This window comes from Chenopodium album, chromosome 9, assembly GCF_948465745.1.
Source record: "Chenopodium album chromosome 9, dcCheAlbu1.1, whole genome shotgun sequence".
NCBI classification, from domain to species: Eukaryota; Viridiplantae; Streptophyta; class Magnoliopsida; order Caryophyllales; family Amaranthaceae; genus Chenopodium; species Chenopodium album.
The window spans coordinates 17,180,982-17,253,070 of NC_137842.1; the positions used below are offsets into that span (position 1 = coordinate 17,180,982).

Below are 72,089 nucleotides of genomic sequence, written 5' to 3' on the forward strand. Positions count from 1 at the left end.
TGATGGGGTTCAATTTGAAATCAAACCTCAATTTATAACGATGATAGAGAGGAAGCAATTTAGTGGAGCCAAGGGTGAGGACCCGAATCTTCACATTGCCGACTATTGTCAATATTGCAACACCATCAGGCAAGCCGGGGTCACTCAAGACCAAATCAGGGAGATTCTCTTTCCCTTCTCTTTAACTGGAAAAGCTAAATTGTGGTTTAATGGCTTAAATAGAACTACACTTGGTATAACTGACTGGGAAACTCTTGTTTTGAATTTCTATAACAAGTATTATCCTGCAGAGAGAACAGCAGTACTACGGAGTGCGATCCAGAACTTTGCCCAAGAAGCCGATGAATCTTTATATGAGGCTTGGGAGAGGTTCAAGGACTTACAAAGAGAATGCCCTCACCATAATTTAGCGTAATGGAAGTTAATCCAAGCCTTTTATAACGGCATTGGAAATTCTTCTAGAATAATTTTAGACTTTGCAGCTAGTGGGAGATTTATGAATCTTAATGTTGATGATGCAGGTCAGGTTATTGAAGATATGGCGATACACAATTCCCAATATGGGAATCCTAGAGGATTTGCTAACAAGGGGAAGCATAGTGTCGACTCTGTATCCTTTTTGCAAGCCCAACTAACCTCTATTTGCCAAAAATTAGATAATCTGAGCACTGCTAATGTAGCTAATGTTTCTGCAATTAATAATAATTCTAATGAGGCTTTCTGTGAAAATTGTGGTATTGTAGGTCATTGGGAGCAAGATTGCAGGAGTTCCGTGGAGCAAGTTAATTCCTTCCAAGCTTATAGGCAGAATAACCCATACTCTAACACCTACAATCCTAGGTATCGGAATCATCCGTACCTTTCCTACCGGAGCACTAATGTTCAAAATCCACCACCACAAGAACCACAGGCGCCACAGCAGCAGAAATATTATCATCCCAATGCTAGCCAGAAGAACCAACCACAACAAACCCCCTCATCTTCCGACCCTTCTCTGGCGGAAATTAGAGCAATGTTGGTTAATATGCAAAAGCACATGGAGAGCAGAGATGCGACAATTGATCAAATTCTAGCGCATCATAAAATTGTAGATAATCAAATTGCGCAACTCTCCGCTACTCTACAAGCCCGCCAACAGGGAGCTCTGCCGGCACAGCCGACTAGGCCTACGGATCAAGCATTTGCAATTACTCTGAGGAGCGGTTCAAACTATGAAGGGCCCTCTATGCCCAGAGTTGATGAACCTGTTTTATTAAATAATGCTAATCTTGATTCCATTAAACCAAACAATGTAGTTGATAGCCCTGCAGGGCTAAAGGATAATACTAACATATCTAATTCTACATTGCAGGGTACAACTCCAGAGAAGGTGGCTACTCCAGACAACAATAATAATGCTCCAAAGCCAATTATCAAACTTCCTTTCCCCAATCGTCAATTGAAGACAAACTTGGATAAGCAGTTTGGTAAGTTCCTGGAGGTGGTAAAAGATTTGAAGGTAATAGTTCCCTTTACTGAATTGATCACACAAATCCCCTCGTATGCAAAATTTATGAAAGAAATATTGACGAGAAAAAGGTCTATTAGTGAGGTAGAGACAGTAGCTTTCACTACAGAGTGTAGTGTCGTACTTCAAAATAAGTCTCCACCTAAATTAAAAGATCCGGGTAGTTTTTCTATCCCTTGTCATATTGGCAATCTCTTGATTGATAATGCATTATGTGATTTGGGTGCTAGTGTTAGCGTCATGCCATTATCTGTGTGTTCTAAGTTGAATATGGGTAAATTAAAAGCTACCAATATAACTCTACAAATGGCCGACCGTTCTTTCAAATACCCCTTAGGTGTTTTAGAGGATGTCCCCGTTAGAGTAGGTAAATTTTATATACCTGTAGATTTTGTTGTTCTTGATATGGCTGAGGATATGCAAACCCCAATTATTTTGGGTAGACCATTCCTTAACACTGCAGGAGCAGTCATAGATGTAAGAAGTGGTAAGTTAACACTATCAGTAGGGGATGATAAAGTTGTTTTTAATCTGAATAATGCCCCTAAAAGCTCCATGACTGAGGAGAAATGTTTCAGTGTTAATGTGGTTGTAAATTATTCTAACAAGCCCCAAGCTCTTGAAAAAGATCCCTTGGAGGCGGTATCTTGTGTTGCATCCTTTTCAGATGAGATAGACAAATGGCAGAAGGAAGTCGATGCAATAGAAAGAGCACTCTACAATGTTGGTCTTGGTTTCGAGGATGAACAGGTGGAACCGATCGAGCAAGTTGTGCAAATCGAGCCCACGGTAAGTGTTCCGCCGGATCGAGTTGCAAGTGTTGAACGCAATGACAATTTGAAGCAACCTTCAATCGAAGAAGGATTTTTAGTGCGTAGCATTGAAGATCCCCCAATCCAAGTCAAGGAGGATCCACCGGATAAGGTGATTTGGCGTCTTACAGGGTATGTCAGGAAGCCGCATCGCAACCTGAACACCGCTAGACCGGGCGAGAAACCACCCGATCAAGCGTTAGGCCGAGGGTCCTAAACATTGTACTTGGTAAGAGGGTCGTGCGGGACCTAGATAAACCAGCGCTTTGCGGGAGGCAACCCGTATTTCTTGCTTTCTAGACTAGTTTTCCTTTTTATTTATTTTTAATTTTATTTTAGAGAGGCGAGGAGAGTGAAATTTTACCGTTTATAAGTGTTTTTGTACAGGTATAGGTTTAAGAGGTCAAAAGACTTAGAAAAAATTTGAAGACGAAGAAAAGTTAAGGAAACGACTGGGTTAATTCCGCCCGATCGGGCGTGGCTGCCCGATCGGGCGCGCAAGGAGAGCTGGAATCGAGCCTTATTTCGCCCGATCTGGCAAGGTTGCCCGATCGGGCGCGCAAGTTCAGTCAGAAACTCGAGCAAATTTCGCCCGATCGGGCAAGGTCGCCCAACCGGGCGCAAATCGAGTGAAGGAAAAGATATATCGGGCGAAGCTCGCCCGATTGGGCGAGCCATAGGGCGAATTTTTCGTTCATGTTCGCGCCCGATCAGGCGCGCAACTTCAATTCTGGAAATTCAAATGATCCGCCCGATCGGGCGCGCCTATTTTTGGCCGTCCATATACTTTTCCTCCTCTTTCTTTCCTCACTTTCTTCTTATTTCATCTTCTTCTCCATTACTTTCTCTCTCTAAAACCTCCATTTTTACACCTTCAAACTCACTTCTTTTTCAAGATCTCATCATATTCATCCATCAAAACCTCAAAATTCTTACATATTATTAATCCTCACATCTCCCTCTACATTTCCCACCTATTTTCTCCCACTTTCTCTCATACTTCCTTCAAACACCTAGAGAGAGAAAGCTCCAAGCATCAAGTTTTTCCTAATATAATGGCCTCAAAACGTTCAAGGACACAAAGGGGTGAGAGTTCGAGGGCACCACAACCAACGGTCAACCCGGATCTTCAAATTCCGGGATGGGAGGAGGTTGTCATTACCTCGGAGGAGCAACGGGCTAGGATGCTAAACCTTATCGATTGCCAGGTAATATCTACCCGTTTTATTCATCATCCCACACTAGTTAGGTTAGGCCTAGACAAATATTTGGAAAAATTGTTCAAAGGTATAGGCATGAGTGGTTTCTTTCAAATGTGCCATGATACGTATGACTACTTAACATTAGAATTTATTTCAAGTTTTAATGTTATTAAAATGAATGCACTAATTACTCATGTACAATTCCAATTATTAAACAACGATGTGAGACTAACTCTTAAAGAATTCGGAAAGTTGTTTGATTTAAAATCGGATAAACCGATTGAACCCTCTCAAGACCACACCGCCGTGGTCTATAAGAGGCTAACAGGGGAGGATTTAGTTAACCTCCAGCATGCCAAAGGGACGTGGATTCAACATCCCGTCCCAAAACTTTGGCAAAGATTTGCCGGCCTCACTATTTTTGGGAGGCATGAACCGGCAAATGTTAGGAGAGATGAATTGGAACTTTTGGCATCCTATGTAATTCCTACCGCCGAAAAATTGAACATACCCCATAGGATAGCCAATCACTTCCAAAGGGCGGCCAATGCGGCCGAGGCTAGTAGGTCTAGGGCACCTATTTATTTTGGGGGGTTAGTGACCCACATTGCTAGGAAACACCTAGGTTGGAACCCGGATGGGCATAGGAAAGTTGTAGGATCAAACCTCATGGACCTACCCTATTTAGGGAGTTTGAACTGGGTGCAACCCGTGGGGAGTGATACTTGGTGGATAGTCCACCGACAATCGAGTAGGAGGGACCAAGCCTTTACCTTACCCAACCCTGCCTTGACCAAATTTGAGAAGGGGAAGCCTTCTTATACTTTCGAGATTAATGGTCAAGGTGAGGTTCAACCACCTCACCCTTCACCACAACCCCACCAATCCCCCCTAGACCATTCCCCCACTCACCATTCACCACACTACCAACCACCTCCACCCTTCACCTATGGCATGCCCACTTCCTCGGTCGACTACAACGTCGACCCCAATGCTCCTTATGACTTTTCGGCTTTTAGGAGCCAATTAGACCGCATCGAGACGGGGCAAGGGAGAGTTGAGGGTATGATGCAAAACCTAGATTCTAGGTTAAGCTCCTTGGATGGGCGGGTTGGTTACATAGAGAGGAACCTCGGGAGAGGCCTATACCCCATGTATGACGATTATGCCCATCGGGGGGCTATTCCTCCCGATTCACTTACTCCCGATTGGTTCCAATACCCCCAAGGAGGGTATTCTCACCCCGGTGCGTATGGTACTTATGTGGACTACTCTTCAGTCCACGGATATAGGGGTGATGCTCCTTTTGGGGGTATGGGTGGGAATGTGGACCCTAACTACTTTGCAGGTGGTTCGGGTTATGGTGGTGCTGGACCAAGCCAGGGTGGTGCCGGTTCGAGTCATGGAGGAGGATATGAGAGGATGGATGATGATGAGAACTAGCTATGCTGGGCTAGTTTCCAAGCCAATGAGGACATTGTCTAATTCTGGCTTGGGGGAGATTTTGGTTTGGTATTTTTCTTTTTCTCTTTTCTTTTATTTTTGGTTAGATTTCTTGATTTCTAGGTTAGTTTTATTTCTTTCTTATATATTGAAAAATACAAAAAAATTGAAAAATAAAAAAATCCAAAAATACGTTCCAATGAATTATAAATTATGTTTCCCTGTGCCCCTTACTTGAGAAAATTGTTTTGATTCTTGGTTATTGATGATAGGCATTGTGGATTAGTTGATCATAATTTGATGTTTGATTGCCCTGAAACTTTAACATGCGTCAATTTTGTCCAACTGCTTGTGAATATAGTGCTTGACTAGTTGATTTGGTAAGGAATGTGTGATAGTTCCATAGTTCCTGGTATGTCAATGAATTTGAGTATTGGTTTGCAACTATTAGTAATATTTATATGATTCATTATTATGCACATTGAGGAGGACGAAGGCATTTGTTCTTTTAGGTAGCCTCCAGATATTGTAGATACATTTGTTCCCTTCTTGCTACCCATGTTGTTGCCTTGACCTTTTTATTGTTTATTAGCCGCATTACAAGCCTATTTTGCCCCATTGGTTACTAGTCCCAAGCTTGGCTTGGGGGAGCTATTAGTGAGTGAGGTGAGGGAGTTTGTAGTGTGCTTATTATTAGCACAATTTGGGTGGGATTTGAGAAGTTGTTTTGTTGTTATTCATGTTTATTTTTTATGAGTTTGAGAGTTATATTTTCTTGAAAAAATAAAGCATGATATTATGAAGAAAAAAAATAGAAGTTCAAAAAAAAAAAAACAAATGTGAAAAAATAAGTGAACTTCAATAGAAAAAATGTTCAAATGTCTAGTTGGAGGTTGATCAAAAGAGAAAAATAAGAGCCTCAATGAAAAAAATTCAAGTTTGGAAAATAAGTTTGTTTATTCACTCTACTTCTTCATTATTATATCTTATGAGTGAAATTGTAAGAGTTGGGTTTATTTATTATGATTGGAGTTTATTTGGTTGATGTTAGAGTTGGTTATGTAAGAGATGTATGATCACTATTTATTTTGATCATGGGTTTTATTAGGATATGGCTCCTTTAAGCATAGCTTTTCTCTCACTTATTACCAAATTTATCCTACCCTTTACCCTAGCCTTACATTACAAGCTTTAAAGACCTTTTGACCTTTGTCCAAAGAATTGTATGAATGTGAAAGTGTTGTTTATCAATGCAAGTTATGATTTGGCATATTTCGAGTCGACTAGTAGGATTGAGCGTTCATTGTTTTATACACGCGAGAGTGTGAGTTGGGAGGGCATTGTTCACATAAAGGGGTTGGATGGAGAGCGATCGAGTACATCTTTTACTCACCACAAAAATGAGAGTTGAGTGCGTGAGCACTAGTCTTGAATTCTATATGCTCTTGTGGTTTGCTCTGTTTGACAATTGTTAGGGAAGATTGGTAATTAGAGGGATTTGATTGGTTGATTTTGAAACATGTTTATTTGATTTACCCTGGATCGTTTGTGCTTGATTTCTACTTTTTGCGGTGAAGCATATTTATTGATTCATTGATGAGATCTTTGCTTAGGGACAAGCAAAGGTTTGGCTTGGGGGAGTTTGATATGTCCATTTTATATAGTGTTTTACCCCCGTCCCTTGGTCGTTATTAGTAGTGTTTTTGGCTCTTTCGGGCCACTTTTATTACTAATTTGTGTGTTCTAGTGTTTTCGTAGTTTTAGTTGTATTTTACAGGAAATTGCACTCTTGGAGCATTTTCCCGGGCTTTATGGATCAACTACGGAAGCTAGAAGGACACGACCACTTTTGGAGCCCAGGATCGGTGAGAGCCGGTGATTAAGGGCTCGGTAATTGGGATCCCGAGGCATTTGGACCAAGTATTCGAGACTCGAGAGGAAATCCGGATTGGGCCGAGAAACCTAGCCCAATCGAAGTCCAAGCCTCAATGGGAGCAAAGACCCGATCGGACAACCTCTAGCCCGATCGGGCGCGACAAACCATAGTGTTGTGCATGCTAAGGCGCGCCTGATCGTGCGAGCATCCAGCACGATCGGGCGATGCTGCTTGGGAAGAACGCGATGAAAAAGGCGCGCCCGATCAGGCGGCCCTTCGCCCGATCGGGCGCGTGTTTTTAGAAGACCTGATGATGTTTAGTTTTAATTCTTGTTTTAGAAAACGTTTAAATACGATTTTGTACGGAATTATTAGATCACCTTCTTCTTTCTTAGACTTTCTCTCTCTACTTAGGATCTTTTCTCTCCCTTAACTCTTTTCTCAACTCTTTTTCTTGATTATTTCCATTAATACAGATTAGTTTGGTAACGATTTCTCTTCTCTTAATCTTATTTCCCTTCATCATGACTTATTTTATTGATTTGATTTGTTTAGTTTTTAATATGTGTGAGTAGTTTTATTTCTAGGGTTTATGGGGATCCATAAATAATATGAAGGGGTAAATTGTTGTTGTTAATTATCAATGCTAGATTAATTTCCTATTGATTGATTTAATGCTCTGTGACTAGATTTGCGCAGATCTTTTATGCATGAGTTTGACAACATTGATTCGAGATTCGACAGATGAGAATTAATGTTTAGGTCTAGTTTTAATAGGCAGATTAATTTATAAATGATTAAGTCGAGATTCGAGAGATGAGATTTAATACCGGTAAATTAATTGTGTGATTGTAATACGTAGTGAAAGCCCTTTACAATCTGGTTAATTGATGCATTGATGATTGACTATTATTGATTATTGGTATTGCATGATAATTTCTTATTGAATTGTTTTAACGTTTTACAATTGCGGCTTGTAAAAGTATAGCAATATTGAATTGATGAATCGAGCAGATGTTAATTTGATATTAAAGGCTATTTTCAATAAGAACTTAGATATAGTAAATTGCGAGAGCCTGTTAGATCTATGTTGATTAATAAATTGCGAGAGCCTGTTAATCGTGTTATTTATGCAATGTTAATGATTGATTACTACGTTTTACCCTGGAGTATTATTTATTGGTGAACCTATGCCCTAGATCCTTTTATATATTATTTTCTCCCTACTCTTAATCTTCGTAGTTTAGTTTCCTTTGATTACAACATATTGGTTACTTTATAATCGGGATTATATTAATTATTTAGGAATAGAAAGACTCGTTTCTCTGTGGATTCGACCCTACTTCCCTATCTACGTTAGTTAGAGGATTTAGGTATTTACTTTTGATTAGGGGATACGACTTTACCCTGTCACACAACCGCACTTAGTGTTTGCTGGAGACTGTGACATTTAACCTGAAATTTGCATAATTTCAATTAATTAGCAAACCCTAATTTCTGCAATTGGGAAAGAATAACAACGTGAAAAATCACCTAACTAAAGTAAAAAATTAGGGATTATCGACGGTTGGTGTTACTATTCAATAGTGGGTAATAATAAATTCAGAGCTAAAGGACTAACAATGGAGCTTGAAGATAACAAAGGAGAAGAGTGAATAGAGAGAGGAGAGAGAAAGGAGGGAACTCCAAAAAACTTTTAAGGAAAAAAAAGGGGAGAAGGGGGTTCATTAAAAGTCACGTGACCCGAGTCTCTGTTATATTTGGTAATTTGGAAAACAATTATCTTAGGGTAATTTTAGACTAAAAAAAAGCGTATTTAGGCCCCGTTCACTTCATTTTATTGAGCTAAAATTATTTTTACTAAATTTGCTGAACTGAAATTATTTTTACTGATTCTCTACAATATTTCTCTTTAGAATTACTAATTTTTACATAACTGAAATTATTTTTACTTAAGTAAATGTACTTAACTGAAATTATTTTTAATAAAATTACTTCGTATTTTTTTTAACGTGAACTGACTGGGCCTTAATGGTGATTTAAGACAAAACTAGTGTGCGGCCCGGTCGTTGCACCGGGTTACCACTTTGATTGAATTGTTTCTTTATGAAATATATTATTATTTTTTTTGACAAAATGAAATATATTATCATCGATTATGTGTGTTATGCATAACTGTTAAAAATTATGTTACTAATTGATAAAGAGTATAGAAAGATATTTTTTTAACACTTTATTGATTATGGAATGTTGATTTTTTTTTTTTTTTTTTTTCAAACTGCTTATCTCGTATTTTGTTTTTAATTGACGCATGTCATTTATAGTTATATTTAAATGTATAAATGACATCAATTGTTATTGGCTAAGATGGTAAGGAAGTAAATCTTGTTTCTTTGAGGTGTAAACGCTTTTTAATATAAAAAAGTATAGATTTCAAAAAAAAAAAAAAAAAAAAAATTCCTCTCCTTACCCAGTATCTATTATGCGGTTATACACTTATACCCCCCGTACTCATTTTCCTTTTCAATCGAACACGCCTCTGTTGTCGATTGATCGGCCGACGGTGAAAAAGCTGAGTTCTTCATAACTCTTTTTCTTTCTTACTCTGCTCATCGCATCGAAAATTGCACCATCATTTTCATTTTCAATTTCTTCTCTAATGGAAGATTAGAGATTCTCTCTCTTCTTCGCACTCATTTCAACCTTTTTTCTCTCTCCTCATTCTACCTCGGTTATGGCTGATAATTCCAAGGACGACCTTCTTCAGCTTGTTAAGCGCATCAGTGCTTATCTTACCTTTAAAATGTCCAATTTATTCACCATCGCTTCCCAGAAATTGGTACCAATTTTTATTGATTCTTGGATCTGATAACAATTTGTATTTGTTTTTCATGATTTCTGACTTTTCTTAGCTTTAATTTTGATTGCTTTTTGGTTGAATTGTTGAATTTTGCTTTCAATTGATTATTCTTTCAAGCTTATACGTTTAGATTTTGGTGATTGATTGATTGATTAATCTTTTAAGCTTTAAACCTTTGAATTGAACATGTTGAATTGAATTGCAAATTTATCAGATTTGAAAACCCTTTTAATTCTAAGAAATCTTATATTTTTGTGTGTTGTGTTTGGAACTAGGATTTATTTTCTGTTGGTGCTCTTGCTGGACTTGCTATTGCTATTGTTTTTACGTGGAAAGTATTTCCAAGTGCCCCACAACCACGGCAACCAAAGAGGCAGCCTACTAGAGCTACTACTTCTTCCGGTGCCAATTCGCAGACGGTTACCTTAGACCCTTCTGGTGCTTCGGCATCATCAGAGGATTTGAGGGCGCAACATGTCGTCGATGATTTCTTTCAGCCTGTAAAGGTATGACTGTCCAGATTGTCACCGTGGAACCATTTTCTTTAAAATTTTACTGAATAATGTCTTCCTCTTGCTTTTCAGCCAACATTGACGCAAATTGTCAGGCAGAAGTTGTGTGAAGGGAGGAAGGTAGATACTTTTTCCTCTTAGATATTCCACGTTTAATATGTTTATGTTTATATTGAATCGTCGGAGTAAAGATATTCACATATAATGTCCATGAGTGTTGCCTAAACATTCTCTTAGAGCCTCAGTTTAGAAGAATGTATGTTATTATATTACTGTATTAAACGGAAAATTTATTTTGGTGTACTTTTTTTTTTTTTTTCTTTCATTAACTCTTATAGTGTGTTTGGATAGAGAGTTGGGAATGAAAAGAAGGGGTGGGAAGGGATGGGGAGGGGATGGAAGAAAGATTAATATCTTACAATTTAATCCTTCTAATTCCCTTCCTCTCTAGTTTGTTATCCAAATTAAAGATATTTCATCCCTCAAATTCCCTTCCTTTTCTTTCCTTTCCCTTCAATCCCCCTTCAATCCAAACAAAGTGTTAGTCTCTTACAGCCTCATTTGAGAAGAATGCATGGTTTTGTTGCTTTGTTATGTTTTTGTTGAGAAAAGGTTTTGTACTATCTCTGTTTCTTATTATTTGCAATAAAGAAATATTTTGTGTCACAAATAATACCCTTTGTTGCAAATTATAGGCAATGCAATTAGTGTTATAATTAAAACAATTTTACAAAAATTTCAATCTGCCGATTCTTGTTATGCCTGTTAGATGGACCTTTGCAACACCTTGGTCACTGTGAGCGTAGCCACAACCATGATGAACCACGAATAGACCACTGAAATTAATTTTGTAATTAAAATATATGTAATGTCATTATTATCATTATTTGGGTTATATTAATAGGTAATTCAAAATCTTAGTCTTTTTATAGCAAGAATTTTTACCATGTACTCTTGAGGCTACAAGGAATACCTATACTCTCATAATCAACCTAAAATAGATTAAGCACGAGTCCATGATTATATTAATTTAATACACCTTCACCATCACACCACCGTACCATTACCACCATCACCCACCTTTACCAGCAGCCCCTTGCCACCCCACCATAAAATACATCCAGCCACCCCTTGCCACCCCTCCCCTCAAGCACCCAGCAGGCCAGCAGCCCCTTCCTTCCCTCAAACCACTCAGTGCACCATCCCCACCCTCGAAACCCCCCTCCTTGCAAAACCCTAAACTGCCCATCCCTCTGCCCTTGAAATCGTCATCAACCCCTTCCCCTCTCCCCGAATCCCTTTTCCCTTCCCTCTCTCCTTCTCGCACCTCTTTCAGGAGGGATACTTTAAGGTTGGTTCAGGGTTTTGCAGGGAGGGGGAGATACGACTGGGTTGTTCGTGGAATGGGGAGGAGCGCGGAGCGCCATGGTGTTTCAGGGGTGGGGGAAGTGCGACTCAGTGATTCGGGATGAAGGGGAAGGGTGGCAACATATTTTAGGGAAGGGAGGAGAGGCGGGAGGGGTGACTGGGTGTTTAGGGGGAGGGGGAGGGGGAGGGGGAGGGGGAGGGGCGGGGTGGTAAAGTGGTGCCTGGGTGATTTCAGTGGTAGGGATTGTGGTGAAGGTGGTAGTGGTAGTGAGTGTGAGGGTATGGTGGTGTGGTGGTGAGGGTGTTAATTTTGTTAGAATTATTAAAATGAAGATAGATTGGGGAAAGATTATAATTTTAATGCTATTTAAGAGATTTTTGAAAAAAAAAATTGCTACCAATGAGAATGCATAAATGTATATTGCTACCAAATTGAAATTCCAAAACATAAAATACTCCCTCCTTTTTTTTATAAGCTAGAGTTACTATTGTCGTCCGTTTTTTTTATTATTATTTTTTTTATAAGCTAGAGTTCCAGTTTTGGAAATATCTTACACCTTAATCATTTCTTTGTCCACTAATGTCCCCACTCTTTCTTACTTTATCATTTCTCACTCTTCCAATGGTCCCCACTTCCCCTAACACCACTTAACTTTTCAATAAAATAATAACCTTATCTACCCCACTAACATCTTATTCTATTTAACCACTTAAAACTCCACGTAATTTCATCTCTATCCTATAAAAAAACGGAGGGAGTAATACCCTTAATGACGATGAAGAGTAATTTTGTCTACACAGCACTCCCAACTCTATGTTCTACACCCCATTTAAGGATTAATGGTAAGAAAAGTGAGAAAAAAAAAGTTGTTTAGATGGGAAATGGGTTGCATTGGCTATACACGCATATTGTGGGAAGTGTTTAATAAGTTAGCTAACAAAATTGATCTCTGTATGCTGTCAATGGTTTATGATAAAAAATAAAGTTGTTCGGGATCCCTAAACGCATTCTTTCCTCTCATGTGCGTGTGACATATGAACTTCCTTGGGCTTTAGTTTTAAATTATGCATAACAACATAATCCTCTTATTCGTTGTATGATAGTAATCCTTGCCTTGATCTGTGTAGGTGACCTGTTGTTTGCTTGGTGTTGTCCTTGAAGAAACAAGTCCTGAAGAGCTTCAGGTAATTATATTATTTTAATTTTTCTGGTCTTTGGATGAACTAGTAAAATTGGTTGAGTACATTCTAACTCTCCCCCCCCCCTCTATTGTGCAGTTGAAAGCGACAGTTAAATCCTCTGTTTTGGAAGTGTTGTTGGAGATTACGAAATTTTGTGACCTGTATCTCATGGAAAGAGTTCTTGATGATGAAAGCGAAGTATGTACACCACTTGTGGAAATCCCATTGTGTCATGATGCTTTAGATCTTTTTTCCTTGACTTTACTTTCTTTTAACATGTTATTTGCTTGTGATATTGAGTGAGGATCATCATTTATTTGTTCTTAATTAAATTCCGAAGTCTATGCTAAAATCATGGCCATTATTGATTTCTCCCTCCCCCTTCCACACCCCTCCTCTCAAGAGGAAACTTGTTACTTTAATGTATAGATAGAGGATCAACTACTTTTGGACATATCAATATGCATAGATAGAGGATCTTAATAGGTGTATTTATTCTTAATTGCATACTGTGACTGTCTCTGCCTCATCTTGAAACTAGATCAATATGCATGTAATGTGTGCTTTAAATTTCTAAAAGTAACTATTTTAAAAGAGTTAGTGAAAGCTAAGGGCATATTAGGTATATCATGTGGACACCACTACCTCACCCCCTGGCTTATACAATAAAGATAAGGATCAACGTTTTCTAGGTTTAGCAATAGCTATTTTAATTCTGGATTTTTTATTTGACAGTACACCTATAAAGATAAATACTAAGAACTTTTTGGGAAATAACAAGAATGGAGAAAGGCGCCTTATATGTTCAATCTATCTAGCTCTTCTAACTTTTATCATCCATGTGATGGAGAGAAATCTCATGTATGTATGTATCCTGTATTTGTGAAATTAAATATTTTCATGATTCTATAGACAATTCTTCTATGCTATTTGTTTAGTGTTTTCCCAAGTCTAATTTTTCATAAAAGACAGTATTCAACCGATTACTGCCCTGTTCCAGTCATGATTTTTTCGTCCAATGTTTCACATGTGATTGTTTATTGTTGCTTTCTTTATGTTTTGCTGGTTTTTATCTATGCTGAACTACATCTAGAGATGTTTGATTTGGCAATCACCTTTTTATTTTGGTTACAGAAAGTGAAACTACTTGTAGTCTTCTAAATCTGTTTGCATACAATTGCTTCTATTATTAATATACGATCCTTGTTGATAAATGTGAATGAATTATTTCATCATGTCATTAGTGGAATTTATCGCATTTATTATCCTAGATATTTCATGTTTTTTTATTCTTTTGAATCTTTACTAGAGAATTGGTGTTTTCCTGTTTCACTCATTAATTTTCCCCTTTATTTTGCAGAAAAGGGTTCTTATGGCTCTGGAGGAAGCAGGGATTTTTACATCTGGAGGTTTAGTCAAAGATAAGGTATATTTTTGTCTCACAAAAGCTTTATTATGTCTTCTATCAATCTATTTGGCAGTGGTTTGTGGTGTATTTATTGCTTTTTAGCGAGGGGTGATCTATCATCTATCTGCAAATTTTACCTAGCTTGTGAAGATGGATACGCTTCACTAACCATTATATTTTATTTAGATGATTTTCGACTGCCAGTGCTTGTAACAAGTTGGAATGATGATTAATTTTTTATGTGAAACAATAATCGGTAGCCTTGTGAACTTCTAGTTCATTTAAAATTTGCTCAATCTGACACCAAAGAATGTTAAGATCAATTTCCTTAAGGTCTATTATGAGTCTTGCATGTTTAGAAGAAGCCTAATTAGCTCCTATAATTATACTTCATGTGCATAAAAATAAACTCTCAGATTATCTTGCCCTTTTCCTTCTTAATCCCCAAGAGACAAGAATTGGATTGATGACTTTGGCTTCTAGTTAACCATTGAACCATTGTTTGTCAGTCGTCTAATGAATTTGATTGCTAATAGGATCATGGATGACTTAGTTGTTAGTTGAGCGATGTGAGGTGATCCAAAGTCTTGGATAATTAGGCTAGTCTTATATGGTGACTGTCTTCTTATAGATCTGTTGGGGCTATGGTGCTTTTTTTTGGGGTTTTGTAAATGGTCAATATTATATATTCTAAAATGCGGGGTTAATGATGAATGATGTTTCACACCTATATTTAAGCTTTCTTACACACTCAGTGATCTGATATTGATTTGCTGTGAGCCTGTGACATGCTTTTTTGTAATTTAGATGTGTGCAAATGCAGAATCTAGATTAATACTTCATTGCAAGAAGACATGCATGATCCCTAACAATTATAAGTAGTACATAGTTTTAAAAAGTGCACCCTAGGCTCACACAGACAATAGAGCATCCACCTTCTCGGGCACAGCACATTCCAGGAAGTCTACGCCTTCTCATCACTTTATCCAAGGCGCAAGGTGCAGAACCTTTGACATTCTGCGGTGTGTTTGGGTACACCTGCTTTTGAATTTTTGAAAAATCAACATTATTTCAAATTAAATATTCCCTGGCTTCTAAATTACATTAATCGAGCAAGATGCCTTTATTTATTTATTTATTTTTTTCTGGCAATTAGCAAGATGCCTTTATTATTACTATATAATTTAAGACCACAATGGATCCATGAAATTTCTTCTATTTCAACCATAAATTGAAATCCCCAATTTAAAGAAAATGCTAAATTACAAATTGGGAAGTAGTGGTGGCCGACAACTTGTCCACTTGATAGATTGCTAACGAGCCATCCCTGTTAGTGGCCAGCACCGGTTGCTCTAGTGGTTGTCACTGGTTAAGCATTTTCAGGCTAGTACTTTATTCTCCCCTTTCTGTTCTTTTACTCCCTCTTTAATCTTTTTTCTATCATTCTCTCCCTTCATCTTCTTTTTCAGTAATCCTTTTTTTCTTTCTTGTTCAGTCGCTTACATTCACTCTATGAAGATTCTGAACTTTCAGAATTCTGTGCTCCTCTCTCTCTCTCTCTCTTATATGCTTTATAGTGGGCAATTCAAATTTTTATTTATCCACTTATTTAGTCTAATATATATTTGCTAGCATAACTCCAATTTAGGCTCTTTTGATAATATCATCAAGCACCATGAAATCGAGGAAAGGATTGTTATCTTACAACCATGAGTTTTTGGGATGATCCCCACTAGAGGCAACTTGGGGGTGGAGATTCCCTTACCTTCCCCTCTGGCTCCTCCCCACTTCCACTCCCAAGGGGCCTTGCCCGCTTATGTGGCTAGGTTGACCTTTGAGAGGATCTGATCCGGTAGGGTGCCTTCTCCTTCCCTACCAAAAATAAAATAAAATAAAAACTTAAGGCTTGTTTAGCAATTGTATTTTGTTTTCAATTTTCTTTTTTCTAGAGAAACAAAAAGCCAAAAAAGGAAACTAATTTTTGATTCATTATATGACATATATCATATGATTTGGAAAAACAAAAAACTAAAAAACAGAAAACTACAACGATGTCAAACGAATCCTTAAATGTATTTTTATAAAAACAACATTGTAAAACAGTTTGCAGTTTGAACCACAAACACATTAAGTTGTGGTTTTCGATGCAATTTGGTTTCACAAATTTTGGATTCCATAATTAAACCTCAAACCGCATTTTGGTCAAAATTTCAAACCACACGTGGACACTGCAATCTTGAAGCCGCAAACTGCCCAAAAAAACGCTTTGGTTCTCTTTGAATAACCATATATACCGATATTTCAGTGTGACCATTCCCTACTTTCTAGAGTGAGATGAATGGAACCTGTGGATCATCTCCTTAACCCACTTTAAGGCACAACATGCCTGTTGAAGAGCTATGGTAGTAATAGAATTCAAGTGGTTCTCTAGGACGATTAAATTCCTTTTCATGAAATAGAATTTCAGCTTGATGTTGTTGTGTTGGGAGCAATGCAAATGGTATGAATGCCAAAAGTTATGTGAGAGTAACAACTAGTAACTGTTGTTTTTGCGGATATTTGTGTGTGATGGGAGGATCTAGTGTTAAAGCGCAAGTACAAAAAAATTTAGTGTATGTGGACATTAATTTGAGTGACTGAATAGCCCGTCCAATGATAGATAAGAACTAACCTATAACTTTGTAAATAGATTAGATGCATAGAAAATTAGGTTTGAACTCACTGTAGTGGCAGCATTACAAGCTTAATAATCTATCTTGGGCCATTTGGCAAGTGTAAGTGGCAAGTTGAGAGATTGGAGCAATTAGCTAGATTGCTTGGTGGCCTTTATGGTTGAGTTTTGCATAGTTCTTTGCATGGGCTTCTTACATGTTGACAAGACTATAAATGCTCTACTTTAGCTCATTTCCGGTGTTGGGGTCTGATTGGTCTAGGCTACTACTCCAATCTGTTAATATTTGCTCGTAAGACTAATATATCTCCTGATTCTTTTACAAATTTGTTTTTTTCCTCCCTCCATCTAAGATCACGTTCTCTATCCTTATATAACAAATACCAATCTCTACCTTTTTTTTTTTTTTTTTTTTTTTTAAATTTTTTATTTTTAAATAATCCAATTTTCTCTATACTTTTTCACCCTTCTTAAAAGTCGTGTCATTTGCTGACAAAGGGAGTATTATATATATATATATATATATATATATATATATATATATGGATCTGTGATTTTTGAGGTAGATTTTAGGTAGGTGGTTCTTTACTAGTGGTGGTAGAGTTGAGGGTTTCTGGTGGAATTGGGAGGTGAGGAAGTGGGCACAGAGGAAGGGAGGGGTTGTCAACGGCCAAATTTGACGCTAATAGAGGAAGTGGCGGTGGGGGAGATTCAATCTGCCAGAAGTGGCGGTGGGAATCACTTAGTGAGTAGAGAAGAGAATGAAGACAAGGTTGAAGAAGAGAGAGGAAAGAAAGTAATAATGAGCATTGAAATCAGCCTAATTATACCTTATAATGAGCATTGAAATCAGCCTAATTATACCTTATTAAAGTATGAGATTACTCTTATGAATAGTGTGCTGCCAATCATACCCTTCAATATGTGCACATGTTTATCCTCATTAATATGGTACATGTTACTTTGCTTTCATTATAGTTAATTGCTCTTTTATTTGCTTTTATTAATGTTAATTGCCTTTTTATTTTATTTTTTTTAACTATTTAGAATAGTGTATAGACAATTATACCCCTAAAATGTGTTTACATATTTTTCCTCGTTAATGTAATCAACAACTGAAAAAGTTCCCAAACAAGGCTAGCTATGGCGCGCGTGTTAGCCACCCTAGTTCAATATAAAATTGTACAAGGTACAATATCAAATGGAATTTTTGGGACAAAATGGGAAATAAAAATCTAAGCAAGGGTAAATTTGTCCAAAATTGATGTTTTAAAATAGAGTTTCCAAATGTAAACAAAATATGTAAATAACAATAGGGAACGGAGGGAGTATCTTTCAAGTTTAATTCATCCTTAATTAAATTTACCCTTAATTGTTCTTGTCAATAAAGAAATATTTCTTATAAATTACTTTGGTCATATCATATTTGGACTTGTGCAGCAGTAGCATTTAAGGTGTGGTTAATAAATGAGGCTATATACTGTCAATTGCTGAAAATACTTGTGGAAATGGGTTGAGCTGCTTGTCAAGTTGTCAGTGTTAATACGGGGAGTGCTTTTTATAATTTTGCAATTAGGGGTGTTTATATCAAAAAGCCTGCCCTAGGGTGCTTTTTTTGGTGGAGTTTCCTTTATTTTTGTAAATAAATTAAATAAAATTATGCATGTTTTATTACTAATTATGAACATCCTCCATTTGCAGGTTTTGTTTTGTAGTACAGAGATTGGGCGTACATCATTTGTGCGGCAACTAGAGCCTGATTGGCATATTGACTCAAATTCTGAAATTACTACACAGTTAGCGGTAATCACTTATTTTACATTTTGATTTCCATGTACTTCACTTTGTTTTTTGTGATTTATGATGTCATTTACTGGTTGCAGAGGTTCATCAAATATCAGCTTCATATTTCTCCCAGCAGACCAGAACGACTGGCATCAAATGTGTTTAATTCAACATCCCTGGAACATTTCTTTGGATGTGTGTGATATTTGAAAGACAGTAGATCTGCATATGCTTCGTGCTGCTTTTCGTTGTTGCCTTCCTTGCTGTTGTCATATTTGTTGTAGGCTATATTACTTCTCCATTAATTGTGGAGGGCGAGATTTTCTTGTAATATGTGTAGTTTTGGACTTCATTAGTACTCTTACAATGGATATAAAGATCTATTATTGGCCATAAAGCCATAGGTCTGTAATATTGAAAAAGTTAAATTGATGTACTTGAAGTCTGTCTGCCATCCCACAGTTGTCCAACGCTAAAGATTGAGATCGGTTTCCAACTGCATGAATGTTTGTCTATATCAGATCAGAAAGATTCAGATCAGACCAGATCAGAACTTTTGATTATCATTTACTTATTGCTAAATATCGTTAATTGCGTATTAAATTTTTTTATAAAAATTACATATTTAAAAAGTTCATAATGAGACGAATCTAACAAGATCCATTTTGATAATATTTTTCTTTATACATTAGTATTCAAATGCGGTCAAAGTTTAGTCAAATTGTTAAATCAGATCAGATCAGACCTTAAAAAATTCAAATCAGATCTACTTGTTTCAGGTGAAGAGAACAAAGTCCTTAATTACTGAATTGATGAAATTCTATTTTGTGTTTTACCATTGTGGTAATAATCAATGGAATGATGAGCTGTAAATAACATTAATCAGACAAAGCACCCTTTGTTTCCATTTGATAGTCCTTTTTTTTTTTTTTTTTTTTTTTTTGAATAGCTGATAGTCCCATTTATGTGTATCAATGCAAATCTTTAATTGTTTTAATATTGGGTGTCGTGATAATCACTTTTAAGGGCTGCATCTCAGATGAAACTGTATATAGCAACATAAGGCACTTTTGTACTATTTCCTCGTAAAATTTATGATTATACAAGTACTAATATAATTACCAAAGCAGATATTCTCAAACATCCCTTAGGGTAAGTTTAATCATCTTGATTGCAAGTAAAGCATAAATTTATGGCTTAATTTTTCTTCATTGAGAGTACATCTCTAATTTGGTGATTTTTTTTGTGTTGGAAACAATATCTAGCTATAACTTTATCAATTCTTGGTTTTTACCAACTGCATTTTATACTGATCATCATTTTCTGGGCAGTATTTCTAACTTATTGCTTTACTTGCATCTGTCATGTTGGTTTTGTTCATGTATTTGTACCACAATAATTGTCCAATACTCCTAAAAAATGGACACCTGAAATACCAGACGATGTTATTGCAAAACCAAATATAGCCTATGATTCTCTGACAATAGATTACAATTTACACTTACAACTCTACGGTTGATTCTGCAAAACACAAGCAATGTACATAAAATCTACAAAGCACATTCCCCAAACACCCACCACCCCCCCAGCAAAAATAAATAAAGGAACTCTCACCGGTTCCCTTTATAACTTATAGGACTTTGGTTATACAATGGTAATAAGACTCCACAGGAAGCTACGGCAGACATACTGAGAGAATAAGAAGCCATATGAAGGTGCCATATCCTTGTAGACAATTATACATCTATGCCTGGCATGTATCGGTTGCCAGAATTTACGAGCAGGAGAATCTGGACAGACTATTCAAAATGACAGGAGCATATTGTCAGCCACAGAGTTACTCTGAGTGCTAACCATCTGAAGCTAAGGCAAACAGCCAACCTTCATGTTGATGGCAATTTCATAATCATCTGATATGTTCCAGATGTACAATCAAATAACGGGCCAAAACCCTAAAGCTTCTGTGGACCACATTGTACACCAAATATTTCGTTGCTTACATGCTCCTGTAATACAACCGCATGTCAATACAGCCACATAATGTCATCACAGAAAAGAAACAAGAAGATATATTAGACCATATCTAACAATAGCATAATCCAAAACTTCCTTCCTTACAAAGATGAGAATTTAGTCTTCAGTAGCTCCTGGTACTCAGAGGATCATAATCATAAGCATCACCAGCTTTGACAAATCGGCCCTTTACACGCTTCCTCACATCAGCTCTGGCTTTGCGGGATGCATATCTCACTCTTTTCTCAAATCTAATTGGGCAATAAAGAAACAACATTATTAGAATTTTACTTTTTTTCATTTTCTTATTATTAAAGCAGTGATAGCACAATGTAACTCAGAAATCATTGGACAGAATTTTAATACTCCTTCATACTAACATTGATAGTCATTTATTATATTTAAGATGCCAGAAATAAGTTGTCAACGTATCTATGCTATATATGCCCTTACTAAGAGTATATATAGTAAAATCTTCTAATTACATTGATAATTATTAGAGCTTGGAAAATGTGAAGACTAATTGCAGATGAAAGGAGTGTATATATACAAGGAAGTGTTACTTCACAGAAGCAACTTCCAGCTGATGGATATCACATTATACCAATTAATAAATATTCAATGACTAAGACTTAAAGTTGGTATAGCAAGAGCTAAAGTAGTTTAAATAGTCAATCAAATTGAATCAAGTGCAACTCTTCTTCGCAAATCAAAACAGACTTTTACACTCCTTGCCCCAAACCAAAAGTTGACATGTGTGAGTCCCAGGATCCAAAGGCTCACATGCAACCAAACTCAACCAACAACTCAGCTCTTTTGAGGCTCTCAGGTTGCAGGAATTAATACTCTGCTCATCTAACAACCTCCATGCAACCAACCCTTCAACTCAGCTCTGACAAGGATTAAACAAACCCTTCAAACTCAAGGTTAGTCAACCTTTATATATTCCCTTTCTCCATTCCCCTTTCCACTCAATCCAACTCTAAAAATTGTTCACTGTAACTCTTTCCATAAACTTCCCCACTGCGATAAATTCCCCACAAAATTCATTTCACCTCTTTCACTAATAAATCACCTTGATTACAACTTGTGTCTACAAAACAAAGTGAAAAAACATCTAAATAATTCTACTAGATTAGCACTTTAGAAGCTCCATGAGTCCAATTCTTTCCATAGCCCCTCTGAACTCCCACTAATCCACTATGATACCTATTTTCGTGAGGATTTAATTCCCCACTTACTAGTCTCCACTCACTACCAGTGACTTTCTACTTACTATCAACCATTTACAACTTATGATCGCCCCAAATATATAATCCCTTCACTTTGCAAGAGCCATCCACAACTTAAAGCCACCAAGCAGTGTAAGAAACAGCTCAAAATTTGTGCAATCAGGAGGTAGTTAACAGTAGAAAGATAATTTACAGTTTACTATCATGTGAAGCTCATATACATGGAACAATGTACTATTCTCTTCAGGAAGATGATTGATTTGTATCATGTTTTCATAGGATAATCATTTTGCATCAACAATTGAATCTAAAAACTCCTTTATGGGCTTAAATAGGTATCACTCATTCCATTGGCAGTAGCCAACAATGTAACCAACAATCAAAGGTCTGAAGCTCAACAATACTGACAAAACCCAATCCCCCTTGAAGCAACCAATTATAATACCCCCCCCCCCCTCGGCCGTGCACCCCACTCACCTGATGTACTATGAGTACCACATCAAGGCATACACTACTCTCCATCATAAACTCTTCCCCCTCCCTTCCACCTACACTCAAACATTTTTCAATCCCACCACCACTTTCTAAAGCTTGTGTGGGGTCATTTTTATATCCAGGAGTTTTCTTATAATTTTAGCTACATATGGTAATCAAATTCCACTGGGTAATAAATATACTATTAGCTTCAATCCTTTCCAAAAAGAAGCAATTTTATATTAAGATAAGAGAAAATATTTCAAATTTCAATGAAAATAAATTGTAGCTGAATAAAAAATATAAAAAATAAAAAAAATAAAAAAGGAAAAATTGGCCTCAACACTCTGAAGTATGGCTTGGGTGCACCTAGTCTTTGCTTAGTGGCCAAAACACCACAAACTAATGACTTGGGTGCAAAGCTCACCTTTAGTGAGTGTTCCAACCACCATTCTCACCGGGGCCGATGAATTAAATTTTTTTTTTCGATTTGTATGTCGAAAAATGTCCCGTAAAGGTTTCGGGGGTCATTTGACTCTTAAGGGTCTAAATTGAGCTATTAAGATATTTTATAACATACCAAACAAATCATGTACGCTATTTTTTTTTGCTTGTTTCAAGCTCAATTGGACCCTTGCTTGTTTCAAGCTTAATTTGGACCCTTAAGGGTCAAAATGACCCCCAAAACCTTATCGAAAAAACTCACCTGCTCCAGCGAGAATGGTGGCTAGAAAACTCACTAATGGTGCGCTTTGCACCCAAGTCACTAGTTTGTGGTGTTTTGGCCACTAAGCTAAGTACAGGGTGCTGGGTGCACCCAAGCCATACTTTAAAACTATTACAATGCAGATAGCTAGAAGCCAAGTCACTTCATCTAATAACAGTGAAATTTCTATTTTTAAGCTTTTAACAAAATTATAATACCTTAATTTATTTAAGTTATTTATAGTTACAATTAGCACCGATTTCAAGGAGAGATGAAAAGAGGGGCAAGGGGGCCATGTGTGAAACAAAGTATGAAATATAACGTTGAAAGTAAATTTTATGGAAGAAATAAAGGTTGACAAAAGGAGAGTAGAGGTTTATTGAAAACAAGAACAAGGATGAAAAGGGTCATAATCAAGAGTTTTGAAAATTGGGTGATACTAAAGCGATTTTTATATCTTATTATTGTAGGATATTTTAGGGATGTTTTAGGAAAGTCAGCATAGGCATTTGGGAATATGTTACTAAAATTGTCGTACGCCCCAAGATTCTAATAGACCGTGTTATGATACCCAGATCTTTACTTCGCTGGTGCACAAGTTGGAAATCATTGTGGATATAAATAGCATCTACCACCTATTAGACTTTCAAGGCATCCTACGCCACATCATAAATATTGATTGATGTTAAATTGGCTATTAAATGTTTCTCTGTACTTGTTTTCATTCAATTTCCTCTATTTTGACTTCTTCCCCTCTACTTATTATACTTCCTCAGCCCTCCTCCAACTTCTAGCATAAACCCCTATTATTTCTCATCTTCTCTCTCTCTCTCTCTCTCTCTCTCTCTCTCTCTCTTCTGCAGATGGCTTACCTACAAAGATGAGAAAGATGAGAATTTAATCTCTTTCTTATCAAGACCTTTATAATGCAGGTGCTCCTAGTCAAAAATTTGCTCAAATGCTGACACATAGATAAAACTTATTGCATGCAGCTGAATGTCATGTATCTTAAGGCAAATAAACTTTGACTCCATTGGAAATGAACAATTCTCTCAGCTATAGGAAAAACTGCCTACATATGAACGAATCAATTTTAAGTACCATTGTAGAGAATCTTCTTCCTTCCAATAAAAGTTTTTTTAATAATAGATTTGATAGAAATTTCCAACCGCTGTACAAAATAAACCAATTTCCTTTCACTGTAACAAAGTAACCTTCATAACCCTTTTCCCAAAGCCCTGATCCTCAATATCTCTACAAATTTAACAAGATTCAGCAAAATTCTAGACTTCACTTCTCTACAAAAAAAACTAACCTAATGACATGTTATCAGTTTACAAGTTTGCTTCTCTCTTGCTTTAATGACAAGATTTGGTTTATGAAGGACGTTTTAGTGAATTCCAATGATAACAGTCATAGAATTTAAAGTTTTAGAAGCGACATCATGCTATTGCATGCACTTTGCAGCCATAGCAATATGAATTGACCAAAAAGAAATTTACCACTTAATCATTATATAATTGAAAATACACCTTACAAAGCCATTTATAATTGAAAATACACCTTACAAAACCATATAACCATATTTTGGAAAGAATGGAGATGATCAATACAACATATATACTAATATACCTGTGTGAGTTATCTTAAACTTCTTCCATTCCAGAATAAATTTAACATCTCTTTTTAAAGGTCAAAATTCATAAACTTAGATCAAGAATTTACTTATATAATTAGATATAATTGGTCAAAGTACCAGACAATGAGAGAACGATTGTTGCAATTCTATTAATGAAGTATTCAGTTCAATAGTATAATTACACAAGCATCCTTAATAACATATGCTAATGGCTGATGAAGTTACAGAGCAGTGTATAACAGATGAAGCAGTTGCGGCAGCATTTGAATATCCAAAAAGAATGGTCTAGACATAAGAAAATTGCCTTTAAAAGGTCCCAGGTAACTGCTTTTAGTGAGCTCAACAACAGCAATAAACTGCAGGCTCAGTGACAAGGGAACCATCAGTTGAGGTCTGTGTCAACTATCAAGTGTCTTTCAAAATGGAGAACTTAAGGCAAGGGGAGACAAAAAAAAATTGTGGGATTAAGCTTGATTTTCGATCATGAGTTTGTTATGCAAGAAAGAAATGATATGATCCTTTGGGACTAGGTATCTTAGTTTATTCTTGGGGTAGAGATTTCAACTAATATACTCCCTCAATTCTTTTATGTTCTACACAGTTACTATGGATATGCAAGTTGAGAAAATATTGAAGACGAGAGTGGGTGTAAATGTAGATAAAATAGGATAAAGTAAGAGAGAATGATAAAGGTAAGAAAAAGGTGAATAAAGTGTGAGTGTGTGGAAATATGTAATTATAGTGGGATTAAAGAGGTAAGATGGTAAAAGGAGTATGACAAAAATAGTATAATGCAAAGTGAGTTGAACAAAGAAGAACAGACCAAAATGGAAACTGAGCGGAACTAAAAAGAACAGAAAGAGTATATTTTATCATAGTCTTCTAGGGTTCATTCTACATTGTCTCTATCTAATTAGAGCTCTTCTATTTACTTTTTTGTTTGAAATAAGACACCTGGTCCATTTCTAAACCCTTTTGATTTAAGAATAAAGACCTTTTTCTTTATCTAACATAACATATGGCAACAGATAAACAGGGCATATAAACCAGAACTTCAATGAGCAGGCAGTCCAAAGGAATTACTATCATCTGAACTACAACATTAGAACACAATGGAATTTTAGAAATAGAATATCTATCGAAAAAGAAAACCAGCTTTCACCAGATACTTACTTTCGGGCCTTCTTTTTCTCCTTGTACCGCATAACAGCTTCGGTTCGACTGGCGGACTGGATTGAACTATCCGGACAAGGAGGGCACCAGGGTGGCTCTCCAAGTAAAAGCATTGAAGAAGCCCCACAGTCTTGATAATCCCCACCACTGCTTTCTCCAGTAACACCAGAAAAAGATAGATTGGAATGGGCTTGCTTTGCAGCAATACCAGGGTTTGGTTCAGTTTTGACACTCATCATTGAGTCCGCAGAAGCTGCATTGCTGCATGCAGGCTGCACTTGACCGGTGTTTCCAGCAGATGCTCCCTGAGTTGTATCAAAATATCATAACCATCATCATTATTAAGAGCAGATACCTAGTCAAGAACATGCATTGCACAAAGTAATATACATAAAAAGGAATAACAAGTGACAATTCTGACAAAATAAAATTTATCAAACAATTATTGACCAATTTTACATAGTACATGATTTGACTCAATATGTGGTATGGGAACAGGGACATGGGACACTAGTTGCTACGAAAACAGGAGATAAGAGGCCATAAATCACAATCATCACCATTATCATCAATTATTAATTAATTGATCAAAGGATACCTCAATTCAGTTGTAGTTTTGTTTTAATTCACATGTAAGGAGTAACTAGGAGATAGGAGCTACTGAGCTAGGAAGACCTAACGAAGGAGCAGAAGCTGGGAACATGAGAGTGAGAATGAAGGAAAATAAGTACATTAAAAAATGGTTTTATTTCCAGACTTGCATTTTATACAAACTGATTCAACTGCTAATTTATTGACTTTTCATACATTGGAAGGTGACTGTTAATTTATGGAATAATTTATAGCAGGTCAAAGGATTCAGTGCACTTCTTCAACATTTACTTTGAACCATTTGCATGCTAAAAAAATGCCATTTTCGAAAGCTATAAGCCTATAAGGGAAAAGACTTCCTATGAAGGTTAAAAAGTATAGCAATTCGTTCAGGTTTTGTAGCTTGAGCAGCATAATAGGATGCGCTAACAGAAGTATGGAATAAAGTTATTATCTTGCTTCCATTGCATCCTCTATGAGGTTTCCTTTTGCAATGATGTTCTATGAGGTTAGCACACATTTTATTAAATTGATTTTTTTTTTTTAAAAAAAAAAAAAAAAAAAAAAAACCTGACGTGATTTTGGCTAAAAAGGACTGGTAACATAATGGAGTCACAAAGCATTTGTCTAGATTGATAACTAGTTTACATGTAAAGTAGACATATATATAGGTCTGATATTTGAAATTGAATTAGCAAGGCAGCAAGCCAATTGAGCAGAAGTTTATTCTTTTCATAGCTCATTTTTATGTATTGTTGTGTCACTCAGACTTCACATGTAAAGTAAATGTATATATAGGTCTGATATTTGAAATTGAATTAGCAAGGCAGGAAGCCAATTGGGCAGAAGTTTATTCTTTTCAAAGTTCATACTTATGTATTGTTCTCACTCAGACTCTCATACCCATGTCGGACACATGTACATGAGTCAAACTCGGCAATTGAAGTATTGAACAAGAAATTCCATAATTTTGGTCTACAATGGAGTGGCAGAGGTGTAGGGAATCTGACGCGAGTACTTAAGGTGAAATGAAAAGTCCCAGTAATAGACTAGAATAGTAGAATCGCAATAGCTCAGTGAGTAAACTGGCTAGACGAAATGGAATAAAACTAAAATCATCAATCCTATTTGCAACACAGAGACTAATATAAAAAATTTGAAAGGTCCAAAATGAAGCAAACCTCAACACTGAATCCACCCTGGCCCTCAGAATCAGTTGTAGACATGCCTTGTCTTCGAAACAAGCTGTTAATTCCACCATTCTCAAGAAGTTGTTCAGAGTGAGTAAGAGTAACACCAAAGAGCTCATCATAGTTTTCAAAATTTAAGTCAACCTCATCCATGTCCAGATCTGCAAGTGGATCGTCTTCGCAAAACCTTGGAACTCTATTAGTAGGATTAAACAACTGCACACAAGTTCGAGAGAAAAAAAAAGTCACATGCAATCCAGACACTAAACAACCCTGAAACTTTAAAACAACAAAGTGATTGAAATGCAACTAGTAAGATCTGATCCAAAAAAACTCCTTAGGACTCTAACCATATAAAATAAAATTAAAAAATGAAGGGGGGAGGGGGAAGTTTAATTGAAGGACACTGACTTCCCTAGGTTGAGACAGCAATTTGAATTGTAATCAACAAAAAAAGCTTTACCAATGACAATGACAGTTGAATTATTTTCTTATTTAGATTTCATAGTGCCAATGTGATATTTCATACATCTAATATGCATTTAGCAAACTCACTTTCAGAAATTTAAGAGTGATTATTAGCTTCATGACTCTAATCTTGATCCTCAAAGCGGTAACTAGTGAAACATGTGTTCATTCTAAGGAGAAAAGAATGGGAATTTAAACAATCAAGATAAGTTCAAGCAATAATGGTATAGATTTTCCTAAATATCAGATACTATTAGTTTCTTAATAGACAGGTCTTGCTGGGGGCATGGAGCTATACCAATGCCAATGAATTCATTATAATACTAGCAGCGTATAATGTGCTGTTTTGTTTGAATAGATCACTCTCCTAGAAGACTTTGATAACCGAATTCTAAATCTTATTTTGATTCATCGGCATCATTACATTATTGTCTACAAGGTTCTTGGAAAATTTTGGATCAGATAAAGCTGTTGCTGCATGTTTTTCCTTTCCAAATTTCTAATAAAAAAATCAGGAGTTGTGGTTACCTTAGAAGATTCTGCACATCCATGTTGGTCAGGACATTCACGTGAAACAAATTCGGTAATAGATGCAGGTCCATACCAAACACTAGATTTGTTAATATTCTGCAGATCATTCCCAGCCACGACATCCATTGCATCTTGACCATCGTCTTCACCCACAGGATCCACGTTGTTCTTTGCACCACTTTCAGAAATACTCAATAAACCTATACCCTCTGGACATGTAGAATTATCTGAAGGGAGAGGATCCAAGATAAATGACCATATTTTGGAGAGCTCTGCTGCAGATGGGCAACCAGAATAATAACTTATACTTTGTTGTTTATGTAATGAAGAGGTTGTAGACCCATCATGTCCAACCATAAAACAATTCTGGCAAAGAGAAGCTCCTTCATCAATACATCTAACATAAGCAGGTTGAACATTACATCTTTCACAAACAAGGGTCCGAGAATGGCGCTTAGATAGGGCATTTGCAGAATGAACATTCCGATCACAGGATAAGCACAAAAAAGCAGCATCAGACCGGCAATACACCATTGATCTTTGCTCCCCACAATAATCACATATGTATCCCATGGTATCTCCTCTGAAGTTCAATTGATCAATCCAGTTCTCAGCCAAGTTGTGAGCTATGATTTATTCTGTCAGAGAAATTGTGATATTGAAAAACTTGCTTATAACCTAACAAAATCACACACAAAAAAAGAAGAATGAACAAATTCATCAGCAATCAAAATCGTATTTCAATGTATCAAAGTTCCATATAAACTATAAAGGGTCAAAAGGAACAAACTAAACACCTGTTTAAAAAAAAAAAGTTGACATAAATTTTGTTACATCCAAAATAACAACTTGACCCACAACAACAATCCCCACCCAAATAAAAACAAACCAACAACAGATATTGAGGAAATCAGAAAATTATGTTAAAAAATCAGCAACAGAAATTCATCAAGTTCCAGAAATTATAATTTGAATCCAGCAATATGTACTCAGATAATCAGAAATTATGTAAGAAATTCAGCAACAGGAAACTCATAAAAGAAAGATGGGCAACACATACCCAATAACAGGTACTCGGAAATTAAAGCTAGGCAACAAGTACCCAGCAACTGATACTCGAAATGTAAAGCCAGGTTACAAGTACCCAATAACAGGTACATAGAAAGTAAGCCCGGCAATAAGTACCCAGCACAGATACTCAGGAAACTAAAGTTAGGCAACAAGTACCCAACAACAGATAATCGGAAAGTAACAAGTACCCAACAACAGGTGCTCAGAAAGTAAAGCCAGGTTACAAGTACCCAATAACAGGTACATGGAAAGTAAGCCCAGCAACAAGTAACAAACTAAAAGGTACTCAGGAAAGTAAAGTCCGGCAACAAGTACCCAACAACAGGTGCTCGGAAAGTAAAGCCGGGTTACAAGTACCCAATAACAGGTACAAGGAAAATACAGCCCAGCAACCAGTAACAGACTAACAGGTACTGAGGAAAGTAAAATTGGGCAACAAGTACCCAACAATAGGTACTCGGAAAGTGAAGTCCGGCAACAAGTAGTCAGAAAGAAATTTCAAGCAACAAGTAAGCAACAACAGAAAATAAATTTTAATTAAAAACAAAAAAAAAAAACACTATTTAAGCATCAATTGAGCAATAAAATTGTCTTAATTTTGCCATAAAAAGTATGAACTAATACACTTTCTCAGCTTTATAACTTAGAAAAACCTCCTCAAACAAATATCAAATTCCTAAAATTGAATAAAAACAACCTTACCGTACAACATATTCCGATTAATAGCTCAATTTAATCTCTAACTTAAGAACTGATCGGATTAATTAACATCATAAATCAAACAAAAAAAAATTACTACTACATAAAAACTTCCAAATTAAGAACAACAAACAATAGAATCATTTGTAATAAAAAATAAAATCAAGCACTGAAATTTGCAAAATTCAGAACATTATCAAGAGAATCAAATTACAAAAAAAAAAAAAAGAAAAAAAAGAAAAAAAAACATCAAATTATCAAAAATATCAAAAAATGAAAGAAATTACCAGGAATCTGGGAAGAAACATTAAGGCACCAACAAATCTGTTCGATTGAAAATATCTCCAAAAAAATAAATTTTTTTTAAAAATAAAAAATAAAACGAAAAATACCAAAAACACGACTCGAGAGGCTATATATCTCCTCTCTATCTGTTGTTGTGGGTCAGACGTCAGAGAGCAGCTCAAGTTAATAATAATATTAAAATAAATGAAAAAGGGAAAAAATTAAATAATAAGAAATGGTGGACCAATAAAGAAAAAACAAATAGAAAAAAAGAAATGTAAAATAAAAATGGGTGGGGAAGAATATCTGACATAAAGTGATAAAAAGTGCAATAAAAAGGGGGCCTACTTGGGTTCATGCGACAAATAAAAGGGTTAGGAGTTAGGACCCAACCCCTAATGTGATGAATTAATGCTTCAATTTTTGGGTACCCCATTTTTATTTTTATCAAGTTTGGTAAAAGATCTACGTACACGTGGGTTTCACTTAATTGGTATCGTAAATTAATACTTCGTTCGTTCTTTGAGTTAAAGTATAAATATAGTCCATAAATTATTGTATTTATTCACTTTTTATTAGCACTGTCAAAACGGTTTGACAGTTCGATTTCGGTTCGGTTTGAAATCGGTTCGGTATTTAATCGGGTCGGTTTGGAATCGGTTTAATTGTCTCACGGGTCAATTTTGGTTCGGCTTAAATAGTTATCGGTTCGATTCGGTTTCGGTTTATTCTTAAGCGGTTTTAATTCGGTTCGGGTTGTAAACAGTCCGGGTAGTAAACGGTTCGGTGCAGACGGGTTGCGGTTTGTTAACGGTGCGGTGTAAACAGTTTTTATCCCGGTTCAAACAGTTTCGGGTTGGAAACGGTTTCGGGTTAGAAACAGTTCGGTTCTTTTTTGGTTCAGTTTATAACTGGTTCGGTTCTTTTTCGGTTCAGTTTTTAACTGGTTCGGTTCTTTTTCGATTCAGTTTATAACTGGTTCGGTTCTTCGATTGTTTAACCACTTTAACGTTATTCATATCGGTTCCATTTCAAGTTTACTAAATTATAGTTGAATCTGAATTAAAACATAGCCTAATAGTATATTCATGTCACTAGCACACTCCCATCTTTATTTCATTATTACTTACAAAATCAATGTAATCATATGCTTAATAGTCTCTGTGAATTAATTTTATTTATTACGCCTTCAGCCAAGCCTTGGTACTTAATATTACAAGCTTTTTGTTCATTTGGTTTCATCACCTCAAATGTATACATGACTAGAGGCAGTAGTGTTGCTAATAGTTTGAGGCAGGGCATGAGCCTGCTTGTTTTGCTCTTGTTTGTGAACACTGATTATCCTTAAGACCTTAATGAATGATTTGCCTTGCTATTTTAAAAAAAATATTCTAAGATTTCTAATATTTAATCCATTTAATTATATCCCCGTCAAAAAAAAAAATCCATTTAATTATATAAAAAAGTTTGTAAACGGTTCGATTTAGAAGCGGTTTGGTTCATAAACGGTTCGGTTTATAACCAGTTCGGTTTACAATCAGTTCGGTTTTTAAATGGTTCGGTGCAAACGGGTAGCAGTTTGCTAACGGTTCGGTGTAAACGGTTTTTTTGCCAGTTTAAATGGTTTCGGGTTGGAACCGGTTTCGGGTTAGATACGGTTCGGTTCTTTTTCGGTTCGGTTTTCTTTCAGTTCGGTTTATATTCGGTTCGGTTTGTTAACGGGTTCGGTTCTTATACGGTTTAACATTATTCGGGTCGATTCGGTTTCGGGTTTACTAAAATACGGTTCGGGTCGGTTTTCGGTTTCAAAAAAATCGGTTTTTAATCGGTTCGGTTCTCATTTGGGTCGGTCGGTTTCGGGCAGTTAAACGGTTTCGGTTTGAAATTTGACAGCACTACTTTTTATCCATTAATTACTGTTTTGAATGTATATAACAAATTTTAGTAAACAATAATTCCTTTCGAGGGACTTTACAAGTGGGTTGAAAATTGGACTTGGTCCATGTTGAATAAAATGGTAGACATTATTTATGTTGTTTAATTAAAATACTTAGGTTAAGGTGTTCTGTTTTAATTGAACATGAATTAGAAGCAATAAACTCGGTTTAGAGAAAAGAACCTTGGTTAAGAGGAAGCAAACAATGCAGCCCTCTATCGCCCGGTCTGCGCATGGTTTGGGTGGTGCTCGCCTAATCTGCGCGAGGCTGGTTCTGGGACACTACTTCACCACCCGGCCGGGTAGCCACCCACTGCCTTACCGGGCGCGAGAACAGAGAAGGAAAGTGCAAATTTTTTGACCAGATCTAAGTGTCTTCGCCCTACAGGGTGCGAGACTGGATATGGAATTCATGGCTTCATTGCCCGACAGGGCCACCATCGCCCGACCGGGCGCGAAAGACTTTGGATTTCTAACGTTCAGCTCTGCCCGGTCGGGCGGTCGTTGGCCTGGCAGGGCGCGTGTGAAGTCTGGGTTAATTTGACGATTATCGTCAGTTTCCTTCGTGATGTTTGGCTTTGATTTTGTTTCATATAAATATGTTTTATAAAATATGATAAAAAGGTAGATTCAAGGAAAAAGTCGATAATATGTTTTCTTCTTGAAATCCAATTGCAAACACCTAAATTATCATCATCATAATCAAAGTTTTGTTTACATTTGACCACAAATATACTATACACATTATTGTGGTTGTCTTCGTTGTATCTCCTAGTAATTTCGTAATACCCGGTGTGTTTAATCAAAGTCGAAATATTAGGACAGTTATTTTAAATTAAGGATAGCTAGATTGCTCGCCACAGGTAATTGAGTGAGTGTAGCAAAGGAACGATAAGACGTTTTAGGGAAGTAGTCTCCCTGTATAACATATTTTATTATCGAAGACTCTTTCTAGAAAGGAAGATGGAGTACAACAAGTCCCGCTGTGTGCGAACCTCCTTCTTCTTCCTCGTGCAAGTGAGTTGTTAGTAGGTCATTCTGCTTTCTAATTCGTTTTTCTAAGCTAAGGCCATCAGTATTGGTAGGAAGCAAGTTAGTTGAGTAAAAAAGGTTCTATGAGTGGAGTAGTGAAGGTCGCAGGCAACCATCTTGATAAATTTTCTCTTAATAGAGCTTTTGTCTTTTAGACTTAGTATTACTAACCTTATGGTAGTTTGGAAAGCAAGAATGGTTTTTAATTTAATAGGGAATCTATTTTTGATTATTAGTTTAGTTATATAGCAGTGAACGAATCTAAATAAAATTGAGAACTAATCTTCCTAGTTCTATTTAGAGTGTTCGCGCACCGGTTATTGCATTAACACAAGCGGCTAGATAGAGCAATTGAGGAGTGGACTCGTTATTACTTTGGGAAATTGATTTTGTTCAGGAATCAAAGTGTTAATTTTTCCAAGTTCGTTGCAAATTTTGTGACCCGGTAATCAATTTCCCCAACAATCCTAAGTAATAATCCTACAAAGATGGCAATGGTGAAAGAATTGATGACATCAAACTTTCAAAAGTTGGACAAGTTTGAAGGAGTTGATTTTCGAAGATGGAAGAAAAAGATGCGTTTTTTGTTGACCTCACATGGAGTGGTGTATGTACTCACATCCCCGAAGCCAACGGATGAGGAAAATAAGGCATTGGAAATCACTAGAAAACACAACAAGTGGGAGAATGATGATTACATTTGCCGTGGGGCACATCTTGAACGATATGTCGAATGAGTTGTTTGATATTTATTTGTTTCATGATTCCACTAAAATGCTTTGGGAAGACTTAGAATCTAAGTATATGGCCGAGGATGCATCTAGCAAGAAATTCCTTGTTAGTAAATTTAACAATTATAAGTTTGTTGACAATAGGCCGGTAATGGAACAATATCACGAGGTTCAAAGGATTTTTGGGAGCCTTAGGCAACATGAAATTAATCTTAATGAGACCTTTATAGTGTCATCTAAAATATACAAATTGCCTTCCTCTTGGAAAGTGTAAGGAGGGTGTGCCGATCGTAGGGGATCCTTCTCCTTTATGCCCATGACCCTTTTAAAGCCTATGACTTTACACTTTTGAGGGTGTATTAGGATTTGAATTCCTGACTTTGTTGGGGGACCTTGAATTAGAGTTGATCTTATCATTACGCTTTTTTGTAAGAAATTAGTAAAGAGTCGCCAATAAGTTTTAGGAAAACTCATAAACCTCGTTCATGTCTTTCTCCCAAGTAGGGTTCAAGGGATATTTAGCATGAATCATAAGTTTACCCCATGCCCAAATTGGTCTACTTATACCAGAATTGAGTTAGGGAGCGAGGGTACTAAAATAATGTTTCTTTTAGGGAGGAATCGCTATTCTAGCCCTAGTGCGGCCTCTACTAGCTCTTCCTTTTTCATGATTTCATCACCAAACAATATATACAACGTGATACCTAAAACTAAGTTAGTTGATTTTATTTACAGACATTAATCACGTAGGAATAACATTGCAAAAGTCGTTATTATTTTGTTATTCAAATTCGGGAAAATAAAAAGAAATAAGCAATCAATCAATTAATATTCAATTCTTAGGTGATAAAATAATTAATTAATTATTCAATTCTAGTCTTTAATTAACACAAGAATCTACGTGAAATTAATTAATTAAATGTTTGTTTAAAGTGATCAAACAACACTAATTGTTCAATTAAAGTTATTAAAACAAGAAAAGAAAAGTGATTTATCTAAGGCCTGCTCAGGAAAATAACAGTTCTTCTTTTATGTTAAATCTCCGTCTTATGCATTTATGGACTTTCCTCCTTCTTCGTACCTTCAAAGACTTCAATGGAATGTATTAGGGTTGAGGAGTAGTTGGAAAGAGAAGGGAAAATTAGTATGATAGTAAGAGAACTTGAGAGATTAGGGTTTTAAGAATGCTAGGGTTTAGAATTCTGATTTTTCCGACGTATTTAGGGTTGAACGAAGACCCATATTTATAGGCGTAGGAATATAGGTTAAGGGTTTTAGAGTTGTGGCGTCAGATGGCTTGCGCAACTCTTGGAGTTGCACTGAGTTCTGCGCGCATCTCAATGACTTGCGTGCGCCAGGTGCGCGCAACTCATTAAGTTGCGCTCGGTGCGGTTAGCCTTATACAAAAATGTGTTTTTAAAACATTCATAACTTTTGATTGAGCAGTTGGATTAAAGAGTGTGAGATATAATTAGAAATCTCTGAATGTCTAATTTCTAATGCCGTTAGAATTAGTTTAAAATATGTTATGGATAAAAAGATATGGCCGTTAGAGTGCAAGGGTGTCGGTTTTAGGGCTCAGTTTAGTAATTTGATCATAACTTCTTCGTTTGAACTCGGAATTGGGCTTATAATATACTGTTGGAAATCTCTTTGAAAGGGCTATCCAAATATATATTCCTTGCACGGAAATTTGATGTTTAATTTATCTGTTTGGTTCGGTTTTCATCAATGTAAGATCTATTGGATCCAATCATTGCATTCGACGCATTTGAGTCCATTATTAATCAAGTTTAAATATGTATGAGCACGTTTTAGGCCTAATTAGTAACCAAACAAGGATATAAGGTAACTTGATCTCAAATGTGGGTTTTAAATTACTTTATAATGCATTTCGTAGTCCATAAACACTTCAACTTTGATCTAGCATGAAGAACGGGTTTTTGTAATATCATCGCACTTCCTGTCGGAATAGGAGGCCAAAAGTAGGTGTCTGCAGAAAGACTTTAAGAATGGTTTAAAGCATAGAAAAGAAGATATTAATCTTGAGGTATTAAGTTCCCATATTCGAATTGAGGAAGAAATCTGTGTGCAAGAAGAACAAAAGAAGGTAAATCCTAGTTCTACCACCGTTAACATGATGGAGGATGAAAATTCCAATGAGAAGAAGAGGGCATATGACTCAAACAAAAATAAGGGCAAGAAGCCTAAAGTAAGTGGTGATGTGGTACAAAATCACGTGCTTGTTGGCTTTGTGGAAAAACCCGGTCATTTTTAAAAAGGATTGTACAATCTGAAAGAAGAAATTAAGCAAGTAAAAGAGTCAAGGTGGAAATTGAGTAAGATCGCACCTAAGACAAACAAGGTAACTCTTGTGCACAAATTTCATTTAATTGATTTATGGATTATGTGTGTATGATTTCTGAAATCAATTGTGTACAAGCTGATTATTCGTGGTATATCAATTCGGGCGCATTGAGGCATGTGTGTAAAGATAGAACATTGTTCAAGACCTTTATGGAGGTTGATGATGGAGAAATTCTCTACATGGTTAATGACTCTACAGCTAAGATTCTTGGTAAGGGACAAGTGGAGCTAGTCTTTAGTTCAAGAAAATCTCTTATTTTAAGAGATGTGTTGTTTGCTCCCAAACTTAGGAGAAACCTTGTATCCAGTGCGATCTTAAATCGATTAGGTTTTAAAATGGTTTTTGAGTTAGATAAGTTTATTTTGTCTAAAGGTGGTTAATTTGTAACACTTGTGTAATGGTATATTTAAGTATTTGTAATACTTTGAATGATATTGTGTATGTTGTTAATGACAATTCTTCTCTATGGCATTTACGACTTGGTCATGTTAATTATAAAAAGTTACATTTTATGTCTAAGCATGATTTGATTTGTTTGATCCAAGAATAGAGAAGTGCAAGACATGCATGTTAACCAAAATCACAAGGAAACCATTTCCTAAAGTTGTTGAGAAAAATACTGCTTAATTTAGTGCATAGTGACTCCTGACTCGTGTGATTTTCACAAAACACCTTCTTTAGGGAATAATAAGGAAAATTTGCCAGGGACAACCTTTTATAAAGCAATTTTTGTCTGGGACAACCTTATAAATTATTTTTGGCAAAGTCAGACCACTTAATTTTTTTTTTTTTTTTTGTAAAGGGAGACCAACCCCCACTTTCAGGCCATTGACCACCGGATTCCGGCGTTGACTCCCAAGTGACTAGCACATGCTCCTCTTTTCTTCTAATTACACCCCTTTTCCCTCTAATTGTCACATAAAAACCCCTCCCCCCACAAGCCATACCACCTTCCCTGCCGCCACACCTGCCAGCAATTGGCAACGCTGGCGGTCTCCGGCGCCTAGCTGACCTTTCCCTTCCATTTTCCCCTTACCCCAACCTTCCCCTTTACCTGCCGCGCGACAACTTAACGTCCCCGCAAAACCCTAACCCTTTCAACCCCATCCTATTCTTTCACCACCATGACCCGATCCCTTGAGCTGCAATGCTATGCGCAGATGCTGGTGTAAGGGTTGCTAAGTTGCAATGATGATACTTAGTGTGCTTGTGCGTGGCTGCTGCGATGGTATATTTAAAAGCTTCTTTGTGCGTTTGCAGGGAGCTCCGGAGCTCGGGCAGCGGCAATGGCCGTGGGCGTAGGGTAAAGGGGAAAGGAAGGGGTGAGTCGCCTTGGATAGTGGTGAAGCTGGGTGCCGCGTGGATCGGTCATCGTGGAGGGTGGTGGAGCAAAAGTTGGGGCGGGGAATGGTTGGGGGTGCTAGTGGTGGTGGGTTTAATTAGAAGAAAAGGGTATAATTAGAAGACAAGAGGAGCACGTGCTAGTCACGTGGGAGTCAATGCCGGAATTCGGTGGTCAATGGCCTGAAAGTGGGGGTTGGTCTCCCTTTACAATTTTTTTTAAGTGGTCTGACTTTACCAAAAAAATTTTATAAGGTTGTCCCAGACAAAAATTGCTTTATAAAAGGTTGTCCTTGACAAATTTATCGAATAATAAATGTTTGGTAACATTTATTGATGCTTTTTCGCAGTTTGTTATGTTTTTTTGTTATTCTCTAAAGATGAGACCCTTGATAAATTTAAAATCTACAAAAGTGAAGTAGAATTGCAAACTAATGGAAAGATAAAATGATTAAGAACCGATAAAGGAGGTGAATACTTTGACCCAAGTTATTTCCAATCTTTAGGTTTAGTACATAAAACTATCACGACATATACACCACAAAAAAATGGTGTAGCAAAAAGGAAGAATAAGACACTATAAGAAATGGTCAATTCTATGTTGTCATACTTAGGTTTAAGAGATGGATTTTGGGGTGAAGCCGTTTTAACGGCAAGTTACGTATTCAATCGTGTTGCCATGAAAGGGAAGGATGTTACCCATATGAGCTATGGTACAAACGGAAACCAAAATTGAGTCATCTCAAAGTTTGGGGTTGTAGGGCAATTGTAAAAGTGCCAGAACCTAAAGTAAAAAGTTAGGTGAAAGAGGAGTTGAATGCATTTTTATAGGATATGCGGAACATAGCAAATCCTATAGGTTTTATGTAATAGAGCAAAATGATTTTTGGTCGATTCACACCACCATCGAGTCAAGCGATGCATTGTTGGATGAAAATCAAATTTTTTTATCAATTCCTAGACCAAAGGGTATAACTCCAAATACCAATGCTCAAAGTTTTATTTGATCAAGAGGTGGTGATACGAGTATCAATGATGACGACTTTGAAGATTTGATCAACAAGCATTAACAAAGCTTGCCCCTAAACATTGACGTGTCCATGGCTAGCAAATCACACTACCTTGGACATCAAGACAAGTCCAAGGTTTGCATGGTGACTTTTCTTGGTGTTCTTGAACACACTTTAGTGTTATTTATCTTTTATTGAAGATTCTTGGAGGATTCTTGAAGGTTCTTGAAGATTCTTGGAATATTCTTGAAGATTCTAATTTGCTTTTGCTATATTAGATTTTGCTTCCAGATTTTTACCTTTCACTTGAAAGGGTTTTTCTTGGTTTAAGCATTAAGTTTTCTTTAAAGTTATTTTTGGTAAGTTTTTAGGTTTTGTTAAGTTTAGTAATCTGAATAATGCGTGTGGGAGCTAAGGAAAACGTGAGGGAAATTTCCTAAAATAATTTTAAAAGTCTTGTATAATTCAGGGAATATTTAGAGAAGATATTGTGTGGATTTGCTAAAGAGTTTGCGCGTGGTAACCAAGTAGGAAAGAGCTTGGAGTCCAAACTACCTTTGGAATTCTACTTGCCTTAGAATTTTACTTGTTCTAGGATAGAATTTTCAATAAATACTCGATTGTATTCCCACGTTGAGAGACACTATAATACACAAAAATTCATATTAATTTTTTAAGTTTTATACTAAAGTTTTGGTTGATTTGCGAATCAATTGATGTTTTGCTTGTTTTAGTTTAAAACATTCGTTTGGATTAATTAATTAGGTGGATTCTAAGTTGATTGATCTTAGTTTTGGTTTAATTCTTGGTTGATTTCCTGTATAGAATTAGGCTTAAGCATATCCTTGTGTTTGTTGATTTTTGAATCAATAATTCACATCATCTTGGTATCAGAGCCAGGTTGAGCACTTTTGGTAGAAATCAAACTATTAGCGTTTGGTTGTGTATCTTTGGCTAAAATTTTGGGGGTAGACTCTAAGTAGGGATGGCAATCTAGTCCGGATCCGACCCTACTCCGCCCCAATCCGAGGTAAAATATTCGCTTCGAGTCCGAGAAAAAAGTAATCCGAGTTCAACTCCATTAAAATAATCCGACTCCGAGTCAGAGAGGGTCGGAGTCGGATTCTACAAAAAATTCAAGAAAAAAATCCAACTCCAACAAATGTCCGACTTTAACGGATTATCCGACTTTGACTCCAATAGATAGTGGATTATTGTGTGGGTCATGGTGGCATTGGGTGTGGGTTGTAAAGGCCCAAATATCCCAACATCTCAAAGTATATTGAATAATGAAAAAAAAACTCAGATTCGGGTCGGATCGGAGTCGAAGTCGAAGGTCGGATATTGAAGTCGGAGCCGGAGTCGGATGTCGGAGTCGGAGTCGGAGTAGGATTTAACCTCCGACTTCCTGTTGGAGTCGAATTTAGCATAATCCGCTCTGAGTCCTACCTGTTGCCATCCCTAACTCTAAGAAAGTTCAGCTATCACGTCCTAAAATTTCGTAACTTTTAGACAAGTAACGAGTTCTGCACAACCTCAATCGTTTGGTATTGCTGCACTGGTTTCCATGTTGGCGTGCTTTCGGTAGAAAAAAAACTGGTAATGTTTTGCTGGGAATTTTTGAGTGATTCTATTTGAGTTGGACTATAAAAAAATCCAGATATTTACAGAAAACTATAGTAGCAATTGGTTTAGTATCGCGACTTACACAGCCTCGAACTTTCGGTGTTGCTGCATTGATTTATGGTTGAGGATCCGATTTTGTTTTACTCCTCAAGTCCTTCAAGAAACGATCTTTTAATCAAGATTTTTTTTGCATAAACTTGCTGGGTTTATTCTAGAATCATGAGTGACGAGGACCAAGCAATATTCCCAAGGAATTTAACCTTAGAACAAGCACGTGAACTTCGAAGAGATTGACAAATAGATGATTTGGCAGAAAGGTTGGATGGGGTATTGAGGAGACTTGATGATCATGATAGGTCTTCTTCATGGAGGCGAAAATTTGATTCAACCTCCAGTTCTAGTGAAGAAGAATGTACAAGGAGGAAGCCTAGAAATCCACGCAAGGATTATTCTTCTAATGATGATTCCCCAAGGCGTAGGAGAAAGAATAAAGTGAAGGATGATGATCGAAATTTAAGGCTTGATCTTCCCGAATTTCATGGAAGCATGAATGAACCCGAAAAGTATTTTGAATGGGTTAGAAGAGTCGAGACACTCTTTGACTAGAAAGAGTATGACGAGAGGAAAAGATGCAAGATTGCCGAGTTGAAACTCACGGGCTACGCTAACTTGTGGTATGACAACTTGAAGAAGAAAAGGCGCAAGGAAGACCGTTCTAAAATCACTACTTGGGAGCAACTCAAGAAGCATATAAAGAAAAGGTTTTTGCCTAACGAGTATGTTCAAGATGTTTACTTAAAGATTCATACTTTCAAACAAGGTAGTATGCCTGTTGAAAACTATATTGTTGAGTTTGAGAAGTTGTGCATGCTAAGTGATTTAGAAGAGATTGTTAAACATAAGATTGCTCATTTCATTGCTTGGCTGAATGATAATATTTCTGAAAAGGTTGAATTACATTCATACTATTCTTTAAGGATATATGCAAGGCGACTATCAAGGTGGAAAAACAATTAAAGGCAAAGAAGAGCTCATTCACAAAAACCTATTCCGGCAAGGGATTCTCGAAGCCTTTTGATAAACCTAACTTTGAGAAAGGTACTTCTAGTTCAAACTACTAATATAACAAGCCTAAGACCGATTCTACTAAGAAGTTTGAAGATAGGAAGTGCTTTAAGTGTGGCAGTGTTTGCCATATTACAAACAATTGTCACTCTAAGAGGGTAATGACCGCACAAAAGTTGGATCGGGAGAAAGTTAGGTGTGAGCAAGGTAGTGATTATGAAGAGGAAGATGAAGAAAATTCAAAAGAAAAGGAGGAATGCATGGAGGAGATGGAGCCTGAGACTCAAGGTCAATGTTTGGTGCTTAGGAGGAATTTGCACTCCAAGGCCGTACTTATGGAGGATAGTCAAAGGGAGAAAATTTTTCTCACTAGGTGCAAGGTGAAGGAGAAATTCTGTGACATGATCATTGACACGGGAAGTTACACTAATGTGGTGTCTACTACTTTGGTGAAGAAATTGAAGTGGCCAACAACCGAGTACCCAAGTCCTTATAAGCTTCATTGGCTTAATAATTCGAGTGATGTTAAGGTAACTAAACAATCCTTAATTACTTTTTCCATTTGTAAATTTCATGATGAATTTTATGTGATGTTTGTCCTATGGATGTATGCCATATTTTATTGGGGAGACTGTGGCAATATGATAGACTTGAGAAATATGATGGGAGAACTAATGTTTATGTGATTAGGAAAGGGGAAAAAGAAAAACCAGTTGCAATGAAACCTTTGATTGATTGCAAGATTAATAGACCTAATCCTAATTCGAAGAGTTCATATTTGATTAGTGAAAAGGAGATAGAGAAGGAAATTGTTAGCAATAATGTTGTTTATATACTTGTGTCTAGTGATTTTGATTGCAAATATTGTTTTCCCTCGCATTTCTTGATTGATCAATTTCCCGACAAATTAGCAAGCTTATCGTGAATGCATGTGGATCCTAAATCCCTAGTACTTTGATATTGAATTCTATTGTTAGCTTTTATTGTGTTGATTTTCTAATTTAAATCAACCCTATTGTTTAAGATTTTGAAATAGATTAATTAGAGACTTTAGTTTATCCCTTGGGTTCGACCCGAAATTACCCCTATGTTGGGGTTTGGTATGTCCAATTTACCGTGGAAACGACCCCGACCCAAAGAACCACTCGCAATTAATAAAACCATAAAACATAACAAATAAACATAAAAGGGTAGAATAATAATTTACCTTTAACGCGTGCTTCGCCCGACCTAATTGGCTCTTACTTGAAAGCTTTATCTCCGCTCACACGAGAGCCTCCAACGGTATCCACCCACAAAGGACGAACACCGACTTTTTAGGTCCGCTACCTTGGAGTTAGCAAGGTCCGACCAAAACTCGAGTAATTAAATGAGTTCAAAGGTTTTCACAATGGTGATGCCTTTTTCAACTCACACTTAAGTGATTTTTCCAATACCCCAACTTGGGTATTTATAGGGAAAACTTGAGAGTGAAAAAGCTCTCCCATCAATGTGGGAGAATTTGATTTTTCCATTTTATTGTAAAGATAAAATAAAATAAATAATCAAACTAGTAATAAATCAACAAGTGGCAAGCTCATGAGAGAGGTTAGGTGAGGACTATTTGGAGGATGGGTGGACCAAACTTGCTCCCCACTCCCTCTCCAAAAAACGGCCACCTCATACCTCAAGCCTCCCCTCACAATGCTCCACATGGCACCACACTTGGGCACCAAGGCACCCCAAGGTGGGCTGCCATGTGCGGCTGCCAGCAGGGCCAGCATAAGCGTGCGGGCTGCTTGGCGCTGCTGGCCAGCACGCCCAGCACAGCTTGTGCGGGCTACTTGCGCACTCGACCAGCAAGCCGCGCATCAATGATGCGGGCTTCTTGCTGAGTGCCTTGCACCTTGCGCGCGTTGGCCCAGCGCTGTTAGCACGCACCAGCCAGCCTAGGCTCGGCTTGGTGCGCATGCTAGCCACCATGCTATACAAAATTCCCCTAGCACTCGGTTTGCTCGGGGCATTCTGATGCTAGGGGTATTTTGGTCTTGTTGATTTATTATTTTGACTCGACTTCCAACGTTCGGTTTCGACGCTCCAAGCTCGAATTTCCGACGTCTAAATATTTAATACTCGCGCGACAAATTAATTTCTTCCGAATTAATTCGTCGAGTCGGTTCGTATATTTGCTAGGGTGTGACCCGAAGGGTTCAGTCAAGATTAAGCTGTAATATTAATTATACATTAATCTTACTGATCGGAAGCGGCCTTCACCCAGGCATTCCGATCACTTAACCTTGTTGAATATATTAGCTTTCTAATAATTCTGAACCTGCTATCAGAATAATACACTTGTTCGAAGGACACCATTCCTTTCAATCTCCATTCCGGACAAGTGCGTATTTAGTGTATAGCCTTTTTCCTATGTCGCTTAATGTCTCTTCATGAACTATAAGGTAAGATTATTGTGTCCTCCTTATTACGTCCAGAAGTGTTTCTCGATTCCAAGTCCGACTGTCAATAAACAGATGATTTCTAAAATCCATCCGAGCACGGCCATGCATTTTACAGTCTTGCTCTACGAGAGGCCTTGTATACAACAAAGACATCTTCCCTATTTTAGTAGGGGGACATTCCCAGTCTTGTAATGTAGCTCCTCTTACTGAGAGCACCTAGCCGTCTGAGTGTTGCCGTTATGATCCCCTATTACGACAGACGTTTGACAACATCAAAACGGTCTAGTACTCAAACAAGAGAACTCACAATACTCATCGTCAAGGAAATAGGTTCCGATAGCCATAATGGGAAATATACTTATGACGATTTTTAATCACTTAAAGTATTCTCATAGGTCGATCCAGTACGGTTCTAAACCAATACCTGCGCAAATGATTTATGACAATCATGTCCTCGTAGCACAAGAAACAATGCTATAAATCAAACTACACACTAATCTCAATTGGTCATTAATCGTCCATCGTTTAAATGACCTCGATTAGGGATAATTTTCGATTATAATATTCAATGTTCACTTAATAGGTGTTTCCTTATCAAGACTGGTCTTGATACCCTATTTTCAATATTCCAAGAATCGAATGGACTCATTATTTAATCCTAAACCACAATTAAATAGCAAACGGAGTAATAAAATATTGCATGAAATTTATATTACTCCAAAACTTGAATGATTTTTCTTAGTGTCTTACATTAAATGTTCAAAAATTTAACTAAAACACTAAACAGGGAAATCAAAGCCAGTCTCCTACATGCCTGATTCCCATTGCCTCAACGTGCTTGTTGTGCTTCACTTGAGGCAAAGGTTTAGTAAGTGGATCGGCTACATTATCATCCGTTCCAACTTTGCAAATTTTGATTTCACCTTCTGATTTCCATTCTCGAATCATGTGAAACCGCCGTTTGACATGTTTGACTTTCAGATGTTCCCTTGGCTCTCTGGCCTGAGCAATAGCTCCATTGTTGTCATAATAGAGGGATATTGGACCCTTTATGAAGGGTACAACATCAAGTTCACCAATGAACTTACGAATCCAAACAGCCTCCTTAGCCGCTTCAGCAGCTGCTAAGTACTCGGCTTCAGCTGTAGAATTTGCAGTTGTACTCTGCTTGGCACTCTTCCAACTGAACGCTCCTCCATTTAGACTGAACACATATCCAGATTGCGATTTGAAATCGTCTCTGTCTGTCTGGAAGCTTGCGTCGGTATAACCTTCAACAACTAATTCTTCTGAACCACCATATACTAGGAATTTATCCTTGTTCCTTTTCAGGTACTTTAGGATATTCTTGGCCGCAGTCCAATGGGCCTCTCGTGGATCTGATTGGTAACAACTCGTAGCACTCAAGGCATACGATACATCTGGCCTAGTACATATCATGGCATACATGATTGATCCAATAAGCGAAGCATATGGAATAAGATTCATTCTTTCCCGCTCATCAGGTGTCTGTGGACAATGCTTCTTGCTCAGGGTTATGCCATGTGACATTGGCAGGTGACCTCTCTTGGCCCCTTCCATGCCAAATCGTGCAAGTACCTTATCAATATAAGTACTTTGACTCAATCCAATCATACTTTTTGATCTATCCCTATAAATCTTGATGCCTAGTATGTACTGAGCCTCTCCTAAGTCTTTCATTGAGAAACATTTTCCAAGCCAGGCCTTTACAGACTCTAACAACGAAATGCTGTTTCCAATGAGCAATATGTCATCGACATATAAGACTAAAAAGGCGATGTCACTCCCACTGACCTTCTTGTAAACACAAGATTCATCTGGATTCTTGATAAAACCAAACTTACCGATGGCTTCATCGAATCGCAGATTCCAACTTCTGCTAGCTTGCTTTAGTCCATAAATGGACTTCTTAAGCTTACAAACCTTCCCAACATTGTTTTGGTCGACAAAACCTTCTGGCTGTGTCATGTACACAATTTCTTCCAAAATACCATTTAAGAAGGAAGTTTTGACGTCCATCCGCCATATTTTATAGTTATAATATGCAGCAATCGCTAGGAAGTTCCGAACGGATTTAAGCATTGTGACTGGTGAAAAGGTTTCATCGTAATCAATACCATGAACTTTTCTATAACCTTTTGCCACCAATCTAGCTTTGTAAATGAATACATTTCCATCTTTGTCGGTTTTCATCTTGAAAATCCACTTACATCCGTAACCTTCGGGTAAGTCAACCAAGTCCCAGACTTGATTTTCAAACATGGAATCCATTTCAGATCTCATGGCCTCATGCCATTTAGCAGATTCGGTGCTTGCCATCGCTTGCTTGTAGGTTGCCGGTTCATCTCCATCCATAATTAGGACGTCCTCTGATATCTCGGTTAATACTAAGCCAAGATATCTATCAGTTTGAGATCTCGGCCTCTGAGACCTATGTAGGGTAATGGAATGAGCATTTGCATTGTCGGTTTGACTTTGCACATTTTGATCATTTTGACTTGCGTCAAAAAATGCTGTTTGAGCACTTTGACTGTCATTCTGATTTTGTTGCTCATCCTCACGAACTTCGTCGAGTTCGATTTTCCTCCCACTTGTCATTTTTGAAAGGTGTTCCTTCTCCAAAAAGACACCATCGCGAGCAACAAACACTTTGTTCTCCGATTTGTTGTAGAAGTAATACCCTTTGGTTTCTTTTGGGTAGCCCACAAAGTAAACCTTGTCAGATTTGGGATGAAGTTTGTTAGAAATCAATTTCTTGACATATGCTTCGCATCCCCATATCTTTAGAAAAGACAACCTAGGAGGTTTCTTTGTCCATAATTCATATGGAGTCTTTTCTATAGCTTTTGATGGTGCACGGTTCAGTGTTAGTGCCGCAGTTAGAAGTGCGAGTTCCCAGAAAGAGATAGGAAGATCACTAAGACCCATTGTTGATCGTTCCATGTCCAATAAGTTTCGATTTCTCCTTTCTGATACTCCTTTCCATTGAGGAGTTCCTGGAGGTGTCAATTATGAAAGTATACCTTTTTCTTTCAGATGGTCATCGAATTCTTGGCTCAAGGATTCACCACCTCGATCCGATCGAAGGGCTTTGTTTCCAAGTTGATTTTCAACTTCACTCTGAAATTCTTTGAACTTTTCAAATGATTCAGATTTTTGTGACATTAGGTAGACATAACCATATCTACTATAGTCGTCTGTGAAGGTGATAAAATATCGGTGTCCATTTCTTGTGGTTGAGCTCATTGGTCCACACACATCAGTGTGTATTAGACCTAATAAGTCTCCTGCCCTTTCTCCTAGCTTGGAGAATGGCTGCTTAATCATCTTGCCTAATAAACATCCCTCGCAATTCTCAAACGATTCTAAATCGAAAGAGTCAAGAACACCTTCTTGTAGAAGTTTCTTGATGCGTTTGATGTTAATGTGGACAAGACGATTATGCCACAAGTAAGTTTGGTTTGACTCCATGGTCTTAGCTCTTTTGGTATCATAAACAATTTTGTCTAAACACACAAAAGGTGTAATTTCCATAAATATAAACAAGACATTTAAACAAAAGGTCTTGTGATCAAGGTTTAAAATGACGTCCAACGTCGCAAGATCAAAGTATGGTAGATAAAACTTAACAAGTTTTAGACAAAACACATGAGATTACAAGCTTTCTTTGGATAGAATTTCTTCATCTTCTACTTGTGTACTCATGACCACTTGAAAAACATCGCTCATTTCGTTCCTGAAATAAGAGCATAAAATGAGTCAATTTTCCGGTATTTAATACCTTATAAATTTCTTATTTTCAAGTGTGTGGATGATACCTGAGATTGAGGCTATCTTTCCTCTTGCCTCATCTTCCAGATACTCGCTACATTCTCTTTTGTAGTGGCCTTGCTTACTACAATAGAAGCAGGGCATCTTTGCCTTGTTTTTTAACTCCTTTTTCTTGAGCCTCAGAGAAAACATAGCCACCTTGCAAGAATAGGTTTTCTGGAGCTCTTGGATAACTTCCTTGTTGGATAGTTTGTTCTGATTGTTGGTAAGCCGCATCTTAATTGCAACATAACTCGAGTGGAGTGAGCTTAGAAGCATATGAGCCGCTTGCTCATCCTCCACCGGTTTACCAATCAGTTCCAGATGGTTAAATAACCTTGTCATCTTTTGTGCATGGGCTTGAAGTGGCATCCCGGGTCTAAGTCTTGCACTATAGACCCTAGCCCATACTTCTTGCCTTTATTTGCTCAGACATCCATCTTGCGGTGGCTTGATCCTAATGTTAGACAATGACCTAGTCACTTCTTCCACGAGTCCATCATAGTTGCCTTTTTCGCTCTTTGTTACCCTCAAATTGACCACATCTTCTAGATCCTTGAGAAGTACATCCGGAAGGTAGTTGGAGAATTTCTTCTTCCACTATTCCGGAATGGAGTTTGCCATGAGTCAAGAGACTCTCTTGCAATCATAACTCCACTCCTCATGAGCCATATCTCTCATAATCCCTTTCGAGTAGAAACTCGGGATGGGAGTATCCAAGATATGCTCTAGGTAGCAATTGCGGAGGGTCAAACGGAGTTCCTCTTCCCATTTCTTGAAGTTTACCAAGTTCAAGCTAAATGATAACTTCTTGGGAATTTCTGGGAACATAAGATTGTTGTCGATAGATGAAGACATGATTCTACATTTGAAAGAATTTTTGAAATGAAAAACCATTCAATAAATTTAAATAAGATTGAGTTCATGCATTTTAATCAAACTTATTTAAAACGTCTTATTCACACATTTAAAGTAGTCCCCAATTTGGTGAGAATAAGTCAATTTCAAGATCCGAAGAAACAAAGAGTGGTTAAGCATGCTTTGGCTTGTCTTAACACTCAATCTCCTAAGGTAAGCAACGCTTTGCTAATGGCTCCAAGCCATTCTTGGTTGAATAAATCGTCGCATCTAATGCTCTCTCAACAATTTATTCACTTTGCCACGACATGTTAGGACTCCATCACTCATATCGTTGAGTACAACCAAAACCAACTTGCATACTCGGTATGCCTTACTTCCTAAGAGAGGTAGTGATGCCTCGCTTTGGCGTAGCCCACCACTACCCTCGTTCGGCCGGTAAGTGTTGTTTTGGAATGACAAGTTTTTACTCAATATTTAGGGACCTAGGGTTTCTATGTTGGTTGATTTAAGTGAACTTAATTAATCATCACAACATTCGAAATCCTAAACATGCATCTAACATATAATTCATATACATAAACATACATATATCGAAAAACATAAATATAGATGCATTTGGCAACTAGCATGACCCCTTGAGATCTTCAAATCTTCAAAAGGTCTTCATTTGCAACTTCATGGCTACGTCTTCCAAGAAACTCCATCTTCAAGACTTGACCATAATTAAATGCAACTACTAGTATCTACGATTAGGACTAATCTAAATATTAAGGTACAAAAATACTCAACGGTATGTAGACCGTATTTAGATTTACAAACATACATCACGGATCGCAGTCCGTATTTTCTATCCTAATCGGGCCCCACTAGTTGCCATTTCATAAAACCTGTGAGAGAATATACATTCCATTCATCCATTCACTATTTGTGAATGGCCCATGCATTTTACAACGGTAAACAAGTAACAATGCAAAAACATGCGTGAACTAGTAACTAATCTAGGTGGTTAATCCAATTAACACACCTAATTAAAACTAGTCAAAGTTGTTTTAACCGGTTATGTAAATAAGCGCAATTTAATGTTTGAAGCTCCCACTAAATTCCGCATCCAACTTAATTAATCCAATTAATTAAGCCGGTAATTCCCAAAATTTGTCAAAATAAATTTTGTCAATGCCGCTCAAAATCGAGGCCTAGCCTCCAAAATTTATTAAAATAATTGAAACAAATTAGATTAATAAAAAAAATTAAAACGACAATTTTTTAAGCAAAAATACGTAGTCCAAAGTGTCTAAGTGCCTAGAACTAAGACACGGAGTGCTCACATTTCGCACAACCGTTAGATGCTCAATGAACGTGGGAGTGGGCCCGATGTCGCTAAGCGTTACACCGCCCACATCAGCGAACTTTCACACATCTAAAAACGTGGCCCTTGATGGCCATGTTGAACGAATTCATTGCACTACATTGCTTCGTGAGCAACGTCTACGCATACCCCTAATTACATAATGCATGCACCAAGTCCAAACGATGCACCATGTGCTCGTGCCCCGCATCAACGCGCCACAGCAGCCCCAAGTGCACGCAACACAGCACACACGCACGCACACACGTGGTGCTGCTGTGCTGCGCTGCTTGTGCTGCTGCTACTTGCGGCCGTGCGCACAAGCCACGCAATGGCTGCACACACAGGGCATGGCAGCTAGGGATGTCAGTGTGGCGGGTCAATTAGGAGACCCTCCCCATCCCCGCCCCAATGGGGCGGGGATGGGTCTCGATTTGGCGGGTGGTGGGGCGGGGATGGGGATAAAAACCATACCCGCCATGGGTGATGGGGCGGGGGTGGATTTTAAGTTGTACCCGCCCCACCCGCCCCACTTCGTACCCGCCCCATCCCCACCTCATACCCACAACTATATATCTTTTAAAGCAAAATTACATACTTTTATTCTATAAAATAATTACATAAAATACAATATTAATTATAATACTTTGTACGACACTTATATTATAACACAAAAATGTGTATAGAATGTTTTATTTTATAATTCGTATGAATTATATAAGATTGTGTATTTGAGATACGGATATTAGGTGGATCTTGGGTGGGGATTAGGCGGGTCTTTGGTGGGGATGTATATCCAAGTGGGGGGTGGGGCGGGGATGGTTTTGGAGTTGTACCCGGTGGGGCGGGGATGGGGATGAAAATTGGACCCGCCGCGGGGATGGGGATGGGGATGAAAATATTAGGTGGGGATGGGGATGGGAAAGCCAACATCCGCCCCGCCCCGCCCCATTGACATCCCTAATGGAAGCCCCTTGGCAGCCACATGCGGGCTGCTATGCAGCCCGGCTAGCCAAGGGCGTTCATGCCTTGTTTTGCGTGCCATTAGCCTCGGGATTTGATCCTAAAATTTTGCGTGACTTTCGAAATTAATTCTAAATTAATTTTAGAACTAATTTTAATGAGCAAAATTAAAATTTAAATAAGTCTAACTCAAATAAAATTTTTAAAGTGCATGTAACCAAAATAATTCCCAAGAACCATTCTTTAATTTAATTGGTTTAACTTGGTGCAACAAAAATATTAGGGCAAATACTCACTATTAATTTAATTAATTTTAAATTAACTTTGAGTTTTAAAAAAATAAGAGAAAGTTGGAAAAATGAACATAAACTCAATAAAGATTCCAACTTTAATACTTGTGAATCCTTGAAAAATTATATCTTCCAATATGAGGATAAACAATTTTTCTATCACAAAGTTTCAAACTTTATGATTCCAATTAACTAAAAAATGATTAAATCAATAAAGTTTAAAAAAATTCATGGAATTTAGTAATATAAAGTTTCAATCACTTAACATAATTAAAGATTGAATCTTTAATACTTGGAAGCCTCAAAGAACAACAATTTCACACTTAATGCAATTAGTTTGCAATTATGTGAAAAATAAAACCAAGCATTCAAGCACAAATTACTACAAAGTAACCATGCCTAAAGAGGTTTAAAATTGCATATAAAATATGTTTTGAACCAATTACATAACCACCATAAATATGCAATTAATTTTCAAGGTTAGAAAGACATAAAATTTTTCGTAAAAACGAAAAAACCCTTGAAAATAGCATTTCTGGTCGGTTTTCCAGAACACATTTTTCACCCAAAATTCACTATTTTTGAGTCGAAATCTGGGTTCGGGGCTGAAGTTAGCTTAAATACGAGGTTAAAAAAGATAATACGAGTTACTAATATAATTAGCAACATAAACCAGAAAAATTAAGCCGTAAAAATCACCTTGAAAAATATAATGATTTTAAAAATAAACGAGCGTGGCTCCGATACCGCTGTTGGGGTTTTGTAAGTCCAACTTACCGCGGAAACGACCCCGACCCAAAGAACCACTTGCAATTAATAAAACCATAAAGCATAACAAATAAACATAAAAGGGTAGAATTGTAATTTACCTTTGACGTGTGCTTCGCCCGACCTAATGGGCTCTTACTTGAAAGCTTTAGCTCCGCTCACTCGAGTGCCTCCAACGGTATCCACCCACAAAGGACGAACACCGACTTTTTAGGTCCGCTACCTTGGAGTTAGCAAGGTCCGACCAAAACTCGAGTGATTAAATGAGTTCAAAGGTTTTCACAATGGTGATGCCTTTTTCAACTCACACTCAAGTGATTTTTCCAATACCCCAACTTGGGTATTTATAGGGAAAACTTGAGAGTGAAAAAGCTCTCCCATCAATGTGGGAGAATTTAATTTTTCCATTTTATTTTAAAGCTAAAATAAAATAAATAATCAAACTAGTAATAAATCAACAAGTGGCAAGCTCATGAGAGAGGTTAGGTGAGGACCATTTGGAGGAGGGGGGGGGGGACCAAACTTGCTCCCCACTCCCTCTCCAAAAAACTTCCACCTTATACCTCAAGCCTCCCCTCACAATGCCCCACATGGCACCACACTTGGGCACCAAGGCACCCCAAGGTGGGTTGCCATGTGCGGCTGCCAGCAGGCCCAGCACAAGCGTGCGGGCTGCTTGGCGCTGCTGGCCAGCACGCTCAGCACAGCTAGTGCGGGCTGCTTGCGCACTCGGCCAGCAAGCCGTTCATCAATGATGCGGGCTGCTTGCTGAGTGCCTTGAACCTTGCGCGCGTAGGCCCAGCGCTGCTAGCACACTGTGCTAGCATTGGTGCACTAGCACGCACCAGCCAGCCTAGGCTCGGCTTGGTGTGCATGCTAGCCACAATGCTAAACCAAATTCCCCTAGCACTCGGTTTGCTCGGGGCATTCCGATGCTAGGGGTATTTTGGTCTTGTTGATTTATTATTTTCGTGTCTCGTCTTTTATTATTTTGACTCGACTTCCGGCGTTCGGTTTTGCTGCTCCAAGCTCGAATTTCCGACGTCTAAATATTTAATACTCGGGCGATGAATTAATTTCTTCCAAATTAATTCGTCGAGTCGGTTCGTATATTTTCTAGGGTGTGACCCGAAGGGTTCAGTCAATATTAAGCTGTAATATTAATTATACATTAATCTTAATGATCGGAAGCGGCCTCCACCCAGGCATTCCGATCACTTGACCTTGCTGAATATATTAGCTTTCTAATAATTCTGAACCTGCTATCAGAATAATACACTTGTTCGAAGGACACCATTCCTTTCACCCTATACTTAGGTTTGGGTTTGGTTATAAATTTGGTTTTGATCGGGGGATACTTAGAATTCAACGACCTAGGTTTCCCTGCCTTAAAAAATGGCGCCGTTGACGGGGAATGGCATGGTTATTTGCTATTGTTGATTGAGTCTATTCCACTTTATTTAAAAAATACAAAAAATATTTCTTTCTTTTAGGCTACATTTGTACCCGTGCTATTAATATTTTCCTTTGAGATTTGTATGTGTAGGGCACAAGATCGAAATTTAGTGCCATTTGATCTGGAAATTGAGAGGACCATAACAAGGATAAGGGTTGCTAATCGTTCCTCAAGCTCAAGTGCCTCAAGAGAGGAAAATCATCAAGAAGAAGAAGAAGAACGAGAAAGCATGGGTGCTAATCCGAGAGTAACATTGAAAGAGTTGGGAACTCCGGGAGCTTATAGGTTTGAAAGAGGAATTGCTCCTCCCATGACACCGGTAAACGACTTTGAGATAAGACCGGCGATGATTACTTTGATAGAGAGGCGTCAATATAGTGGAGCCAAGCATGAGAGTCCCCTCAACCATCTTATGGAGTTTAAGAAGTATTGCTATACCATCAAGGTGAATGGGGTTACTCAAGAGTTCATTCGACTTAAACTTTTCCCTTTTTCTCTTATTGGACGTGCTTTAGAGTGGTTGGACAAAGAGGTGAAGCCATACTCTTTGAGAACATGGATGAAGTGACTAAAGAAGACGACCGAAGCAAGAGCCCTCATTCAAAGTTTCAAGCAAAAGCCAAATGAAAGTCTTTATAAGGCATGGGAAAGGTATAGGAATACCAAAGAGTGCCCAAACCATGGGATTCCCACCTATAAAATCATCCAAATCTTTTATGGACGTTTAAACCCTCAAGGAAAGTCTTGCTTAGATGCCGTTGCCGGAGGCCCTATCATGAACAAAACGAAGGATGAGGTGGTGGACCTAATTGAAGATGTGGTAAGGTATCACATGGATTGGCAAGAAGGTGAGAGAGAATCGACAAGCAAGTGCGGTTCTACGGTGTATTCAATCAACCATCTCAATGCCACAATAATTTATCCTTACAAATCTCAAACTCGGGGAAGGAGATAACCTCGATCAAAGCAAAGCTTGAGAGTGATTCATCACAAGCACCAATTCTTCCCTCCCACAGTAAGGGGAGAGGTACATCTTCTAACTGTACTCCTCCTTTCACTTCAAACAATATGCCAAATGGATGTTTGTTTTGTGATGTATGTGCAGTGGGTCATATGACCATGATGCTTCTAATTGTCCACATGCATTTGATAATTGTGATGATGTTGATAATAACGATTGTGAACAAGTGAACTTTGTTTCAAATAATAATAATGGGCAAAGATTTGATGGACCAAGGAACTTTAGGAATAGAAATTCTCACCAACAGGAACTTTGATAATTATAACCAAAATGATGGTTATAGGAACCCAGGAAATCAAAATTTCCAATGTAAATATAACAATAAAGGCTATAATAATCAAAGTCAAGGTCAAGGGTATGGAAACCAAGTCCAAAACCAAGGTTATGGTAACCATTATCAAAACAACGGCCGAAATCAAAACCGGGGTAATTGGAGCAACCAAAACCGGGGAAATTTTCAAAACAACAATCAAAGGGGACCCCCACCCGGATTTGCTCCAGGGACTCAAGGTAATGGTGACAATTCCTATGCTCAACCTTCATCTTCTAGGACTACTTTGGAAGAAATAATCAAGAACCAAACTAAGATTTTAAACACTTACATGTTGGTGAGTGACAAAAAGTTCAATGAGATGATGACACACAACAAAATGTTTGAAACACAAACCACCCAATTAGCAAACACCTTGAAGGAGAGTGTGAATGCTAGCCCTTCTTCTTTACCCTCTCAAGGAGTTGATCCTAAGAAACCTGTGTATTCTATAACCACAAGGAGTGGTAAAGTGCTTAAAGAGAGTGTTTCAAGAAGAGTGAGGAGGGTGAGTGATTCAAGTGAGGAGAAAGAGCTTGATGTGTCAAAGAAGATGAGCAAAGAAGCTAAAGAGAATGAGAAATTGCATGAGGATGTGATCAAAACCAAACTTCAATATCCCCAAAAGTTTATGAGAAACAATATTGATGAACAATTTGGGAGATTTCTTAATATGCTTAAGGAAGTGCATTTTTCAACCCCTTTCCCCGAAGCTATGACACAAATTCCAAGGTATTTTAAGCTTTTTAAAGAAATATTGAGTGGCAAGAGAGAGTGTAATGAGATTGACTCGGTAAAGGTTGGGGAGTGTTGTAGTGCTTGATTCACAATGACTTACCCAAAAAAATGAAAGATCCGGGTAATTTTTCAATCCCTTGCAAAATCATTGGAAAATTGTTTCAAAATTCTCTTTGTGATCTTGGTGCTAGTGTTAGTGTAGGCGTCTTTTGAAGTGCGCCTACGTTAAAGCATGTTGTTGTAGACACCCAAATGTGTCTCCCCAAAACCAAACCCAGTGATGAATACCTTTCATGTCATTTGATTATCGAACGAAGCGAAAGTGTGAAAAGTCTAGTGATGAGGATGTTTTTATTAAAATATCTCTTCTTTCTTTTTTTGAAAATATTTCTTTTCTTACCTTATTTATGAAAAACGTGCATTCCAGTTTAGTTTGGTCCATGATATGGGTCCAATAATGGTGTAGTTGGATGGGGCTTGAAAAGACCTTTCCAACGATATATTATAAGCCCAATTACGATTAATAATGAGAAAGTTATGACCAAAATACTAAACTGGGCTCGAACCGGATCTTACCTACGACCCAATGATCATGTGGAGGGTCCAAAGGTTTAATCCTATTCCTAAACTAATTAGGATTAATTAGAAGTTTCTATAAATTTTTAAAAGATCTTAATTATCCTTTTTGAAAAGATAAGATTAAACAATTTGAGTTGAATAAAAACTTTTCTTTTTTAAAACTTTCCTTTTTCTTAAATCCTAATTCTATTCGAATTTAAAGATGTTCAAAGACATTTAGATATTATTTTCGTGCCTCATAATATTTATCCAAATTTTATATTTTTGGATAGATCTTGAAATTATTTTTCCAATGATATATTATAATATTAATTCCGAGCTATAACGAAAAAGATATGAATGAGATACAAAACTTTATCCAAAACTGACACCGTCCTACTATTTCAGCCATATCTTTTTATCTACAGAATATTTTAATTTGAGTTTAATTGGGTTAGAACGTAGACTTCAAGAGCTTTCCAACGACATATTATATGCCTTATTTGGACTTCTGGATCAAAAGATATGATAAAAACAAAATCCGCAAAAACTGCTGTCCATCGAGTTCTATTTCGATTCGAATTCGGATTCTTTTCTTATTTTTCGAATCTCTTTTTTCCTATAAATAGAGGTCATATCTCCCCCTTTTCAATCACCAACTCTCATCAAGAAATTCTTGATTCTCTCTCTCTTTCTAAGCCTAGCCTCTTACAAACACAATTCCTCATACATTAGCACTAGAAACACCTAGCCAAGTTCGAAGTTGCCTTCGCCCTAGACGTGATAGGTTTTAATTTTTGAGGGTTTGGTCCATAATCTTTATTTCAATTATTTAATTTAATTATTTTGTTTATTATTTTCCTTGAAGTTACTAATGTGTGTATTTTGTTATTAGAAAGAGGTACGAGACATCCAAGTAAGTGCTTTAATTGATTTATTGATATTATGATATAGAAATCATGCTTAGGTTGTTATTATAATTCCTAGTGTCATGTTAGGATGTTTTGATCTTCCTAGTATCATGTTTAGGGTAATAACTATAATTTCTAATATCAAATATGACAATTATAATTATAATGATGCTTCCTATTCTCTTCCTAATATTTTTGTTAGTATCATGATAGGATAAAGCTTTGATTTTTATTGCTTAGTGACATGCTAGAGTTTGTTATTAATCTTGTTAGTATCATGCCTAGTATCTTGCTATTATTATACTTTAGCATGATTATTATTATTATGATTATTTTTATATAATTATTATTATGATTATTATAATTATTGTTATTATGATTATGTTGCTATATATTTATTTATTGCTTGATCACGCCTTTTATGCATGTTTCAAGGGAATTGGTACTTGTAATCATGCTTAATAAGATAATTAATAACCTTGTTTAGGGTTAATTTGATTATAATTCAAGTGATCACCAATAATAGTTTTATTTGTGCATTAAATTCAACCAACATAGATAAACAAGTTTAGGGTTAATCCTATTGATTGCATGTTAGTCAGAAAGCGCACATGAATACGATCAGAATAAAGTAGAGGCCTATTATTAGGACAGGTTCAATCTCTTTTAGGTTGGATTTGTACCTTCATCCTCGAACTACCAGTTATGGTTCAAGACCTATTGGAGTTGACGATCTCCTGGATCATTAAGGGGTGTAACCTTCACCTCGTGAATAGTTTACAAGTTCCTAAAACTTGTTGGCGACTCTTTTGCTCTATCTTCTTTCCCTTTGGACGCCACCGTACTTTAGTGTATGATCACAGTGGGGTTCAAGCTAGGGGTAACTCTAGAAATATTCCCTACAGTTTTTGGCGACTCCACTTGGGAGGATTTCTATTTTAATTCATGAAATTTATTTCGGCAATGATTTAGAATGAGTGGATGAGACTCGAAAAGTTCTAAGTATTTCATGTGCGTAATTTTGATTAACATTATTGTCATATGCATAAAAAAGATCTCATTGGAAAGACCATCCGTAATGAGTTAAAACACAGGTTTTTTACATGTAAGAAATTTGAGAAATATCTTTCACAACTAGGACCGAAATAATGCTGCGCGAAACTGGAAAATTTTATCGAGCACAGAAAGCTATTGAGGCATGTATGAACTAGCGTCAGGAAACAAAGTCTAGCGCCAATTATTTGACTTTAGCGCCAGGCGACAACTACTGTTGCCAGGCGCTAAAGCCAAATTGTGGCGTTGGCCTCTGTTCGTTGGCGCCAAGTTCTTCCAATACCGAGCCAGAAATATGCGTTCTAATTTTTACCAGTTTTTAGCACTGTTTGCTCAATCCTACTTCCTGATTGAGTTTTTCTCACTTTTCTGAATCCCATATGTGTTCTACATATGGATATAACCCTCTGGGAATTCATGCTCTATCTACCTGATTGAACGCTCTGAGCAACAAAGGGTACATCCGAGAATGTTGAATTCACCAAACCATGGAAGTGAGTTTTTCTAAATTCGCGGTGTCCCATCCACTCGTGCCAACCCTTCACGGTTAGGCTTCCGCTTGGTGCATCCGGACAATTAAACATGGACCCTCTTTTGACTAACCCATATCCCGAACTTTAGAGAACTAGAGCCATGGTTAGGTTGCAAACTCATTGCATCATATCGTGCCTACTTGACTACTTGTGCATTCTTTGCTTGTGCATACTTTATGTGTTTTTCCTAACCGTTTGTTTGACTTGTGATTAAGCCTAAATAAACTAATTAATGACTAAAGGACTTTGCTTAATTAATTAATTAATTAATTAAATAATTAATTTGAGCTAATAATTATGTCTAAAATCGAGTTATTGTCCCTTTATGTCAACCCGGATTTTTATTCCCGTATACTGCACAAACGTCAACTTGTTTTGGTCATGGCCGGAGTTCTAGGAAGTACTACGAGTCGTACAGCCTATGGATATGTAGCCCCGAGTTTTTTCTTAAATTTGGCGTTGGTTTAATCCCAATCAGAGTCACAGATCAGAAGTTATGACTAAAATACCACAACATGTCCAGTTTAATGCATATACGTGAGGTCTTAACTTAGTCTTTGCTTGAGTCTAGTCACATAGTCTAACCACATGGTTTTACACAAGAGTCTTAATATGTCACCTACACTCATTACACTCATTAGTCTTAGCACACACTTTGAGTATATATCACCATGACCATGTCTTAGATTCATAAATGAGTTGGTTTTTTCCGTCATTTGAGTTGGGGGTACATTCTATTCCTAATTTTTTTTTATCTCTCCATCTACATCATCTTTCTCCATATCACAACTTTCATTCTTTCTACCTTCTTCCATCCATTGCATGTTGAATAGAGTTTGAGTCAAATAATTAACAAGGAATATCCCTAATTTTCCTTTTCCACAGTACTTGGTCGAGAAGAGAAGGGCGATTAATCAAGGACAACCTCTTTAATTTATTCAAGTCTTACTTTTTGATAAACCGATTCGTCAAAAGAGGAAAGCTAAAAAGATAATGGCAACTCAAGATGAAGTTAATGAAATTAGGAGTTAATTGACTGACGTGACTGAGACGTTGAAGGCTTTAGCTCTCAAAATCAATGACCTTGTGAAGCAACAACAAATGGACCTTATGCAAGAAAGCTTGAGCAAGCTATCTAGTGATTACAAGTTTCAAGGCATTAGTTCACAAGAGGTCTTGGTGGACAAAAAACTTCTTCCGCATAAGTTCAATGCCAACGACATCCCAAAATTCAAGGCAACAGATAATCCTTACCTTCACTTAAGAGCCTTTGAAACTATGATGAACATTAAGGGGATTGATAAGAAAGTCTTTCATTCCTTGTTTTCCTTATATCTTGAAACCGTTTGTCAACAATGGTTCTTCTCCCTGGACAAAGAGAAAACCTCTACCTGGGAATCGATGGTAAACTCTTTCATTGATAGGTATAAATGCAATATCCAAGTCGAAACTGATTATAGACAACTTGAAATGCTAAGACAAAAAGAGAATGAAGGCTTTACTTCTTTCTTTAATAAGTGGAGGGAAACTTCCGCTAAGATGATTGAGGTCCCCACCGAAAAAGAGTTTGTGAGGATGTTTATCGAGAATCTCCAAGAAAAGTATTCAAAGCACTTAAAATATCAACACAACTTGAATACTTTCAAAGCCGTCTATGACATAGGTATCGAGATCGAAGACGACCTCGTAAAGAAAAAAGCTACTAACAATAGTAACCACAGTGGCTGGAAAGGAAAGAAGAACGACAATCCTTCTTCTTTCGAAAATGCCCACTCTAGTAACAATGTTAGTACCTTTGATCTCAGTGAAGTTTTAGCCATGGATAACCAAGGATCTAAGAAGCAACTAAGGAAAGACTTCACCCCCATTGGGATGAGCTACGATATTGCCTTCGATTGACTCCATGCCAAGGGACTCATTACTCCCATTGGACCTATTCAAGATCCCGCACCCGAAAAGAGATTGCCTAGTTGGAATCCAGATGAACACTGCAAGTACCATCAAGGTAGGGGTCATGCTACTGAGAGCTATTGGAAACTAAAGGAGGCTATCCAACATTTGATTGATAATAACAAGCTTCCCATGCCTCCAGTTAACAAGAAGAACAAGTGATGATAAAGCAAACGACATAAGACAAGAGGCGAGCTTCAACGACAAGATTTCGTGACCTCTTTTTCTATTTCTTCTTTATTTACCCTTTTCCTAATAAGTCTAGCATAGGCACCTTTTTATTCCCTTTAGATTAATTTTGTAGATTCTTTCTTTTTCCTTTTAATAAAATGAGCATTTATTTTCTTGCATATGATCATTTCATTACATTGCATTAAAAAAAAAAAATTCTTGTTAAACTAAGCACAAGGTATACCAATGATTTGAGGCACCCCTTATAGCCACATCATATTACCTTTCACCCTTCAAATATACAATCCTTTTTTTGATAAACCACTTTGAGCCTCGTCTAACGATAGATCTTTCTTCTTCAACTCATGTCTACCTAACCTTGGGATGAGATGGTGTGTAACGTATGCAATCTCAAAAGCTTGAGTGATTTCAAAAGATCAAAATAAATAAAATAAGCAAAAAATAAATAAAAGTGTACAAAAAGGGCAAGTGTTCCAATGTCTTTGATATGAACACATCTCAGATTGTGTTTCTTATCGAGTGCTCGGTACCGTGCCTGAGAAACATGAATGCCAAGTGAGTGATAGACCGCATGACCGGGGTTTCCCACACTGATAAAAAAAAATTCTAAAGCAAAAAAGAGAAAAGAGAGCTAAAAAAAAAGAGTAGAAAGCCTGAAGCATAAAAATATAAAGATTAAAAAGCAAGGTTGCACACCTTCAGGTCTTATCGAGGGTCTTGAGCCTTTTATCCCCTTCTTCTATAACCTTTATCCTAACCACGTTACAACCCTTAAAAAATACCTTTTTGAGGTATACACATACTTGTGCGAGGTTCGGGTAGAGCTACGTTCGGCCTGATTCCTAACGGATACGTAGGCAACCTCACAACGAGGTGCGACCGTAATAAACATGCATTCATATTTACATTCACAATTGATCATATCAAGGGATCCCCTGTGCTCATCCCTATTTACTTAGAGCTAGACTTGGGGGCTTGATCCTTACATCATTAGCTTACCTAGCCTAAGTGTCACCATCATTTGACTTTTCTAAAAAATAATATCTTCCCAAACACTTAGCCTTTGCGGCCTAACTTTAGTATCACTTTCACACACATCACAGATACATGACCAAATATACTTCCCTTAGGAACCCTTTTTCATGAAATCTTAACACAACGCTGAAGCATGCCTTGTCATGTCAATATCGCTCATCAATCATCATTGCATCACAAAGTATGAAGTACTTAGCCTCCGCGCCTAAGTCGCCTAAATACTTTCATTATCAAGTCAACTAGGATAGTGTAGACGCCCAAATGTGTCTCCCCAAAACCAAACCCGATGATGAGTACCTTTCGCGTCGAATCATAATTGAATGAAGTGAAAGTGTGGAAAGTCTAGTGTTGCAGAAAGTTTTTATTTTCTTTTCTCTTCTCTCTGTTTTTGAAAACTTATTTTAAGAAAACAGCCAATCCAGTTTGGTTGGTCCATGATATGGGTCCAATAGTAGTGTAGTTGGATGAGGCTTGCAAAAACCTTTCCAACAATATATTATAGGCCCAATTCCGATGAATATTGAGGAAGTTATGGCCAATTTACCAAACTAGGCCCGGTTTGAGCTTTATATACGGCCCAATGATCTAGGGGAGGGCCTAATATGATTTATCATTCCTAATGCAATTAGGAATGGTTTTAGTCTTCTAGATTCTTCTAGAAAGTTCTTTTCATTCCTAATTCAATTAGCATTGATAAATTGACTTTTGTTGACTTTTCAGAGTTTTAATCAAAATCAAATAGCATTTTCGAGGAAACTATATGATTTTATCATCCAGTACGGCAAACTTATCTGATTTTCAAAAACGCGTTAAAATTAGGCTTGGCGCCTGGAACCAGGCCTGGCGCTAGCCATTGGCGCCTGGCGCTAGTGTTGGTGCCTGGTGCTAGCTAGCCAAGGTTGGCGCCAGCTCTGTTTTTTATGCGTCAGACTCTGTTTTGTTTAATTTATCTTTTTGGCTGATTTTCTCTATAAATATCGTATTAAAAACTCCGTTTCATGGACCAATTCATCACCTATTATCATCAATTCTCATCTACATTCATCTACAATCAGTTTTAATTATCATTCAATTCTTTCTTTCTTTCTTTCTCTAAACTTTGTTTTCACATACAAAATTCTGCATTTACAAGATCTAGAAACACCTAGCCATATTCGAAGTTGCCTTCGCCCTAGACGTGAAAGGTTTGATTTATGAGGGTTTGGTCCCAAATCTTTATTTCGATTATTTAATTTAATTGTTTGGTTTGTTATTTTCCTTGAAGTTACTAACGTGTGTATTTTGTTATTAGAAAGAAGTACGAGGCATCAAAGTAAGTACTTTAATGGTTTTAATTGATATTATGATGTAGAAATCATGTTTATATTGTTATTATGATATTCCTAGTATCATGTCTAGGGTAATTTTAATATTAAATATGATTGTTGCGATGCTTCCTATGTTCTTCCTAATGTTTATGATTGTTAGTATCATATTAGGGCTAAAGATTTGATTTTTATTGCTTAGTGACATGCTAGGGTTTGTTATTAATCTTGTTAGTATCATGCCTAAGATCTTGCTATTTTTATTATGCTTTAATATTAACATGAACATGATTATGATTATAATTGTTATAATTTATGATTATTATAATTATTATTATGATGATTATTTTATTATGATTATAATTTTGTTATCGCTATAATAATTATTATTATGATTAATATGGGTGTTATCATGATGATTATTCTTAATTATATTTGTGATGATTATAATTATTATTATTTTATTATTATTATTTTGATGATGATTATTTTATTTATAATTATTATTCATGATTATTATTATGTTGCTTGATGATATTTATTGTTATTGCTTGATCACTCCTTTTATGCATGTTTAAAGGGAATTTGGTATTTGTAATCACGCTTAATAAGATATTTAATAATCTTGTTAGGGTTAATTTGATTATAATTTCAAGTGATCGCCAATAATAGTTTGTTTGTGCATTAATATTCAACCAACATAGATTAAACAAGTTTAGGGTTAATCCTATTGCTTGCATGTTAGTCAAAAAGCGCACATGAATACGATCAGAATAAAGTAGAGGCCTATTATTAGGGCAGGTTCAATCTCTTTTAGGTTGGATTTGTACCTTCATCCCCGAACCCTTATTTGGTTCATGACCTTATGGAGTTGACGATCTCTTGGATCGTTAAGGGGTGTAACCTTCATCCTATGAACGGTTTACAAGTTCCTAAAAAACTTGTTGGCGACTCTTTTGCTCTATCTTCTTCCCTTTTGGACGCCACCGTACTTTAGTGTATGATCACAGTGGGGTTCAAGCTAGTGGGATTTAAGGCTTGAAATTATTCCCCACAGTTTTTGGCGACTCCACTGGGGTGGATTTCTATTTTAATTCCTGAATTTTTTTCGGCAATGATTTAGAATGAGTGGATGAGACTTGAAAAGTTCTAAGTATTTCATGTGCGTAATTTTGATTAACATTATTGTAATATGCATAAAAAATATCTCATTGGAAAGACCATCCGTAATGAGTTAAAAACATAGGATTTTACACGTAGGAAATTTGAGAAATGTCTTTCACAACTAGGACTGAAATAACACCGCGCGAAAATGGAAAATTTTATCGAGCACAGAAAGCTGCTGAGGCATGTGGGAAGTAGCGTCAGGGGCCAGAGCTTGGCGCCAGTGTTTTAGTTGTAGTGCTAGACGCCAGTATTGGCGCCAGGCGCTACAGTTAAAATCTGGCGCCAGTCTCTGATTGCTGGCGCCAATTTCCCCCAATACCGAGCCAGAAATATGCGTTCTAATTTCGACCGGTTTTTCGTATTGTTTGCTCGATCCTACTTCCTGATTGAATTTTTTCTTACTTTTCTGAAACCCATATGTGTTCTACATATGGACATAACCCTCTGGGAATTCATGCTCCATCTACTCGATTGAACGCTCCGTGCAACAAAGGGTACATCCGAGATTGTTGAATTCACCAAACCATGGAAAGCGAGTTTTTTCTAAAACTCGCGGTGTCCCATCCACTCGCGCCAACCCTTCACGGTTAGGCTTCCGCGCGGTGCATCTGGAAAATTAACCATGGACCCTCTTTGACTAAACCATATCCCGAACTTTAGAGAACTAGAGCCATGGTTAGGTTGCAAACGCATTGCATCATATTGTGCCTACTTGACTAAGTGTGCATTATTTGTTGTGCATATATATTCTATGTTTTTCTTAACCGTTTGTTGACTTGTGTTGAGACTAAAAAATTAATGACTTAAAGAACGAACTTTGCCTATTTAATTAAATAATTAATTAATTTGAGTCAATAAAGTCTAATATTTCAATCGGAATTGACCTAGTACGACTTTAGGCATACCCCGATTGACTAATAACACCGAAAACAGTCCCAGACCGAAGCTCCAATATTAGCGCCAAGGTCTGAGCTGTAGCGCCACATCATGGAGTGTAGCGCCTGACGACAGCTATGTCGTCTGGCGCCAAGCTTCACAGTGCGACGCCAGTCCTGTCGCTTGGCCGACAGTTCGGATTATTGGTCGAGTCATCACCTAGAGTCTAATTAATCAGTTTTCTATTTAATTCGGCTAAAATTTTGCTGTCAATAGTATTTAATTGAGTCAATGATCGAGTTTAGGCACTAAGTCCCATGGTCATACACAAGAGTCCAAGCATGTCACTCACACTCAACGCACACACCAATCCACATACTTTGACCATGTTTAAGAGAGTCTTGTGTGCGCGTTTTTCTGTCATTTTTTAGGGGGGTAAGTCGGATATTAATCCTCCAATATAAAAAAAAACTTAAAAATATGTACTCCCTAAAAATATGTACATTATTTTTGCCAAAAATAGGCACCTTTTTCCCTTTTCTTTCTTTTTTCCTCCTTAAAATAAACCGTAAAGTCAAGCTGATTCGAGTCAAGTAATTAAAACGCAAAATGGTTTAATTTACAGCGCGTGGTCAAGAAAGGAAGGAAGGTTAATCAAAGACAACCTCTTCGTACAAGTCCAACTTTTCGACAAACCCATAGCTCGCAAGAGAAAAGCTAAGACTATAATGGCAACACAAGAAGAAGTCAATGATCTTAAGAACCAACTGGCTACTGTGACTGAGACACTGAAGCTTCTCGCACTCAAGATTGATGATCCCGTGAAGCAACAACAGATGGACCTCATGCAAGAGAGTCTAAGCAAGTTGTCTAGCGACTACAAGTTTCAAGAGCTTACATCACAAGGGGTCTCGGTGGACAAAGAGCTTCTTCCGCAGAAGTTCAGCGCCAACGACATCCCAAAATTCAGAGCAATTTACAACCCTTACTTTCATTTAAGAGCATTTGAAACAATTATGAGTATCAAGGGTATCGATAAGAAGGTCTTCCCTTCTCTGTTCTCGCTATCTCTCGAGACCGTTTGCCAACAATGGTTCTTTTCTCTCGAGAAAGAAAAGACCTCTACTTGAAAGTCTATAGCAAACACTTTCGTTGATAGGTACAAGTGCAACATTCAAGTCGAGACTGACCATAGAGAACTTGAAATCCTCAAGCAGAAAGAGAATGAAGGCTTCACCTCTTTCTTTAACAAATGGAGAGAAACTTTAGCTAAAATGATTGAGGTGCCAAGTGAAAAAGAGTCTGTGAGACTGTTCATAAAAAATCTTCAAGAAAAATATTCCAAGCATCTCAAGTATCAAAATAATCTCCATACCTTCAAGATCGTTTATGACATTGGGATCAATATTGAAGATGACTTTGCTAAGTTAAAAGCTGCCAACAATAACTCCAACAGTGGCTGGAAAGGAAAAAAGAACGACAATCCTTCTTCTTCCAAAACCGCCCACTCAAATAATGTTAGCACCTTTAATTTAGGAGAAGTCCTTGCCATGAACAACCAAGGATAGAAGAAACCATTTAGGAGGAACTTCACTCCTATTGGCATGAGTTATGACACCGCATTTGATCGATTAAATGCAAAAGGTCTTATAACTCCTATTGGACCATTTGGGGACCCACCAGTTGAGAAGAGGTCGGTTAACTAGAACCCCAATGCACACTGCAAGTATCACCAAGGTAGGGGCCATCTCACTAAAAACTGTTGGAAGCTTAAGGAAGCTATCCAAGACCTAATCGACAATAACAAGTTGCCGTTGCCCCCTGCCAGTAAGAAGCCAAGCATTGACAATGCACCTCTCGCTCATACCCTAGCTATCTTCGATGAGGAAAACGAGGTTGACCCCTCATCTCTCATTAAAACTGTCAAAGAAATCCGTGTCAAAGAAAAAGAAGAGGAAATCTTTTTCGATGTCAAGGATAGCCTTCCAGAACCGGCAAATAAGGAAGATATACAATTGCTCACACTGTCTATGAGGGAGGTATCGCAACTACTACGCGAAGCTCTCAAAGTTATGAACGAACTCCATAAGAAATATGATGAGCTTCCACTTCCGAAAGAAGAACCTAAAAGAGAATTCACACCAGTGAGAACGACTTATGAGGCAAAACACTTTCCGTTAAAAGTCACTGAAAAACCCAAGAAGAGCAATAGAATCTACACTCCAATTGGGATCCCATATGCGCAAATGTTCGAAATGCTCTCCGAGAGTGGCGAGGTAAAACCTCTCGAACCGAGACCATTCAAATCATTAAAAAGGACAGATAGATATTACTGTGAGTATCATCAATCAGGGGGTCACACTATAGAAAACTGTTTCAAATTCAAGGATTTGGTACAGAAAATGATTGATGAAAAGAAACTAGTCCAAGTTCAACAAGAAGAGGATACAACCATTAATGGAGTTTGGGACAGTGATGAAGAAGATATCTATCTAAAGGACATAGTAGGACCTTCACCTTCTGTGTCATACACCACAGATGACATTTGGGGTGAAGAAGATTCATCAATAGACGTCCTCACAAGATCCGGGAGAATGCAACCTCCCATTTCAACACAACCTATGCTAACCATACACCAAGTTCCCATACCTATCATCGAAGACAATGATATTGTTAAGCAGTTTAAGAAGACAAAAGTTGAGATGAATGTGTGGAAACTTCTGGCAACATCTCGAGAACATAGGTTGGCTGTAATGAATGCCTTGGACAAAATCGGGATAGATTCTGACACTACTCCTGAGGGACTGGCCAACTTCCTTACAAGTGACCTTCCTAGTCCGATTAATTTGATCACCTTTTCTGACAAAGATTTACCCCTAGAAGGTGACAAACATTACAAGGCATTAAACCTCACGGTAGTTTGCAAGAGGATGAATGTTCCTATGACTCTTGTAGACAATGGATCGGCTATCAATGTCTGTCCACTTAGAATTGCGAGGATGCTCGGCATAAGGGATGAAGACTTAACTCCGTCCACACAAGGAATAAGAGCCTACGATAACACTCGTCGTCAAGCTCTTGGCAAAATTACCCTAAATGTAACGGCAGGAGCAATAGAACATGCTACTACTTTCCAAGTAGTGGACATCAAAGCTTCATTCAACTTATTGTTGGGACGCCCTTGGCTTTATGATCTAAAGGCCGTCCCTTCATCTCTCCACCAACAAGTAAAAGCTATAGTTGGGGGAATTCCAATTACTATAGATGCTTCGCCTATGAGAATCAATACCATAGAGAATCCAATCATTAATGTAGAGCACGACGAAGATGATGAAGATTTATGGGGCTTTAACGAAGAAGTCTCTTTAATCCAAGAGGATGAAAGGACCCCTCTTTGCCATGACCCCCATTCCAACATGATTGTCAATGCCATGCTGAAGAAAAAAGGACACTTTCCTGGGATGACCTTAGGAAATAAGAAAGGAATGGCAAAACCACTGGAGTCACCTGGCCTCCCTAAGTTAGATACTTTCGGACTTGGTTTCAAACCAACTTGGAAAGATCTCAAGCGAGCCCAAGAAAAGTTGAAAGCACGTAAGGACGCTCGCATTCAAAAGAAAGCAATTCCAATGGATCAGTACCCTCTTACGCTTAATGGTCAGTTCATAAAAGAAGGAGAGGACTATCCATGCCATGAATTTCCCAAGCCATTTGTTGTAGACGGCATACGACAACCGGGATTCGAGATTTTCTTGGATTGCTACTTCACTGATGAAATCCCAACCCCCGTCTACAAGGAGAAAGCACCCCTATGCTTTGACTTTAACGTCATGGGATTACTGTTTGGGCGAGAAAAGAATGAGCCAATTTATGAAGAAGATAACTCCTCGCTCATTCAAACAGTCCTACAAAGTGAAAGCTTCGACCCCTCAAAGCTAATTACTCCAACTGAAGGATCACTACAAGGGTGGCGCAAGACTATCAAGGTGACTACTCCAAGCGGAAGAAAGATATCAATCACGACAGGATAAGGACCGATGTTTGAGGAGTCGTCTGAGTCAGAGTATGAGTCGGAGTCTCTCCCTTTAGAGTTTTCCAAGTCTTTAGTAGTAACACCTCCCCCGTTTATTTCTTCTCCTAGGATAGTTAGTGATCCAGTCCCCGAGGACACATCACTCTTTGATGTAATGATCTCAGAGTATAATAATATTTCTCATTCTCCTTACTTCTCGTGTTCTTCCCTAACCCAAGATGACGAGCATTGCTTAGCTAACGATGAAAAAGACAAAGAAATTATTAAAGCAATGGAAACACTCGAAAAGAAAACATCGGTAATTGAAGAAACTGAAACAGTTGACATCTCAAATGATTCAACTCATAGAAGAGAAGTTAAAATCGGATTAACATTGAATAAGCAAGAAAGAACCGATTTAATTAACCTACTTAAAGAATTTATCGATGTATTTGCTTGGTCATATGAAGACATGCCAGGCATTAATAGAGAAATAGCTCAACAAACTATACCACTAATTCCAGGAATGAAACCTGTAAAACAAAAGCTACGTTGAATGAAACCCGACGTAGCACTTAAAATAAAAGAAGAAGTTCAAAAACAGATAATTGCAGGTTTCATCAAGGTATCCAAATACCCCGAGTGGGTCGCCAACGTCTTCCTAGTTCCGAAGAAAGACGGAAGGGTAAGGATGTGTGTCGACTATCGAGATCTAAATAAGGCAAGTCCAAAGGACGACTTCCCTTTGCCACACATCGATATTCTGGTAGATAACACGGCAAATCACGCGCTTCTTTCGTTTATGGATGGATACGTAGGTTACAACCAGATTCTCATGGCAGAAGAAGACACGGAGAAAACAACCTTTATAACACCATGGGGCACTTACTGCTACACGGTAATGCCATTCGGGTTGAAAAACGCGGGTGCTACTTACCAACGCGCAGCAACTGCCTTACTCCATGACATGATGCACAAAGAAGTCGAAGTATATGTCGACGACATGATTGTAAAATCAAAAGACCGTCCAGGCCATCAAGTAGCCTTAAGGAAATTTTTCGAAAGGCTAAGAAAATATAATATGAGGTTGAATCCATCTAAGTGTGCTTTTGGAGTCACCTCAGGCAAGCTCTTGGGTTACGTCATAAGCTCTAGAGGAATAGTGGTAGACCCAACCAAGATCAAAGCAATCATGTCCATGCCACCGCCCAAGACTGAGAAACAGATTTGAGGATTTATTGGCCGGTTGCAATACATAAGTAGGTTCATATCAAAACTGACGACGATATGTGAACCAATCTTCAAAAAACTCAAGAAGAATGTACCAGTAATATGGGATGACGAGTGTCAAAAAGCCTTTGAAAAGATCAAAGCCTATCTCGCAAATCCTCCCGTATTAGCACCAGCACTTCCCGGAATACCTCTTAGGTTATATCTGACGGTTACCAAAGAGACAATGGGAGCTATGCTAGCACAAGAGGTAGAAGGCAAGGAGAACGCAATTTACTACTTAAGCAAAAAGATGCTCGAATACGAAGCATGCTACACACCGCTCGAGAAATTGTGTCTCGCCTTGGTGTGGGCCACAACTAAGTTAAGACATTACATGCTAGTGCATACCGTCTTCGTAGTCTCCCGATTAGATCCACTCAAGTATCTATTCGAGAAATCTACACTCAATGGACGCATATCAAGATCGATAGTCAATCTAGCCCAGTTTGATGTGAGATTCATGCCACAAAAAGCTATCAAAGGATCCGTGGTGTCAGACTTTCTAGCAGATTTTCCAATAGAAGACTCGACGCCAATGCAAGACAATGAATTTCCAGATGAAGACCTAATGGTTGCTGAAGATGATACTTGGACCTTGTATTTCGACGGAGCCTCAAACCAAAAGGGATGTGGCGTTGGAGTACTACTAGTATCACCTAAAGAGGAGCATGTTCCAATCTCCATAAAGCTTGATTTCGACGTTACCAACAATGCTGCTGAATATGAAGCATGCGTGGTAGGCCTTGAAACAGCTTTGGCATTGGGAGTAAAGTAGTTATGGATATTCGGAGACTCTTCTTTGATCATCAATCAGATATCTAAGAGGTGGAAAGTAAGGAGCGAAAGTTTATCCCCTTACCAAACCTATCTGGAAACTCTTACCGATCAGTTAAAGAAGGTAGAATACACATATCTACCTAGAGAAGAAAACCAATTTGCTGATGCCTTGGCAAGATTAGCCTCAATGGTTAGGATTCCCACGGAAATTGAGCAAATGCCTCTAACTATTGAAAAAAGGCACAAACCAGCATACATCCAGGCCATAGAAGACGATGAAGTAGTCCAAGGCGAAGAAGAAGAAGAAGAAGAAGAAGAAGAACCATGGTACACGGACACACTCAATTATGTCACCAATGGAGAATACCCTCCTCATGCTGACAAAAGAGCAAAACGAGCATTAAGACTTTTGGCTTCTCAATATGTACTCATAGACAACGAGCTGCATAAAAGGGTACCTAAAGGCCGAGCTCTCCTATGCGTAGGAAAGAAAGATGCACAAAGAGCAATGAGAATAGTCCACGAAGGAATCTGTGGAACACATATAAATGGCAAAATGTTAGTCCAGAAAATAATGCGAGAAGGATATTATTGGACTACAATGAATAGGGATTCCCATCAATA

General features: G+C 37.5%; 2 protein-coding genes and 1 non-coding gene across 4 annotated transcripts; 1 reads left to right on the forward strand and 2 right to left on the reverse strand.

Annotated features, from left to right (window-relative positions):
• Window positions 1-301: 301 nt before the first annotated feature.
• On the reverse strand, window positions 302-408 carry LOC145560958 (small nucleolar RNA R71). The gene has a single exon (XR_014093547.1). It is a non-coding gene; the product is annotated as a small nucleolar RNA R71 (small nucleolar RNA).
• Window positions 409-9,338: 8,930 nt separating this feature from the next.
• Window positions 9,339-19,080, forward strand: LOC145559611 (peroxisome biogenesis protein 22-like). Its single transcript, XM_081621011.1, has 8 exons — window positions 9,339-9,679; window positions 9,976-10,206; window positions 10,285-10,332; window positions 12,709-12,765; window positions 12,859-12,960; window positions 14,123-14,188; window positions 18,543-18,644; window positions 18,725-19,080. The coding sequence occupies exons 1-8, from the start codon at window positions 9,575-9,577 to the stop codon at window positions 18,827-18,829; spliced, it is 816 nt and encodes a 271-aa protein (XP_081477137.1). The 5' UTR covers window positions 9,339-9,574; the 3' UTR covers window positions 18,830-19,080.
• Window positions 19,081-20,046: 966 nt separating this feature from the next.
• Window positions 20,047-30,851, reverse strand: LOC145558449 (zinc finger protein CONSTANS-LIKE 10-like). 2 transcript variants are annotated; one of them, XM_081619694.1, is made up of 6 exons: window positions 30,701-30,851; window positions 28,641-29,321; window positions 27,636-27,860; window positions 25,864-26,168; window positions 20,745-20,890; window positions 20,047-20,632 (listed from the first exon to the last, which is right to left on the reverse strand). In XM_081619694.1, the coding sequence occupies exons 2-5, from the start codon at window positions 29,214-29,216 to the stop codon at window positions 20,764-20,766; spliced, it is 1,233 nt and encodes a 410-aa protein (XP_081475820.1). In that variant the 5' UTR covers window positions 29,217-29,321; window positions 30,701-30,851; the 3' UTR covers window positions 20,047-20,632; window positions 20,745-20,763. The 2 variants fall into 2 exon arrangements, with proteins under 2 accessions (XP_081475820.1, XP_081475822.1); XM_081619696.1 differs by having other exon boundaries at window positions 28,641-29,281; window positions 30,701-30,849.
• Between the last annotated feature and the right edge of the window lie 41,238 nt (window positions 30,852-72,089).

Coding starts and splice junctions, on each gene's coding strand:
- LOC145559611 (XM_081621011.1), top strand. CDS start 9,575: ATGGCTGATAATTCCAAGGACGACCTTCTTCAGCTTGTTAAGCGCATC. Junction 10,207..10,284: donor ATTTCTTTCAGCCTGTAAAG/GTATGACTGTCC, acceptor CTTGCTTTTCAG/CCAACATTGACGCAAATTGT. Junction 14,189..18,542: donor GAGGTTTAGTCAAAGATAAG/GTATATTTTTGT, acceptor CTCCATTTGCAG/GTTTTGTTTTGTAGTACAGA.
- LOC145558449 (XM_081619694.1), bottom strand. CDS start 29,216: ATGGGATACATATGTGATTATTGTGGGGAGCAAAGATCAATGGTGTAT. Junction 26,169..27,635: donor AGGGTGGATTCAGTGTTGAG/GTTTGCTTCATT, acceptor GATACAACTCAG/GGAGCATCTGCTGGAAACAC. Junction 20,891..25,863: donor GAGAAAAAGAAGGCCCGAAA/GTAAGTATCTGG, acceptor TTGCCCAATTAG/ATTTGAGAAAAGAGTGAGAT.